This window comes from Mercenaria mercenaria, chromosome 18 (assembly GCF_021730395.1).
Source record: "Mercenaria mercenaria strain notata chromosome 18, MADL_Memer_1, whole genome shotgun sequence".
NCBI classification, from domain to species: domain Eukaryota; kingdom Metazoa; phylum Mollusca; class Bivalvia; order Venerida; family Veneridae; genus Mercenaria; species Mercenaria mercenaria.
The window spans coordinates 18,230,654-18,302,611 of NC_069378.1; the positions used below are offsets into that span (position 1 = coordinate 18,230,654).

At 34.3% G+C, this 71,958-nt stretch overlaps 3 protein-coding genes across 6 annotated transcripts; 2 read left to right on the forward strand and 1 right to left on the reverse strand.

The window, feature by feature from the left end:
- Positions 1-5,286: 5,286 nt before the first annotated feature.
- On the forward strand, positions 5,287-14,516 carry LOC128550785 (fibrinogen-like protein A). Its single transcript, XM_053530553.1, has 5 exons — positions 5,287-6,835; positions 7,874-8,004; positions 10,088-10,187; positions 12,238-12,402; positions 13,031-14,516. Exons 1-5 carry the CDS (start codon positions 6,502-6,504, stop codon positions 13,264-13,266), a joined length of 966 nt encoding a protein of 321 aa, XP_053386528.1. The 5' UTR covers positions 5,287-6,501; the 3' UTR covers positions 13,267-14,516.
- Positions 14,517-19,055: 4,539 nt separating this feature from the next.
- On the reverse strand, positions 19,056-29,648 carry LOC123538594 (uncharacterized). 2 transcript variants are annotated; one of them, XM_045322806.2, is made up of 12 exons: positions 28,790-29,648; positions 27,878-27,932; positions 26,995-27,099; positions 26,417-26,526; positions 24,521-24,638; positions 23,778-23,965; positions 23,220-23,279; positions 22,672-22,732; positions 22,372-22,497; positions 21,566-21,613; positions 20,424-20,489; positions 19,056-20,142 (listed from the first exon to the last, which is right to left on the reverse strand). In XM_045322806.2, the coding sequence occupies exons 1-12, from the start codon at positions 28,901-28,903 to the stop codon at positions 19,415-19,417; spliced, it is 1,779 nt and encodes a 592-aa protein (XP_045178741.2). In that variant the 5' UTR covers positions 28,904-29,648; the 3' UTR covers positions 19,056-19,414. The 2 variants fall into 2 exon arrangements, with proteins under 2 accessions (XP_045178741.2, XP_045178742.2); XM_045322807.2 differs by having other exon boundaries at positions 23,793-23,965; positions 28,790-29,646.
- Positions 29,649-31,797: 2,149 nt separating this feature from the next.
- On the forward strand, positions 31,798-56,734 carry LOC123539234 (E3 ubiquitin-protein ligase XIAP-like). Of its 3 annotated transcripts, none has more exons than XM_053529528.1 (9): positions 31,798-31,984; positions 37,794-37,984; positions 40,030-40,181; positions 40,995-41,010; positions 52,522-52,668; positions 53,229-53,363; positions 54,130-54,219; positions 55,229-55,273; positions 55,718-56,734. In XM_053529528.1, the coding sequence occupies exons 2-9, from the start codon at positions 37,840-37,842 to the stop codon at positions 55,855-55,857; spliced, it is 870 nt and encodes a 289-aa protein (XP_053385503.1). In that variant the 5' UTR covers positions 31,798-31,984; positions 37,794-37,839; the 3' UTR covers positions 55,858-56,734. The 3 variants fall into 3 exon arrangements, with proteins under 3 accessions (XP_053385503.1, XP_053385504.1, XP_053385502.1); XM_053529527.1 differs by lacking the exon at positions 31,798-31,984 and adding an exon at positions 34,582-34,774; XM_053529529.1 differs by lacking the exons at positions 31,798-31,984; positions 52,522-52,668 and adding an exon at positions 34,580-34,774.
- The last annotated feature ends 15,224 nt before the right edge of the window (positions 56,735-71,958 follow it).

Sequence of the window (71,958 nt, forward strand, 5' to 3'; positions counted from 1 at the left end):
TTTAAAATAATTTCATTGATATCAAAAAAAAGTCGCTTTTTTTTTAGAAATTATCAAAAAAAAAGATGAGGTTTTTTATTTGAAGTAAAATTTATTTTTGATGGCAGTGGGTATTTTAATTTTCCAAGAATAACCATGTCCAGGGAAAAGCTCCCGGGCCCTTTTCTAACTTAACAAAAAATTTCCACCAAAGATTTTATGAAAAAAAACATTTTTAAATTTTGAAAAAAGTTTGAATTTTTATTTAGCATTTATGAGGGAAGGAATTTAAAAAAAAAAACATTGTCGATCTTTTTATCAAATTGTGAAATAGTGTGCGGTTCCTAATGGATTACATAAATGTCGGAAATGGCAGTTAAAATAAGCAGTGGCGACTAAAATATTGGAGATGTTTTTAAAAATTTTTCTTTTTGGGTAAGGCAATGCCCAAAAAATTTTCAGTTCTTTAAAAACGATCTCCCTCAAAAAATTTTTATCTTACGAAAAATATATTCACTCGTTTCCCCAAATGAAAAGAAAAAAAAAAAGATTTTTTAATGATTTTTTAAAGAGTTTGCCCATTTCAATAACAAACCAATTTTTAGTAAATGGAATTTTTGGGCACCCAAAAATTTAAATTAATTTAAAGGTTTAACCGTTAAAAATATGGCTTTTGCTGGGGGTTTGGGGTTTAAATTTTTTTTTCCCGTTTTACTTGAAAAAAAAGGTCAGATTACCCCATTTTATAATCCCTTTTTTCAGTAGAACAAGCAGTTTAGAAAAGAAAAAAATCACTTTTTTTAGATAAATGTGAACCCTAAAAAATTTGAACTTTGAGGGGTCTTGAAATATAGTCCTAAAGTAACAAAAAAACTTTTTTAAAAATATTTTTTTGCAAAAATTTAATTTAAACCCAAAGATTTATCAATCAGAGGGGAAAAAATTGGTATTGATTTCATGAAATTGGGCTGTTAGATTGTGTGAAAAGTCAAGATCATTTTTGTCAAGACAATACCTTTGTTGTTGATTACCGTTTCTTTGTCTTTTTTCCGGCATAACATAAAGCTATGATAGGATTTTCGCTTGAATCCAAGATAAAGACTAGGCTTTAAAGTACAGAGAATGAGCTTTTGCAATTTTAATAAACCCAAAGAGACTCTTTAAGTGAAACATGTTTGACATTTCTACGGTGTGGCAACGTTAAATGTCGCAACGCCGCTAAATGTCGCAACCACCGTTATATGTCGCAAGGTTGACGTTAAATGTAGCAACCACCGTTAAATGTCGCAAAATCATCTGCCGCTAAATGTCGCACCTTTAACGTTAAATGTCGCAAAAATTTGCCCACCGTTATATGTCGTAACTCCAACGCTAAATGTCGCACAGCAAAATAAGGTAAGTTAAAGAGTCTTTACAACTTAGAGATAAGATTGGGTAATGCATGCTTGCATGCATCAGTATGCAATGTGTTGATTTTGGAAGGGCTGAAATGACCTTTCACTCTAATCTGCACGTTTGCTTTTCAGTGGTCCCGCACCAAGCATACGTTATATCTTCTATATATAAAGGTTTGAGCACTAACGTAGTACTCGCCACAGTTCTAAATTTATTTCAGGTCTGAACTATGTAATTCTATGGAATCCTGTTTAGCTCATGAGATATTAAGCTCGCGCTCCGTATTGTCGCGCGTTGTATCGCATGTCTTGAGTCGACCTGAATTTCGTTACACAACAGCCCGGGGGCCAGAAATTGTTGATGGAGGAGGGGGGAGGGGGCACCAGTTAAAAACAAAAGCGTCACCGGCGACGTGCGGTAGGTACAGGGTTCCTCTATCCGTACTTGTGGGAAAGTTTTTAGGTATGAAATGCTGGCCTGTGATGCATTTTTGTCTATTTTTTGAGATACGTACTAGTGGGGCACTCCCTTATTTTAGGTGGTTAGGGTCTTTTCCCCTTCACAATACAGGTATGGAATGCTGGACTTTTGTTGCATTTTTGTTCAAAATTTCGGTGCATGGGATGGGTTATTCCTGCCATTTTCGAGGGCTCAGGGGCTCTCCCTGGGAAAGTTTAAAAAACAGGTATAAAATGGTTGCCTCTGGTGCATTTTTGGTCATGGTCAGCTTTTAACGAGAATTTGCAAGAATTCTCTCCCTTAATTGTTGGCTCCCTTCAAACTAGATTACCTCCCTTACATTAGCTAAAGTCGTGTCATTCATGACCTAAGTCAATAATTCTTTGTCATAGATTTTGCATTAGTCTAATATTTTGCTTTAGGTAATACACGGAAATTAAGCTCGCATGTTACTCCATAGAAAGCAACAACACATGTAGCCAGTTTTTGATATAAATCATGTTGTTTCATAGATTCATATAGAAGTATTATTCATGTGAAGATATAAAACGTTTCTGTAAAAAACCAGTATGTTAGCTTATGAAAATGAATATTGCGAAATTCGTGTTGTCATGTTACAGAAAATGAAAACATTTAGATAAATTTCTTTTCTTTTCTTTTGAAACTTTGAATCATGCCAAACATTGAAATCTGAAAATTATTTCATAAACGAGCTTTCCCACAAACACATGCATATATAATAGTTTTCCTCGAGAAAAACGAAACTTGTGTGAAGATACATGTATTCCCATTTTGATTGATTTTTCTTGTCCATATAACGGTACTTTTGTTTTAACTTTCATGCCTAGAAGTTTTCTCTTTAAAACATGATAAAATAAAGTAATAAACTAAGCATTTGACAGATAATGGCAAAGAAAAACCCGAGCAATTTAACAAAAAACATACATGTTACTAAAACACGCACACACATGTTTTATTAACTGGTCTTGTTCCAAGGTTTTTTCCATAGAAATCAAAGAAAGAAAGAATCTATTGAATTATGATTCAAGTTTCTGACTTTTTTCTGATCAGCATAGGTGTGTGTGTGTCATAGAGATCCTAACTCATTTTTTAAAACAATTAGCTCTGATTCATCCTGTATATGCCATTCAGATGTGTTTGTACATACTATACAATTTAATCATGAAATCAAATTTATCGTGAAAACTAACTTTAGCTGTAAAGGTGGCTGTTTTTCATGTTTTCCACGAACAAAAGCGTGACAAAAAAATGTAGATAATTCTGCCGCGCAAACTTGCGGAAAGCATGCCAAATTTTTCAAGCTTGGATTTCATTTCTAAAATAGACATGATGGTATAATGTTTATTTCACTCTTTCTTTGCACATCCTGGAAACTATGCTGTGTCTATTGTTTAAATAAATGTACACATGCTCTCCCCCTCACACCAGCTTTCAATGAGCGCCCAACTTGAAAATTACACTATTTCATTAGAAAATTATTCTTTGAAGTAGTTTTTCTCCTGTCGTTAAATGTTTCAGTATTCCAAAGATATTTAGCTTTCAGTCGGAAATTATGTAATTTATGTTGACTCGTAATGTTCTCATAAACAGTTTGGTGAAAAATCATAGCTCTGTTCTATTATGTTCTTTTCACTTTTTTTCTTTTCTATTTTTTTTTACTAATTAGACAATTATGAACGTTATTATTTCAAAAGACTATATTGAATCGTATGTCAGTTGTTGGTATATGCAGTTCCGTTAATTAACACGGTTTAAGTTACATCAGAACTTTAAGAAATCTACAAGTGTTTTATTTCTTGATATACTTTGAAGTAAAATGGAAGCAAGAAGCCTTTACCCTATTACACTTAAAATTATATAAGTGTATTGTTTATAAAGTCAAGAATACCTACATATGTGATAATAAATTGTCATGCTTTGAAAAATATGATTTATTTGCCTCTAAAGTAAAAGAAATTGAAACGTTTACTGTTTTTCACTATATGTTCAATATAAGCGACGGTGATATTTTAAAACAAAGTTGGAAGCAAGAAGATGTTCAGTTGGAATAAATATTTTCACATTAAACTGAAGAAAAGAAATTGAAGTTTACTGTCATATCTGGTAAAATATTCACAAACCAAAAGACATATTGGAAATTAATCATTAAAAATAAATTTCCTATATAATCTATTGTTCAAAGTAATATCAATAGGGAAACCAATATTGATTTATCGGATAATTTTCAAGGGGGACAACCTACTATGATAAGCCAGCCAAATATAATAAAAGCTGGGGATGCTTAATTTTAAGGTACTGGAGGGGTACTCCCCTCATTTTAAGGGGTCAAGGGTTCTTCCCCTCTTGTGAATTTTGAAATATAAGTGTAAAATGTTCGCCTCTGGGGCGTTTAGGGTCTACATTTTGAGAAAATATTATTTACAAAATAGTCGGGTGCAACCTAGATGAGTATTAGTCACTACTAAGCCAACATGGGTGGGGTTGGGGGTGGGGGATCGGCTCGGGCCGCGATCCGGGCCTGTTACACAACAGGATGTTTAACTACGCGACACGAAGACTGTAACTGTGTTTTGTACCAGCTGTAGAAAACCGTGCGAAGATTTTCTATTAATCAGCCATGGATTCTATTTCTTTGTTTGGAGGTTTGGAGGTTTACATTTAAAGTCATAAAGTAACTATTAAGCTTCAATGGCGGAGAAAGATCCTATGTGGCCCTCTGTACATTTTTTTAGGTAAAGCGGGAATTTTGATATTATTTTACTTTTAGTCTCTTAAAATTGTTTTGTTTAGTCTCATTCCCCTAATTAACCTACAGTTCCGCCTACCCACACGTAACCCCCCCCCCCCCCCCCCCCCCCCCCCCCCCCCCCCCCCCCCCCCCCCCCCCCCCCCCCACACACACACACACACACACACACTCCAGAAATGTAAATATTTATATTTTCTATTAATTGTCTTGGTGCTGTGTGTTTGTGTTTTGTGTCTTAGATTTCTGTGTCGTTATTTTCCCTGTTCCCCAACCATACCCAACCCCCCCACAAACATACAACATCATTACTAAATCGTATTTAGTTAGAAGAAACATCAGAATATTTCTGTCCTAAAACACTGGTCCTATTACAAAATAATAAATATTTTTCTTGCGTGACTGTTCAAGCAAGGTGCGGAACTCAGGTGAGCGACCTAGGGCCAACAAGGTCCGCTTGTTGCTATACGTAACAGCACTTATCATTAAGATAATTATTTGTAATACATAAACCTGTTAATTTTTCTTCCCTCAAAAAAGTAAATATACACAAGGAATTGATATTCATAGTGTCAAATAGGAAGTGCGACATTTAGCGTTGGTGTTGCGACATATAACGGTGGGCAAATTTTTGCGACATTTAACGTTAAAGGTGCGACATTTAGCGGCAGACGATTTTGCGACATTTAACGGTGGTTGCGACATTTAACGTCAACCTTGCGACATATAACGGTGGTTGCGACTTTTAGCGGCGTTGCGACATTTAACGTTGCCACATACGGTACATGGTACTTTATTTGTTTTACAAAGCTAGCCTTGTTATTGATATTACTGTAATACTTTCTCGACCTATCTAAAATGACAGTTAAAAGAGAAATGCTTTTAGTACTAAGTCTTTTGTGACATCAGAATATTTAATGCTTGCATATATTCCAATTTAGTGCTTTCCAGCTATAGAAATTACGCCGCAAGACTTGCTTTTGCATTTTTACAATACTCACTTAACACATAATGGATTCAAATGTTTAGGGTCAGGTGACAGGTCAGGTGACAGAATTACAATAAACTTCAACAAAAGAATTAATTTAATAAATATTTTCAGTCTAATTAAATCTATTTTTAATCATGCCCCTGGGATCAAAGTTGTCCCCGCTTTGGGTTCTATAGTATTACATAAGCTTACATAAGAAGAGCAATATGGGTGGACGGATAGCTCAGTGGTCTGCACACTGGCCTTCCACTCGGGAATTTTCAGAAACGCTTTTCAGTGTTTCCCACCCGACTAGAGGTGTACTGGTCAGGAACCCAGGCAATCCTTGCGTGTATCAGTGCTATACACTGGGCACGGTTAAAGAACCAGGCTGTCTATTCGCAACGAGCTAGGCCAAGTTTGAGGCTTTGTCTCACTCTGTCCCTCTGGTCAGATCGCTCTGTGTCTGTACTAGTAGAGGATGTGTGGCTGCATTTGAACTATGTAAAGCGCCTTGGAACGTGAAATTGACCATGAAAAGGGCGCTATATAAATCTGGTATAATAATAATTAAAACAGACTAACATCAGAACAAAAACTAAAGTTTTCTCTGAACTGCAAAACCAAGAACTTAGATATATGACATACAGCATTCTCTAGTGTTAATCTTTAGCCTGCTGACGGCAAGTGTGTCGTGGTCTACACTGTTCGCTACTCAGTCAGTAAATTTTCAGTGAACACCCCTTCGGATAATAAATGGTATTGTTCAAACTGAATGATGAACCAGACCATTTTAGCAATTAGGGTTAAATTCTTACCACAAGAAACTGTATAGTAATGTTTGATACTTGAGACAGAAAGAAGAGAAGAATATTTTATTGGCTTTGATTTCTTTCTTTTTTATAGTTACAATTACTTCTATAGGGTACTGATGGATACCAACAGGTGGAATATCTTGTTTGGGTGTCTCCTGACTTTCATTGAAGTCTTGAACTTCATATCATCAACTGGTATAACCTTCGTGAAATACAGCAGTGATGACCGTTTTATCGGATACAGGTGTGTACCGAATCAAACCATCTTTGAGATTGAGAATATGTTTTATCCTACACGATGTTCCATGCTATGCCATCTCAATACCACGTGCTTGAGCGTTGCCTATCAACCAGAAACTTACATGTGCATTGGTTGTCGTGCTAACGTCAAGAAATGGAAGGACCCTTATGAAACACTGCCTGGATCTTCTCTGTATTTCAAACCCATCAGTAAAGTATTATCTTACATTTACTACATGTTGTATTTAATAAATACTTTTCTAATATGATAAATAAAATACTAGTTGTAATTTTCAACAGATTTTTTTTTCAAAAAGAAAAAAGAAGATAACTGCATAAGATTTAATCAACTCTCTGTTACGAAAATCTATAGTCACTATTGCTTGGAAAGAGAAAAGACGGTGGTTGATTTTAGCACAACATAGCTTGAAGATATTTCTTAGTGGGCAGCGTTGGCTGGAAAATAAATCTGGAACCTGATTTTACTTCTTAGCTCGACCTTTCGAAGATAAAGTAGAGCTAATGCACTCACCCCAGCGTCGGGGTCGGCGTCGGCGTACGTTCGTACGCTAGAATGACGTCACGTTACCATGCGGTGACTCAATAATTTTGTTGCGACCAAGAAAGAGCGCCACTATATTTTATTAACTGTTTTAGAATAAGAGCATATTAAAATCGAACTAATTCATAGCAAAAGAGTGTTTTAACACTATTTATACACTCGGGCGTTAATACGTCGTTTAAATAATTTCACTCGGGCTGCGCCTTCGTAAAATTGTTACGCCCGATGTATAACCACCCATCGTGCATAAATAGTGTTAAAACACTCTTTTGCTATGAATTATTTCATAAATGTCTTTATTGAATTACGATCATTGTTTTGTTTTCTTAAACATCTGTTCATGTAAATTTAGTACAGTACTCGTGTTCTTTATTTGAAAATGTATAAGTATGCATTAAATTAAAGAAACGACTCTGACAATGATTTAGAATAAACAGACCAAGTATTTTGGCTGAGATATTGTAGGTTATATTTTTCATTATGTCCAGAAATTATGACGTCTTTTGTTTGGAGATATTTGTAGACATGGAACTGATTCGTACCAATGAAATAATACTCTGAAATAATAAACCGTTAGTTGTTTTTATATTTTACTGGTAATTACTGAAGTTGTTTATGACGACTCAACTATTAGCATTACTTTTCTAAGTTTCTTTTATGATTTATCTTATTTGTTAAATAAACAGCGGCAACTGATTGCAAAGACATGCTGACCCGTCACTACGCACCCAGTGGACTATATGAGATAATGTTGTGGTGGTCAAAGAAGATCATTACCGTGTATTGCGATATGAACACAGACGGTGGGGGATGGACGGTAAGTTAATTGATTTAGCTGTTCTTTTCGTTCCGTTATCAATATACAGTCAACCCTGTCTATAAAGACCACCCTTGAAAAAGCAAAATTGTGGTCATTATTGGGAGGTGGTCTTTATTCACAGGTTAAAATACACTGTAAATGTTAAATTGTGAAACAAAACTTGTGTTCAGAGGTGGTCTTTAATACGGGCTTGACTGTACTCTAAATGCAAACATTTTTCATTTTCTAAGAGTATATAAAATTGTTTAATAATCCTCTAAAGAGGTTTTCAAATCAGGCCCCAGGATAAAACATTGCCCAGTTCGGGGCTTCAGTTCTCTTCCATAGCCTTTAGATAAGAAAAACTTTCATAACATTCTTGTCTAAATCTTAGATATATGACAAGTATCATTGTGTAGTGGTCCTGTACCAAGTAAATTCAAATCATACTCCACAGGTCAAAGTTGGACCAGCCCAGGGTTTAATCGTTTTACGTAGACTGATATAGGAGATTTTTTAAAAAATCAATGTATGTAAACCCTTTGATATTTAGCATGTAGCATGGTGTAGGGCTGCTCTAACAGGTTTGTTCAAATCATACCTCTGGGATCAAAGTTGCCCCCGCTCGGGGTTCACTTGTTTTACATAAACTAAAAACACCAAATCAAAACTGCAGAGCCTTTGGTGTAGATATATGATATATAGCATTGTCCAGTGTTCCTCTGCCAAGGTTGCTCAAATCATTCCTCTGGATTTAAAATATAACCCGTCTAGGGATGTCTTTGATAAAAGACGAACTTTTAATAAAATCGTTTTATCAAAAACCCTCCAGGTATATAAGTTTAGATAAATAGCATGTAGAATTGAATAGTAGTCCTCTAACAAATTTGTCCAAATCATGTCCATTGGGTCAAATTTGGTCCCATCCTGGTTTTTTTTTATTTTGTTTAAAACACCTATTTCTCTAAAACAATTATGCCATGAGCTTGGATATTTGGTATGTATTATGGTGTAATGGTCCTCGATAAAGTTTGTTCAAACAATACCCTTTGCGTAAAAATTAGTCCCGCCTTGGGGTTCACAGATTTCCCACAGCATTTATGTAAGAACAAATATTATAAGTATTTTCATAAATACGATTAAAGAATAAATAATATTTTCAAAAGTCTGAAGGCCTAAAGCTTACACGTGTGGTACATAGCTATGTGTAGTTGTCCTATACCTAGTTTGTTAAAATCATGCTTCTAAGTGTCGAAGTTGGTCACGCCTGGGAGTCACTTCTTATGTGAGAACATCTTTAAAAAGCTTCCTGTGTAAAACCAAAATCGCTGGAGCTTAGATATTAGGCTTGTGGCAGTGCTCAGATCATGCATCTGGAGTTAAAAATGTTCTCACGAAGGCTTACATGTTTTACCTTGTCCAAAGGTGACATACCCAGACCTCTCTATTGATCCTCTCTCTAGCATGTTCCATCAGATCTTGCCCCTGGGGTAAAAATTGGCCCAGCCAATTTACACAAAATTATATAGGCAGAAACTATAATATGTGTTTGTTAAAGGTTGAGCGTCATAATGCAAAGACATACAGGTTAACCAGTAGAAACAGGGTTTCAAGTTGATGTTACAGATATTGTAAATCAATACTTAGTGTTTTGTAAATTCTATTTTAAGTGAATTCATCATGCTATTGTTAATGCTTGTATCATATTTAAGTTTACAAAATTTTGAAATGATGAAATATTACTTTACAGGAATTATTATCGCAAATTACTTTATAATTGACATAAAGATGTTATATTGTATAATATAAGTATTATGCTGTTCTGTGGCTAGTTTTAATTATGTGTTCTTCTGCGTCAGTCCTAATCAACCAATCAGCAGCCTCCCTTTTTGTAGCGCGGGTCTTCACCCGGGTCCTTTTTCTGCGGCTGGAGGGAAAAAACGTGGCATTGGAAATTTGTCATCAGACTGGTATCGTTTCTCTCCCCCATCCCCACTTCTACCACCAGATAAATCTAATAGGAACAATATATGTTACTCTATGATAATGTCGTAGATATGATTCATAACAATCAAACAATTATTTTTCGTTTAATTTACAGGTTATCCACAACCGGTTTGACGGTACAACCAGCTTTTATGATCGACGTTTCAACGACTACGAGAACGGTTTTGGTATGGTAAATGGTGAATTTTGGCTAGGTATACATTACTTGATGTTGCTCATTGCAGACCTTGAACGGTCTTCAGCGCATATCCGGAAGCGATTATCAATTTGAGCACACAGCAAAAATACGCAAATTATTGCATGTCCGCACTCATTTAGTGTATAATTTGTATAATATACTGACTTTAGGTTAGGGTTAGTATTACCATGGTTACAAAATATATACATTAAAGGTACTTATAATTTAAATCGCTTGAATCCGGTATATACCGGATTCTGTAAACTATCACAGGCGCTCCAGGTCTGCAGTGAGTCACATTCTACAATAGCGATCAAATTTACTTTGACCTCAAAATGCGATGTTCTGTTATATCATAATGAAAAGGCAGAAAATGTTATCAGGGAAAGATGATATAGTAATATAAAGGAATGAGCCAACTTTTATTTTATTCTTTATAGAATTGTTTTATTGGAACTGTTTGTGTCGCCAAGGTATTTTAAATGACTCTCTGTCATTTTTTTCTCTCTTATTTCTGTTAAATTCAAAGTTTCATTATGGGTTCCAGCAGTACGACAACTGTAAATCCTTTTCTATGCCATCTGTACGGTTAACGTAACTTGATTTAAAGCTAATATTATTTTAAGAATATTTATATTGAAATAAAACAAAGAAAAATGACTACATTACGTTTCTGTGGTTACTAGTATTATATCTTCTTTGTCATAGAAGCGTTAATAGTTTATGATAATGATTTTATACAGAGAATATTAGATTACTGTCGAAGACAATTACTTAAAATATTTTTTTTCCTACTTTCTGATCTAAATCTTCTTTTAAACATTGCTTACCAATGAGGCACCCGCATGTCTTCTACAATAATACTCACCCTTATTTGGATACTGAAAATAACTCTTAAAATTTCTAACATTAAAAACACTCAAATGGGCAGAAATACTGACAAAATAACGAAAGCCTAAATACTCTCATACGTGTATTCAATTCAGTATTAGCCAGTACAAACTAACACCGTCAAAACTTACAATGATTCTTCGTCCACTACTGAATACATGTACTTATTGTTGTATGCAAGGCAGGACGTTCCCGTGTTTTTGTCGTGCTTGAAAGGCTAGGCTCGTGCTGTAATGTATGAATGAATGCGTAAATGTGTACGTTACTATAATCTTATAGATCTAGTACTGCCTGTTTAAGAATTTTCGCAAACCCGAGGGACAGAATGGGATGGTAAACCAAGCTTTAGCGATGTTTTTTATCCATACTGTGCCAAAGATTGGGGAAACACCTGCCTTATTTAGGCAGACATGTTTGATCATTTTTCTTGCCTATCGTTAATATTATTGCTGTACTTTTAAAGATACGGTAAATTGAAATTCGCTCATACAGTTCGACCTCATTCTATGGCGTCAAATTATGACGTCATTATGGGCCCGTGTAGCGAAGGAAAAGGCAAGGTGATCCCCTACCTGGTTATCATTATCTTCCCTGCCAGGTAGGCAAGAATAAAATTTTGCTTAAAAGCGTTAGTCAAAAATGTTATTCTTTCTTAAATTGAACAATATAATGTGCTAGAAAAGAATCTATCACTAGTTGATGGTGCGGATGAACATAGCTGGCTCTCGGCCAACTATTTTTCGGTAACTCGGCAGATCCTCTTTACCGCCTAAACACTTATCATTCAGCTAGATCTTAAACTTTCGAAAAAAATAATATATGATGATAACTTTCTCAAGATTCAAAACAAATTAACTAGCAAGGCTTCCATAATGAGTAAGCACAAGAAATGAGAGGTCCCACGGTCGATCCTCGGGTGTATTGTCTTCGTGACAATTTGACAGACAACAGGGATTCTGAAGTCATTCGTCCTCAAACTATAAGACTTTAGGGGGAATGTCAAAATACTGCGGAAAAGCAGTTTAGTTCTGTTTCAAAAAATCAGTAACACAGTTCAAGTAAACCGTTATATAGCTAACATACTGTTGAAATCCAAACCAACGTTAAATCCAAAACATAAATACCAGCAATCTAAATATGACAATAACTAATCTGTAGACGATGAATCTGTTTAGGACTGAAACATATCCAAGAACTGGCTGATCAAGGGTTTTCCGAAATCCGGCTTGAAATGACATGGGGCACTGGGAAGTACTATGAAACATATAAAGATTTCAAGCTCTTAGATGGCACAAATTATACGCTATCCATCGACACAGGCTCTGCAGACAGATCGCCAGGTAAATGCATTAATAAGTATCAAACACATTTTTGTTTAACCACACTTGAATAACACAAATTTGTTATAAAGGTAATTCACATGTTCGTGCCACTTCAAAGGTAGAAAAATCTTTGAAACAGGAAATAACAGAACCCTTGCTGGACTGACATTTTGAATTGTCCAAATTGATATGTAAACTGTCAAGAGAAAGAGGGATATAATGCAAAAAAAAAACAACATTGCTTTGTTGTACGAGACATCTAATTTATAACATTGATTAAGATATAATAGAAATATATATATTCATTACTATAAAACGTATTGCAGGCATTACCATAGATATATGTTTCCAATACTTAAAGCTCATGCTCAAAAGCGAACGTAACATTGTTATATGTTCTGTTAATGTTAACACTTTGTATGTTTAGATACTATGTAAACATGGTAAATACAAATCATTTTTAAATGCATCAAATTAAATGTATAATTGGTATGGCCTATGATATATATCATTCAAATACTAATATATCGGTGTGGAAAATTGTGTTTGATTGGAAAAAATGTAACTCGATATACAACACTTCGTAAATTTATATGATTTTATTGTATTGACTCTTTATGGTAATTCGGATTTCACAATTATTTAGGTATAGACAATGCGAGAACCTTTAGTTACAATAATGGTTACCCATTCACAAGCCTTGACCGAGACATGGATGGACATCCTAAGAGTAACTGTGCCAAGGATGATGGTAGCGGCGGCTGGTGGTATGGCTTTTGTACTAGTGTGGACCTGAATACACGGAGGGGCGGTGGACGACATGATGGAATTGTATCGAATCATCCGTTGATGGCATCTCGAATGTTAATTAGACGTGTTTGAAACATAAATTTACTGATACAAAACAGCAAAAGGAATTCATGATGCTTGTAATTAGCAATTGTTTTGTATGTTGAAATTTAAAAACATTTGGAGATGTCTTTTAAAATTAAGTGGCGAAAATTATATTTATATTAAGAAAAGAAATGATTTAATATTGAAAACAAACATTTTCAAAACGTAAACATAATTTTTGCTATTACTGTTTGGGGTTCAGTTGTAAATGTAATTTATAAAATTATTTTTACACGTTTTCAGTTGATTACTAAAAGATCAGACTGAAACATATGAGCCGCTCCATGAGAAAACCAACATAATGGCTTTGCGACCAGCATGGATCAAGACCTTCCTGCGCATCCGCGCAGTCTGGCCAGGATCCATGCTGTTCGCTTTCAACTCCTATTGCAATTAGAGAAACTGCTAGCGAACAGCATGGATCCTGACCAGTCTGCGCGGATGCGCAGGCTGGTCTGGATCTATGCTGGTCGCAAAGCCACTATGTTGGGTTTCTCATGATGCGGCTCATATCTAGTATTTTACAGGATAAAATATCAAATATATGATTCTCTAGTACGGAACTTTACTTAAATGCGGAAGAATATGAATTATAAATAATCGTTTTTTACTAGAAAATACTTCAGTCATAGTACAGACGTACATAATTATTGTATAAAATGTAAATGTACTCCTTTTCCTTTTAAAATGTCATAGAAATCTATAGGCCTACAGTTCATTGAATTATCTAACCTTTACTAACATACACGCACTGTGACGTCATGATGCTGCACTCGACGTTACGCGGACAGAACAGATAAAATATTACTTAAGACATTGAAACAAACATACTATTTGATTGTTGTGTGTGTAAAATCAAGTTAACTTTCACTCGTGAACTTAAGATTTTGTATTTCCACTCGTTTTAACGCCACTGGTGAAATATAATATCTTGTGATGCATGTGAAAAATACATATATTCTCTATGTTTTATGCTTTGTATGTGGAAATAATATATATCCTTTATAATTGATACTGCGTGTGTGCGTGCGTGCCAGCTTTTGTGCGTCCGTTTGTGAAATATATCTATCCTGTATAATTGCTGCTGTATATGTAGAAAAAATATATCTTCTGTAAGAGTTGCATTCTGGTATGTTTTGTGACTTCTATCATTAAAAACAATTCTCTGTATCTGTTTGTGTTCTCTCTCCATTTGTTAATTTCACGTTAGGAATAAAGCGCTGATAATCATCACAGTTTAATAAGCATGAAGTTATGTTTTGATACCTTTTTTGTTTTCGGTTAAACGCCGTTTTTTTTTTTCAACCGTCTTTAAATTATGTATCGGCGGACAATCTACTTGACGAGTGTCTCTGGATTCCATACCAGCTCTGACTAGTTCTTCGCAAATAACAGCCAACTTCTCCGCATGAATCAGTTAAACATAGTGGTAGCCCGCTGTAAAAGTTGAAATGTAATAAATTATCAACAATCTATTTATCGATCCGTCATAGTTTGAAACAAATATGAACAACAATTTCTATTGAAAGTCATGTATCCTGTATGCTTATTTTTTCTTCATCTTAATTTGTTATTATCAGTTATCATTTTAAAAATGTATACAAATTTTGTCTTTTCAAAATTATATACAAAGTTTAATGCATAACACAATGTTTTGTTCATATTCCACACAAACCTCTGACTAATATCACGAGAGATGTGTAGCATTGTTGACAAATTTCGACATCTGTAATAAGATTAAGCATTACAAATGGCCCCATTCTAATGGAGAACACTTTCAACTTTCTAAAACAAAACGTCTGACTCTCGAAAACTTTAAAGACAACAAGTGTTGGACTTAATCTGTTAAATCTTATCAGTTTTTCCCCTTTGATAAAAGCCTTTAAAGCGGACGTGGAATGTGCTTTGAAAAAAAAGCGTTGACATATTGTGTGTGATTGATATTTAGCGTCCGGTAGTCATTATGCAACAGACAGGCATTCTTCGTTTTACTGTATTAGATATTTTTTACATAAATGTAAATAGAACTACATGCATTTGGCACTTTAACTGAAACCGAGGATTCTTAGACAACAATTGATTCGATTTAATCATAATCATCTACTTTTACTGTAATAAAGTACATTATTACAGAAGCATGGTTGGGACATCGGATTTTTTTATTTTAATTTATCTCGTAGCTACGAGTTATAACTAAGAAAAAACGAAAAACAAAAACTGTTATCTCGTGGCCACGAGATATAACTAAGCAAAAAACAAAAAGCAGTTTCTTAATTCGTGGCCACGAAATATAACTAAGAAAAAAACAAAAAAATACGGTTTTTGCTAATTCGTGGCCACGAAATATGAGTAAAAAAAAACAAAAACGATTTTTGCTAATTCGTGTCCATGAAATATAACTAAGAAAAAAACGAAAAACGATTTTTTGCTAATTCGTGGCCACGAAATAGAACTAAGAAAAAAACGAAAAACGATTTTTGCTAATTCGTTGCCACGAAATATAAAAGAGTATTTCGTTTTTAGGTGAAGTATATTTATCTAGAGTGGTGATTTTGTAAATGTAGCAAAGCGGAACTATAAAAAAAATGAAGAAGGTTTACTCAATGATGTTTCTGAACAATTGGACGGAACATTAAACAAACCGTTCATGTTTCTACTTATAGCTCAACTGCACCCTAAATATAGCCAAGAAGAACAATTGTAACAAATGGCAGAAAGATCTTTGTAAAGATTTCAATGAATTTCAAAAATGTGGTTCATGAGAAGAGAGAACAAATTTGAAGTGAATTTTTCAATTTCCAACTCTGGAGACGCCTAAATGCAATCGAGCAGAGCCATTTGAACCAATTGATAAAGCTCAATCAAAGAATGAAACAAGCGCCGATTAGTGACGATCTGTCAGGCGGTTTATGTGTAGAAATCACTGAAAAAAAGTTCTCTGGTGGCCCATAAATGAGATTCATTTTAACTTTAGACAGGTACATCCAAGCATTCTGTAGACCAAGTTTCAAGAAACTCTATCAGTTACTTCATGAGAGGACGTGCTTTTCGTAGTTTCAGCATTTTTTGTTGGTGTAAGGTCACAACGACATAATAATAGTTTATATGGGGAAATTTTAGTCTATAATAAAGGTTAAAAACCCCTCTCAGGACATTATTTCAGGCATGGGCGCGCATCTGGTAGAACCACCCTAGCTTCCGTAAACCAGCCGGATGGAGAATACTGCATCCCAAGCAAGATGTCGAATCCAAAGCAGTTGATAAGCAAGTGGTTGGAAGTCGATGATCTTAGCCTCATGGTCTCGAGCTATACTAAACATGAACCTCAACATAGCATAAAGCATACTCTTGTCGTTAGTCATGTAGCCTCTACTCCTACGAAACAGCTGATCGCATGTATTGACATGCTGACTGAGGCCCGATAGGGGTAGCCGAATTCGGAGCTCTATGTCATATGCAACAATCAAGATCAATTATGTTTTACTGATTATAATACTGATAATGAAAAAGTCTTATTTAGTGAAGGTGAGTTTATATAAGAAAACCTGGCACGAAAACTTATTTTCAGTATGGCATTCATTTAACAAAACCAGGAAAGAATATCAAGGAAGGAAACAAAACTAATGTCTAACTTTTCTCGTAAAACGGGATGAACAAGACGGCTGACGTCATTTATGCACGGCTGTTTCCCACGCTGATACTAAATTTTGTTTCTAACTGCATATTTCAACATAAATGTGCGCAAAATAAAAGTAAATTATTTGTGAATATGGCATATATCTCACTTCGTGATGAGACAATTTTCACTATCACGATGGGTTAATCCAACTATGCGCTAATAAAAATAGTAGAAATGTCTCACATTTAGGTGAAATATATTTAATATTCGCCAAAAACGAATAATTATCAGCCATATATCACAATAAAACTGCAAATTATGACTTAGTGATACAGAAAACAATAAGTGTCTGTATAACAGTGTCTTGAGTCTTCGCAAATTATGATTGATTTGCTCAATAAAAAACAAAAGTGCTATGATGGCCATAGCTCGCTCGCCTGAGTTCCAACAAACATGTTTCACGGAGGCTAACATAACTTAACCATTATAGTAAAGGGTCGCCCAAAGATCGACCGTGAGAAATTATTCGGAAATCAAACAGTTTCACAAAAGATGATTTTCGGAGTATGTCTTCTATAAAAGGAAACCAGCTCAATGGCCATATACGAGATATGTTCGAAATGAATTGCTTATTTCTATCTGGAGACTTCAAATTTCAAGTTAGCCCAAAAGGGCTCATTTCATGCCCTAGAAGTACTCCCCGTGGCTAGAAATGCAAAGTTTCAGCCGATGTATCCACTTCTTGAAGGCGTCACGGTACGCTGATTTGGGCACAGTAATAAGGTACTGATGAATGGCAGATCCAAGTGCCTGCCGGGACTGGTATTTCCGCCCAGCAAGGAATGATTTCAATTTCGGAAACAAAAAGAAATTACATGGGACAAGGTCTGGGGAAAACGGGGGGTGAGGCAAAACAGTTACTTTTTCTTTCTTCAAAAACGCCGTAACTATTGCGGAGGTATGAGCGGGGGCATTGTAATGTAGAAGACGGACATGTTTAAAACCAGTGGCAGGGCGTCGTTTCTAATAATATTTTTTCAGTTTCTTCAGTACTACGTCTTTGTAGTATTTTCCGGTGATGCTTTTGCCCTTTTTCACCGGCACTTTTATTGCGACTCCTTCACCAGAGAAGAAGATTGTATACAAAACCTTCTTTACACTCAAAGAACGTTTGGCAATTATTGGGCGTTTGCTGTATTTAGTGGCCCAGATCTTATTCCTAACCTTTCTGACGGGCTCAAAATAATGGACCCAGGTTTCATCACCTGTGACGACATTGGCAAACTGCTTTTTGTCATATTTTGGAAACATTTGAAGCAGCTTTTTGGCCACTTTAACCCGTTGCCTCTTTTGCTCTTCAGTCAACAGATGTGGCACCCATCTAGCAGAAATCTTTCTGACTTTCAAATGCTTCTTCAAAATAAGGTGAACCGTTGATAGTGATATGCCTACCTTTCGTGCAATATCACGAACTGTAAATCTGGCATCTCCTTCAATGATTTCCTTTATTTTGGAAACGATTTCTTTACGAGATGCAGATTTTGGCCTACCTGATTTCGGTGCATTTTTGACGGACTCTACACCAGACTCAAATTTCTTTTTCCACCGCCGAACTGTGTCATAAGACACACAAGAAGGTCCATAAGCAGTAGAAAGTTCAGTCATCAGCTGCTTCAAAGAACAACCAAGTTTTGAGCGAGCCTTGATGTAAGTCCGTATTTCATCTTTCTTGTCGACGCTTCTACCAACCATTTTTACTACAGTGGTCAATGATTGCGTGTATTCAAATGGCAAATTTTATGTCTTACACTTAGTCTAACATGTACATTTATACACCCTTGTGTAGGTATTGAATAACCCTATACAGGTAGGTATTGGTTTTTATCGTGCCCCACGTGGATATCGAGCTAGAGGACAATAAGCAATTCATATCGAACACTCCTCGTAGAAGTTCACCAAAGGAACATTTCTGTAAACTAAGTAATTTACCAAGCGCCGATGTAATCCGACCTTGCAAAATCCACGAGAGCCGAATACAAAGTCCCAGACCTAGCTACTGTTATAATGACCCTTTTATTATATACCTTTACCATTTTGATTCTTGTTTTGTTTTTGAACAAAATCTTCAATGTTTATCGATATTAAATGGAACACAGTGAAGTTTTTATGTGCGCTTTTTATAGAAATGTGTCGGGTCATGCATATTAATGAAAATAGTCCGGCAGCATACAATACGGAAAGTACAATACGGAATTTAAAAGGTACAATACGGAACTTTTGTCTGTCTGTTCATATTTAATTGTGAAATACAAGCAGATTTTTTACAGAATTTATATAGGTATGTAATAAACAGTATTACTCGTTCTCTGAAATGTTAAAACAGACGAAGATTGTAACAGAGATGTATCTGTAACATGCCAAGTATTTGTCTAGTTTGCATACGACAGAAGCGATACGTGTAGTACAAGCGGGAGATCTTTTGTGAAATCCAGGTTCGTCCATAAACTTGTCTGTCCTTTAATGATGCTTCTTGTCTTTCCCTATGAAACGAAGGAAGTGTCTCGAGGCTTTACAGTTTGTCAGTCTAGCCATAAGATCTTGTTCTGCCAATGGATTTCTTCCACAGTACTTTAATACCGCACCAACAAAAACTTCATAAGAGTTTTTATCACTTAAATGAAAACAATCACCATGATGATTTTTCTCCAAACTTTCAGAGCTGTCTGTAATATGGAGAAATGCTACTTTGCAATGTGGTCTGACCTTGGATAAAGGAAGATGATCCAATAAACCTTCGACCGCGGAGTCACCGGTTTGCCCGCGAATTTTAGTAAAACATAGGAATATAACAATTCTGTCAAAATCCCCAAGAATTGATTCTATCCACTTATATCTGTCTCCAGTCCTGTACCGCTTATTAACATCTCGATCGAAACAGCACTGAGTTGGAATGCTTAATTCAAGAGTGAAAACCGTTTTCAATAAATTCGTAGCATCACGACTAAAAGTGTCAAAAGGAGTCGGCAGAAACAAAATTTTCTTCCTATCAAATGATTCCATATTCTCGAGTAATGCCATCGTTATCGATCTGTGTAGTTTCCGAGCAGTTTGTCCTCGCAAAGAACGTGCAATATTTGCGAACTGCACATCGGAAGAAGATATAGAGTCCACGTGTTTTCGGTACTCTCGCTTTATAACTTGATCAACAGGGGTAATGAGAGTGCCGGTACTTGGCGTGTCATTTCCTGCAATTTGAAAAAGAAAATATTCAAAGATAAAAAGCCGATGATAGGGGAATGGGTACATGGTGCACATTTTATTACATCTAACTAACTCAGTAAAATCGAGTTTGCTATCACTTCTATTGATATAACGAATCTTCTCAAAGATTTTATGCTATAGCAAATAAACACCTCTTACTTTTTTCATGTCTACAAAGGAAACGATTGTAAATAAATGTGTCTTTGAATTATTTAAATAAATCTTAAACCAAGCAAAACTATTTTATATTGGTATAAGATAAAACCTTTTTGTTGAAAACTGTTCACTTTGAATGGCATTCCCTCGTCAGTACAAATATTAACATCTCTTCCTGTAAGAAAAATCACTGTGACAATTATATTTCTAAGGCCTTTTAAATTTTGAACTTGTCTTGATTCATATTCAAATTTTGATCAAAATTATATGCTGTTGATTAGGTAGCTTTCGTAATGGGTCTATTTAGCGATTTCATGGTTTGCCGATTTATTCGCAGGTTTAGCCGATTTATTCACGGGGTTAAACATTCGCAAAACGTATATAGTAATATTTTGACTTTGAAAATGACAAATTTCAGAATATATCACGGTTTAAAATGGTTATTTCATGAATAATTTACTATTGTAACAGGCATTTTTGCATGGCAGTAGTTAACTAATGTGTTTAGAAAATAGTTCTTTTTCCCAAAATCTATCCTTTAAAAAGTGGTGCTTTGAATTTATAAGTGGTGTTGTTAAATCACTCACCATATGAGCCGCGCCATGAGAAAATCAACATAATGGGTTTGCGACCAGCATGAATCCAGACCAGCCTGCGCATCCGCGCAGTCTTGTCAGGATACATGCTTTTCGCTATTAGTTTCTCTAATTCCATTAGGCTTTGAAAGCGAAGAGCATGGATCCTGGCCAGACTGCGCGGACGCGCAGGCTGGTCTGGATCTATGCTGGTCGCAAAGCCACTATGTTGGTTTTCTCATGGCACGGCTCAATTATGCCTTGATTTTGAAACATACCGACATTCGAGGCGCTGTATAAATGAAATGAAAAGTGATTTTTCTGGTTCGGCAGTTGTTAAGATTGTTGTCATTATTGACTCTATATATATCACCTTACTCGTCGCAAGCAAAAAAAAAACATGACTTTGTCACTAAATCATCCAGTTGATTTCAACATTTGAAGTATCATCTTTTCACAAAACAGTTTGTTATAAATATTCACTTGGCTTTTGATAACATCTCAATTCTTGTACGTTCTCAAAACATTTTAGTGTATACCTTAAACAATAGATATTGTTGTACAATTGTTTTTGTAAATAATTTAGTGTAGACATTGTTGTAAAATTGTGTATGTAAATAAAAACACACAATGAATAGAACGTTTGAAACAAACACCAAATATTTGTTAAGCTTACCGCTGTATCGTCGACGATCTTTGAAACATTGTCTTAGCCACTGTGCAACTAGAATATAAGGATGACGTAAGCTGTACAATGTGATTAAGATAGTGGATCCGTAATGACAATCGCCAATTTCCTTGTAATTACATACTACCGTATGCTATTTCGGCATCCTTCGACACTGACCGAAAATTACTGTTTTACAGCAACGGAAAAATGCCAAAAACGCATACGGAGAATACGAAATTCAATGTAACTTGTCGATTGCCGTTTCGGGTCAGCTACATTAAATGTTACCACAAGCTGGTTCATACCGTCTATTAATCTACACTTAAGTAAAATGATATCATCATAATACTATTTTCTAGGAAGGAATGTGTATAATGATGAATTGAATATATAGTACTCAATTAAGTATGAAACGTCAAGAATCACTGGGACAACTGAGTCTTTATTCAAATTTATCTTTGTATAGTCTATCGTAAAACATGTTATAATTGATTTTGTAATTGTAAAACATTTCATATTTGATTTTGTAATTGTTAAAATGTTATAATTGATTTTGTAATTGTAAAACATTTCATATTTGATTTTGTAATTGTCAAAATGTTATAATTGATTTTGTAATTGTAAAACATTTCATATTTGGTTTTGTTATTGTTAAAATATTATAACTGATTTTGTTATTGTAAAATATATTATATTGATTTTGTAACTGGCTGTAAAGACGCTTGACGCTCATTGCACGTTACTACAAACAACATTACACTGTATGAATGATATCAAATTGTAACAGAAGAAGAAATAAGTTAAGACTCTACCTAAAATGGTGACCACAAAGATGGCTGTTATCACAATCATACAAACAAGACCAAAGATCACAAATGTCTTGAAGTCGTCAACCTCGGGTTCAAGTGTTTTTGAATCCGTTACTTTCTTTTGGGACACTGGAAAGAGGAAACGGAGGTCAATGAATGGGTACAGAATGAAGTAAACACTTATCTAATATGCTATGCTTTGCTTGTTTTTGTATCAATATGTCAATGGCTTATATAATAATCTACAATAAATTGCAATTTGCATTTTTTCATTGAGCAGGAAGTCACAAGTATGTTACTCACCACAAATCACTGTAACAGGTTGGTACTTCAAACAGTATTTACCATTAATACTGTATAACACCTGTATTAAAAGATTATGATATGAATTAGCATATAAATGGTGAAGTATGTAAATACTACAATGAATGTAAAGTGTCATTTACTTCCCAGGATTTGAACAAAACTAATGCTGGATGAATAGCAACATTTTAACTAGCTATTAGTAATGTCTCATACAAAGCCGTGTTTAAAATTTTGTTGAGAATAAATTCAATAAAATCTGGAAAAAGATCAACTGGAATAGTAGAATTAAACCAAAAAGAATAATAGCAGACTCAGTTTGATTTAGTCTCTTCATGAGATGTAATAAAATGTGCAACAACTCTCACACCCCATATACAGCACCGGCTTAAACGGAACTCTATTACACATCTATTGAATGGCCTCCATGATCCCAAAGACTCAAGACTTGTTGGAAATAAGAGACATAAGCACGTTTCTGATTATAGCTAGAACCGAACCTACTAGAATATGTAAAAATCATGTTTTGTATCACATATACTACTTACTTTTACATGTCCAATACCGTCATATGTACAAGTCAATGTGAATTCGAACTTCTTTGTTGTCTAAAAAGAAGAATATATCCACTGGTATTGTTTTGGTCTTAGCATGAACAAATCCACATAAAAAACACACATTCATTTTAGTAGTTGAAATATAACTTTGTACTTGAAAGTAGATACAAAAGATAATTTGGGAACATTACGTCAAGAGTCTTGTTTTAGATAATAAATAACACGAACTAGTGACTATGGCAAAGCTAAAAAAGTAAACCGAAATAGAGTACAGTTTCAAATTAGTTGTTATTTAAGCTACCATATCCTTTCATATTAGTTTAAGAATATAAACTAATGCATTTAAATACTTTTAGTACAACCTTTTGACCCGAGATAACTTTAATATTTTAAATTTCATGAAAGTTTTCTTAAAAGACAACTATCCAGATGTTTAGAAGACTGTATGCATATAAACCCTTTCCGCTACACATGTGAATATAGTATTTCAAACTTGTATACAATATAAACTTTCATGCATTTCTTTGTAATATGTTGAAAATTAAATACTTTGAACAAACCAACCATTCCAGTGATATGTATGGGAGAATCTTTGCACGAGTCGCTTGCATCGAAGGACAAAGCATGTATAGTTATATTCTCGTTAAATACGACCGATGCTGTATGATTGCAGAAATTCACTGGCGAAATGATCATCTCAGAAACTTCACACATATCTTCACAGCTGCGAGTGGGATCTACATAATTTCGAAAATAAAAAGTTTTTTTTTCTACTACGATAAGAGTAAAATTTAGTTTCTTTCATCATTTTGTGATTAAAATGTGTTTGTTTTGTTGCTTTTCCAAGTTTACTGTATCTCTGTGAGTCCAGCAGGTATGAAAAGTTTTATTCATTACCTATTTTTTCGGTGTACATGAGATGTGAAACCAAAATTGTGAGGCCTGTTTAGCGCTATATAACCTGAACCTTGTTGGTGTGCTGTTAGTGCTGTTAAACACAAATCTAAACATATCTCATTTGGTGTTATTCACTCTCTGATGGGGATGTAAGACAAATAGTAAATTATTATTTCCGGTAAATGTGTTCATTTGCATTTTATGACACCATAGGAATTTGGTAACATCCGGAAAACTGTACATATCTAAAATATATAGCAGTGCAGTATTTTTACTGTCTAGAATCCATAGAAAAAGAGCTACAAAGCATGGTTGTGCGTCTCTTGTTTCTTGATAAAGGGATAAGTAAATAAGAACTGTTAAGAAAGAAAACCATAATTTATCAGATATGTAACCTATGTCACGTGTGTTGAGTTCCCCGTAGAAATAAGATCTTTCTGCATTTTCCCTTAATGTCGCCATTGCATCAATTATTGGCATGTATGATACATAGTCCATAGGAAACCAGCATGTCTGTAAAGGAAACGAATTGAACAATATTCGTATTCAATATAATTTACATTTTTTTACCGATTCATTGAATTCTTTACCTCATGTGTAATGTTTCAACATTTTGCCACTATCGTGTTGTTCAAGTGATGCGCATACAAAACGATACACGTTTAAAGATAAAGGGCGGGGTTTGCTTGAATATTTCTTTTTACATATTTTTACTAAAATTGGTTGTATTAACTGGTATTCCTACATCCCAAGTGTCCGTCCGTTACAATCTTCAGATGATATATTTAATATTAAAATTAAGTACCTTTTTGAAGAAATAGATACATGATTTATTTATACTATTTTAGTCAGTCAATAAAAGAAACTACAATGGGACATGGTTTTATCAAATGAATCCTTACTACGACACGCGCTAAATGATTTCATGCGAAGTCGTGAAAACATTTGAAAAATCGATCATTCTACAATCTGACTATCAAACTCTAATTACACTAAATTTTCATTAAAAAATGTGTAACATCAAATATATGTCAGTAAGGTCTAAGAAATGTCTTTCCCATGATAATTGAAATTATTTTAATTTTTATGCCCCCGAAGGGAGGCATATAGTTTTTGAACCGTCTGTCCGTCTGTCAGTCTGTCGGTCTGTCTGCAATTTTCGTGTCCGGTCCATATCTTTGTCATCCATAGATGGATTTTCAAATAACTTGGCATGAATGTGTACCACAGTAAGACGACGTGTCGCGCGCAAGTCCCAGGTCCGTAGCTCAAAGGCCAAGGTCACACTTAGACGATAAATGTCATTTTTCATGATAGTGCATTGATGGGCGTGTCCGGTCCATATCTTTGTCATCCACGGATGGATTTTCAAGTAACTACGCATAAATGTGTGGCACAGTAAGACGACGTGTCGCGCGCAAGACCCAGGTATGTAGCTCAAAGGTCAAGGTCACACTTAGACGTTAAAGGTCATATTTCATGATAGTGCATTGATGGGCGTGTTCGGTCCATATCTTTGTCATTCATGCATGGATTTTAAAATTATAGGGCATGAATGTGTACCACAGTAAGACGACGTGTCGCGCGCAAGACCCAGTCCGTAGCTCAAAAGTCAAGGTCACACTTAGACGTTAAAGGTCATATTTCATGATAGTGCAATGATGGGCTTGTCCGGTCCATATCTTTGTCATTCATGCATGGATTTTAAAATAACTACGCATGAATGTGTGGCACAGTAAGACGACGTGTCGTGCGCAAGACCCAGGTCCGTAGGTCAAAGGTCCTAAACTCTAACATCGGCCATAGCTATTCATTCAAAGTGCTATCGGGGGCATGTGTCATCCTATGGAGACAGCTCTTGTTCGTTCGAAATTCCACCTGCATATGCCACCTTTTGCACATTTAATAGGTATATGTGAATTCTATTTCGTCTATATATATTTTATACTTAGGCACAAACTCTCTTTTACTGTTAACAGCGACAGCTTCTAGCTCCACAAAAAAGGTATCAACCTTTGTTTACATGTATCTGATTAACAGATTTACCACAAATGCTACTTCCAAGTGTTGCTCGAAGCCTGTGTTTACAATATAAATATGACAGCTTAACACTTACTATGCTGGACACGACTGATTCTGCCTTTGCGGCCAGTATAAATCATGATCAGCCTGCGCATCCGTATAGTATCTTTTTGGTAAGCTTGCACCCCCTTTTAACAATTTATGGTACTGTCTTAATTGAAAGATGGACAATTCCATTATAGAAATTTAGCAGGATAAGGATTACTTACCATTACTATTGGATGCTTTGAATAGTTCATATTCAACTCTACACATTCTGTATGTAGGAATTTACCATTTAAATCTGATTTTATCCTAAAGCATAATTTCATTTCTGTGCCTATAGAAAATAAGACATATACAGAAAATAAGATATGATTTTAGCCAAACACACATATATAACAGTCAAATCTCCTGCTACGTGTAGGTCTTTCAAAAGAAACAAGTACAAAAGAAACAAACATTTAAATACGACTCAAATAGTTAGTTATCTACAAACATCTGTATACTTGATACGGAATCCCAAATGAAGCAGTAGTATAAAACCATAAAAAATAATTTTCTTATAATTATAAAATATATAGGAGATAACATGTAATTGGAAACTAATTTTGATTTTCATCACAGTATGCTAGAAAGACATCTATCCAAAATTTAACAGAAATAATTAGTTCTCAACAATAGATCTAAAGGTATCAGCCTCTATCACGTGGCCACGTAAACAACCTTTATAATTTAACCACGTAGGCAACAATCAAATGTAAAACCAAACCAATCGATAGCGATCTTTCAAATAAAGCAAACGTACCCGAAGTCTTGTCCATGCTCCAGCTAATTTTTAAAGTGACGTTGTTTGGACAAAGTTCAAGAGTCATGCCAGTAAAATTAAATGGTGGATCGCGGAATTCAGAAGCTGAAAAGAGCAACTTTGAAAATAATAGAATAAACTGACATATACGTTAGAACATTCTTTGTGAAATGCATGCCATTTCATTGAATAACAACACATTATTTTTCATAAATCTGTGAAATACCCATACTTATAGAAACTAGTCAAAACTTTAAACTTCCTTACACATCTGGCAAAATATTTGATTGACAATATATATAAGAAATAATCAGCAATTGACTTCAGTCTAATTTTACAACAGTCACACCAATGTACAAATTGGTTTAGAATTTGAAAACATAAGAAATTCTTTATAAGGCAAAAAAATCATGACAAAAATACAGTAACTTCCTGATCCTATTATATATTATAAATAAACTGAGATGTGGTTTGATATTTGACAATATTTATAGGTAAAATACAATATCCTCAATTCAGTATCCGTATACAAGTTGTTATCTCGTTGAAATAAAGCAATCTTTTGTGACAATTTTTGAAAGAGTACAGGGTTCTCAAATGATTGAAATATTTTATTTTAAATGTATTTTCAAAGTTTCGGTTTGTACATGTACTCTAAACCGTCTATATATGACATGATATGGGAAACAATTATCAGCATTTCTGCATACATGGTATGCTAATTTTCAACTATTTACTAACAACCCAATATACTTTATATATCGAGGAAATTAAAATGCTTTCATGAAAAAGAAACAATAATTTTATAACTCATAAGAGACAAGCATTTTACAAACTGCTCGTGAATAAAGTATGCTCTACACATTACACAACATACACTTACCGTTTATATATGTAGGTAATACAACTTTCACTTGAAAGTCGTGTCCGGTTCTAATCTGCAATAAAACATGACAAACAAATTGTTATATTAGCTTGATTGCACCAAATTGTGTCTGTCTATTTTGAATATATTTATTTAAGTTCGACTATGACTCCTGTATCCGTTTCCGGAATGAATTACTTGTTGTTATAATTAGGTCTATACTAATCGCCAATGACAACATGATTCCGACGAGTCCATTTCATAATTTTATAACTGCTATAATAACAATGCATAACGCTTGCACATTACTTGACAAGTAAATAGTATTTGTTTCGTTTTATTTATCCGGTGATTCAGTCAGCCCAGTCTGGTAATATAGATAAGAATTGGATATAAGCAAATCGTTTGTTTTTTTTTTCTTTTTTGTTGTTTTTTTTTTTTTTTTGTTCAAATCCTCGTGAGATTTTTTTTCAGATCTATTTTTTCTATTTGTTGTCATTTTTGTTCCTATACATGTATTTTGTATTTGCATATATGTCTTTATATAACATAATAGTATGTTCATTATTCGCTCGAATGCATATTGGATATTCTCTGCCGTGTTGTCTCAGAGCACATGAAGGAAACTTTTTCATGGGAAAATAAAAAAAAATTAATGTCGATGCTGAGTTACGAACCCACAAGGCAAGAGATCTGTTTAACATAGACAGTTTACTTTACCTCTGAGAATGGTACTAAAGCTAGAAATATTAGATTTTTACAAGTTTGGAAAATGTTGAATTCCCTATGTTTCATTTAAATCTATTTATAGTCATGTTTGTAAACATCAAGTTATTGTTGGGGCATAGTACCTGATACACTTGATCACCTCTCCTATTTGTTTATCAGCTTTAAAAAAGAAAATCATATTATTAAATCCAAAGGTCTTACCGTTTGCGTACAATTTGCCTGTAATCCTCCATAAACCGGTGGAAACATTATCTCTCCAATATATAAAACTACTAGACTGACTTGCATTTTTGATCTTAGTGAGTATTTCATCATTCTGTATAATGTCTTCAGTCTCGAGGAAAATATATTGCGTAATATTCAAACTTTTATATTTTTGACAACTATTTGCTAATTAACACACATTGTATTCGCTGTGATAAATCCCGTTTGTTTGGAAACAACTGGTAATGGAGCTTAAACTTGTAAATATTGAATGTCACATTATTCAACACCGAACATAATGCTTACGTCAGGTATCATCTGTATCAGTGTATATGTGGCTGGCTTACCAGGAGCTTTTGGCAAATGTTAAATATTTGATCTGATGTTTAAGTTCATCCATTCATTCAAACAAGAGAAACCGTTGCAGTCTAATTCTAGTTCAGTATCTCCAAGCAATGTGGATATCTTTATCCAGTTCTTCCTAAACTATTTAAATTCTTTAAGAATGGAGTCTGCTTCATGATTTTCTTGATGAATTCAAACACTATGACATTTCTTATCAATTGACTTTTAAACAGAGCAATGTACTATGATGTGCCAGCGTTAGATAAAATTGTTTATCCACAGAAATAATAAAACGAAGTTTTAAGTTTTAATTACAATTTTCCGTTTTTCAGCTATGTCATTTTATTTACTTCCTTTAAATCTACGTTCAAAACTATCATATCACATTCCTAAAACTTTTACGGGTTACTTCATATATCTTCCGTATCAAGATGGTTGTATCTTAAATGTACCCAATATCATTCATCCAAAATATACGTTTCACTTTGTATACGTTTTTGAAAAGGTAGCTACATTACACCTTGTTTATATTTTAAACAGGTAAATAAACTCAAAGTATAGTTTCACGCTTTATTTACTTTACAATTTCGTTATCGTTATTGAATTCAATCTTTGTACATTTTTTAATCTGCCTTTAGATAACATTCCTACTTCCTTGTTTTTGATTTTGTTAAAAGAAATTTATTGAATGTAAAGACTGTTCAGAAATACCACATAATATTATAACAAAGCTATAACAACAATATTTGCAGCTGATGAGCCCCCAATTTATTAGTAATGTTGATTTAACCTTTGCGTGACCTGTATTATATCTTTCATTCGGACATTTAACAAATAATATTAACTGCTCATGTATCATGGCCTAACACGTGACGTGCACTGAATGTAAAGCGCCTAATCCTAATCACTTTCCTAACTTTATCAATTAAAGGTCCAATACTAAGGAAAGTGAACATTTTAATTTCTTTTAAAAAGCACAGAAACTATTTCATTTTATTGGAAAATGAAAGTTTGTATGTAGAAATTCGAAATAAATCGCAGTATATGTACAATTATTTTTCTATGAAGTATGAAGAAAGTTAAAAAGACCTGGGGGGGGTCATTCTGTCGATTCATTGAAATTTCAACATAATACACATACATTTCTTTGAGTTCCAAAGACCTTCTGTAAATTTTGACCTGCCAATCTTCATTATTTAGTGTCTTGCAGAAGTCTATGCACTGGCTATGAAAAAAATTTCCAACTCACTTTCCCTTAGTAATGGACCTTTAAAACTATGTATATTTAATAAAAAAAATCAAGAACCATCTTAGTTCAACAAAATATCGGATGAAAACGTAAGAATATGATACTTTATTTAAATACTTTTCTTGTGAATTAGGTGACCCTGTTTATATCGTTCGCATGGCGGGAGTAATTCGCTTGATAAGTTTTCAAGACACATACAATGAAGCAAATTTTGTCAAAATATCAAATAAAATACTGTTAATGAAGTAAAACATTTCAATTTTGCAAACAATTATCACTTTTGGGTTTGTTAACATGAATGACCAATCAATCAGAAATGACAGACATCATCTCATTCCAAGGTATACACTTATATTATTCCCAGTAAGTTCCCTGTTCTTTTTGAATTGGTGGTCTCTGACCATTTTGTTCTTGAAAACAGTAAATATTTTTTAGATATCAATAACCGGGACGGGGCGCACAAATCAACATCCGCTTACCAAAAGCATGTACCAAAGGTTGTTGTTTTTTTTAGACGATATTTATTTCTCGTTATTTTTAAATGACTTTATCCATGCTTGTATATCACTTCAATATTAGGTTTAGCACTCTTTCACAATTTTCTGAAAGTGTAGAACACCACAATATATTGTGTTAAGTGTGGAAAATTTAGAGAAATTCAGTAAATGTTTTATGGTTGCATTTGGGAACCATCCCAACTGTTACATGGGACTGGCCGTGGTGATGTTATCTATTTTGAACAGACTACTCTGACCTTTTTAACATATGCTGCAAATGGTTGAACACTCAATAATTATTTCTCAAATAGTTTAGCTCAAAGAGCCAGAAAATATAATTTCACACAATATATAATAAAAAATATTATAATTTCGTCTCCTGGAAACATGACTGGAAGTTTAAATGAATAATATTCAGACGTATTAGAACTGACAGATGTTGTTCCCATTTGGAAAAGTTAAAAAAAAACAAGGAAGAATATCCAACAGTGGAAGCCACGTTCAAAAAACGCAGCCTCCCCAAAGACACACACGAACAACTCTTGCACACCACACAAAAATGAACACAAAAGGACAAAACAAACAAATACAGGAACAGTCAGAAATAAATTTTCATTAAAATCAACTAAATCATTATTGTGTGTGAGTGGGTGCGTGGGATGTAGGAGGGGAATGAAATGTGTGCTAAGAAACAATATTAGATTTAAGTTTGTGTGAGAAATGTAAACAAAATCTATATAGTTGTGGGACGGTATAAGCAATACAAAGACACAATACAAGTATGAGGCATCCGATAAAATTTATTTAGTTCGTGTAAGAAATGAAACAAAAACAATAAACAAAATAATTTGAAGGCTTTAAGGGTAACTACGTGTACGTGTTAGTTTGTGGAATGTAACACAATATCATGATGGGGATGGGATGGGAGTGGGTGAAATGGGCGATGTCGGGTTACTCGGGTATCTAAGAAACACTGTGAGCTATAAATCAGTATGAAGAATGTAAAAAAATGGAGGAAGGGATTGGGAGTTGTGGGGAAGGTAAAGTGGGAGAGGGGACGGTGCTGTGGTGAAGGAGAAGAAACTGGGTGGAGTATGAGAGGTACTTAGAATTAATATATAATATATAAATTACATGTATCTTAAGAAAATTATGCATTAGGATCTGGTGTCTATTCAGTGATACATGTATTCTAGAATCTTTTAAAATTATAATTAGAAAAAGGAGGGTTTTACCGGAGTCACCATATGGGCATGTGCAAGCATGCTTCGTCCGTAACATTTCAATTTTGCACTTAAGATAACTCTTGAAAGGATGACATGATCGAGGTCAAATTGGGGACACAGGTATATACTAATAGGGGGCCAGGTCGAGGATGGTCTTCTTTACAATCCATTCTTATTTAACAGTGATATGGCTTCCTTCTTTACATTAACGTCTGGCGCAGCTTAATGTGGATGTCCCTCCGATAACTCATGAAAAGATGAAGGATTGCATTTAATCTTTTGTAGACAAGTACATTATACATAGTACAGGCCAAGCTAGATTTCGGTTGCAATCCACCAATTTTGGCGGAGTTATGACCCATTTTCGACTTAAGATTTGGTTGTTCATTCAATAATCATTAAACGGATGAATGGATTGAATTTATTTCAAGTACACTGCTGTTTGATCAAAAAAACAGCGGCCAAGTTCAATTTTAGTGAAATAATATTTTGGAGAATTGTTTTCTGAATAAAATCTTTATAAAAATTTCCATGTCCGTTCCATGAGATGGATGAATTGAATTCAGTTTTGGATATAGGTTGTTAAAATGAACGTAATGTGACCTGCAATTGAAAAACAGCATCCATAAAAACGCCATATTTCATTGTGAGGGAGTACGTGAAAAGTAACGGTTTCTGACCAAATTTCGGGACACGGATGCAATTGATCCAAGATAACCAAGCACTTACTTACATACTTTATGATATAAATGAAAATGCTCCCATAAGTTGTCTCTTTCCTTCAGTGAAATTTCATCTATATTTCTATTTCTTTACATACGCGGCTCTCCCGGGTCGTGCCATTGCTAAAACCATAAATGAAAGATATAATCATTTAGCTTGTCATATGCGCTTTCAAACCACACCAAGCCCTTTGAAAGGCAATTTGGCACTGGCAAGCAATATTTTACTACATAAGTTGTCAAGAAATGAGCGTTTCTTATACATAACTACAAATGTGTATACTGTATGTACGTAAAGAATGGAGGTTTCTAACCAAATTTTAGGACTGTGATTTTTTTTTGTTTGCAGTTGACGCCAGAGTAATCCCCAATAACTGGAACACTTTCATACCGATATAACTGGCAAAGAACGGCCCTAACAGGAATCTCTCCAAATTGCTGGATAGATACTTAGAAAATAGCGCATTTTTTACCATATTTTTGCCATTTTCTTTAGATTTCTTTCAAGAAAGTAAACAAATGGTTTGTTTTAAAACTGATTTACTGTTTGTGTTTTTATTTTCCCTTTTCTCAGTAAAGGGTGGTGTCATCCTGATGTGTAACAACGTTTTGTAAATCTCCCGCATTATGATGAACCTCGTGTAATATCTTAGGAAATATATTATTTTCCATATAAAAAGATTTGCTAGGGATGTAGGTATAATGAAGACTTCGACAAACTTAATCAATATATTACAAATAAACAATGTCTCAACAGGGCTGTCGTAATTATAATTAAATGTCCGCGAACGATAGAATCTGCCTCTAGATATTCGGACCTGTGCCTCTGTTTAAATCTGTAAAGGATTTTCTAGATGTACGGACTACTTCTATACGCCTATTAATATATCATGTGGTGGCGCGTGCGTCTGTCTGTCCGTCATATTTCGTGCCCGGAGTATAACTTAAAAGAAAAAATTAAGTGTTGACCTTAACCTGGATATATAAGATAGTGACGAAAAGACAAGTTGCGAGCTCTAAACTAGGTCGTAATGTTACAGGTAAAGGTGACAAACAGAACTTAAATTTCAAATATGACGTCATGTTTCGTGTCGTAAGCATCACTTAAAACATCTCAGTAATTTCAGCCTTTGCATATAGGCGGGTGACGTCAAAATGATATGCCGAGCACATGAACCTGGTCTGTAAATCAAAGCTTAAGGTCACAAACTGAACTAAGAGCTCAAATCTGTAAGTCATGTTGCATGTCCGGAGAAGAACGTACAAAAACTATTAAATGTATGGATATGAAATTTAATGTAAGTGAGGATGAGACGATGTGAAGAGTACAATAATCTACATTACCCAACCACTGACCCCAACTCACCCCCACATTCAATCCCAACCTTAAATGAATTTGCTGTTCCTTGTGCCTTAATACCACGCCATCATCGATGCAATCGCCCTACCGTCCCCTCTAGAACCCACATCTACCGCATCCCATACAAACACCTAAACATTTTATTTAAATTTACTTCCTTGTGCACATATTTCATTGTCCGCAAAATGTGACCAATTGACTGGTAATAATCCAGCGATCGACTAATTAGTAATATCAGTGTGCATTTTTATAGATATATAAAGCTATTTTTTACAACTTATCACTTAATCAAATATTAAATGATCACAATATGCATATACATAATATTTGCAGATCAAATAAAAGAATTAAATCTGTCTGTAGAATATTAATTCTAAAGTACGAGCCACAAAATAAGAGGTTCAAATATTCTTTTGGCAGTTAATTGGTCTTTTTGAATTAAATCATCTCATTTAATATCTTATATCATTATTATGCTTATATGCTAATGTGGTCTAACAACAGCTGTTTGATTAGATTGTAGACCACCGCAACATTTCAAATTTGGAATACTTGGGATCTAATGATAACGATTTTGAGACAAGTAAGTGTGCAGTTTTGTTTTACAAACAAAATAAAAAGCTAGACTTTATTTGTTTTATTTTGTTTGGTTTAACGTTGCATAGGTCGTATGGCGACTATCCAGCTTTGATGGTAGAGGGAAACCCCAGGTGTTCTTCCGTGCATTGTTTCATCATGAGCGAGCACCTGGGATAAGCGAGACAAAGTATAGACTTAACACAATAATATGATTTTATCCCATTATGTTAATTCCAATGATATTGTGTCACCTTTATGATGCAATTTCCCATTTGTTTATTTATTTATGTTTAGTTTTCCTTTGTTTTTTTTTTTTTTTTGTTTTTTTTTTTTTTGTTGTTTTTTTTGTTTTTGTTTTGTTTTGTTTGTTTGTTTGGTTTTTTTTTTTTTTTTTGTTGCTTTTGTTTTGTTTGGTTCCAGGGACATGCCCCCTAAGAAAATATTTGGTTAATATTCTGCATATAGGCCTAATTACGATTAATATTTGACACAAATACGTATTTTAAGTATAGCAACTTCCAAAATATGAATGCTGGCAATTATACTATCTGCATCTTACTGCCGGCCTGACAGTTCGTTGCTTCTGAAGATAATGAACAGTTTTATATATATTTTGTAGTGTTTTGTTAGTAAAGTGAGCTGATGATTTCTTAGAAATGTTAAAGCAGTCAGTTCAGTTTATCAGAAATGTATACTCTATATCCGGTTTCAAACCTTACTAAACTTGTCCTTGTGATTTACCTCTTGCACAAAGTTTCCGATATTTCACAACTTAAAAGTATGTCTTATCTTCAGTGTTTGGGTAAAGCGCTATTGAACTTGTATTTCAATTAACTCTTACTTGATAGTGTAAATGATCATACAGTAATGGAAGTAAGGTAATCTTCATCAGACCTTGGGAGCTTCAAAAGCGGGTCCATCAATCACCTCTCCATATTCAACATGGCCACCAATTTCAACATGTGCGACTGACACTACACACAACCCAGACATATAGGTGAAGTAAAGCTATCAAAATGATCATGTTTGCCATAATCAACCAAGATTTTTTTTAGGACTAGATCATGTCAAATTCCGTCAGAATTTATTTTATCTTTGATTGTCTGCCAGGGTCAGTAGTAGCCTTGAGTTACTATTTGGTATTCCGTCAAAAAGTAAGTTTTTAAACCATATGGTACTTGTTTACCTTGTTTGCATGTGAACCACAAATAGCAGGCACTTTTACAACATAATTACACATCATTCATTATACACACATATATACAAAGCAAGTATTTCGACATAAGGTTGAGCTTACTTAAAAGATTTTGTTATAAACAAAATCATCGATTAGAATATCATTGACACGAAAAGAATAAAATGAGTACAAAGAATAACTTCACTGATACATTCTTTGTAAAAAAAATAATTGTTGTGTTTGTGCCTAAATGAACTAAATAGTTTATTCATGTACATGGTTTTGATTTTGCATTATGTTTTCGTAATATTTAATGTATATTTATTGATTGTATACGGGGATTCTTGGCTGACTCAAGTATCATCATGAATTCTTAAAACTTGACCAATTTAAAGCAACAAGGCCTTTTATTTAAATGATTTGTCTCTGTTATCGAATGTTTTATGATATTTCATGGAAATGACTGTTCATAACTTGACTTTTTTCCGTATTTTAAAATCTTATTATGAATTGCTGAGACATATCTATTAAAACTGAGAAAAGTGGAAACTTTACAGGTCGCTCAACACGACAAGAATGAAAATTTTGCAGGCTCAGTCCGATTGAGCAGGTTCACGGACGGTATTGGAAATGCATGCTACGTACACGCCCTCTAGTCCCGGGTTGAGCAGAACTCAACATTTACACATGCCAAAAGTACAAAAAGCAATTTAGAGACATCCGCAGATGTATTCAAACGGCGGTGAACAAGGAAAAAGTAGGAAAAACAGCAAATTCTCATGTGTTTCCGTAACATAAAGTTTGTCAGTTATTAAGTTTTAAAGCCTTCTAAAGAAATAAAACATTTAATTCAAGCTATCTAAAAAAAAGAAAAAAATACTTTTTACGATGAGAAACGAAAAGCGTTTGTCACGCTTTTACTCCAGGTAAACTGTCTCGATTATAAATATCTATATTTTGAAGTCATTATTCACTAATTCAACTATAGCGTTATTGGTTACTAATGTCTTTATTGACGCGGCCGTCCGGGGTTCGATTCCCTGCGCGGTCATCTTTTTTTCTTGATTCCGAACTTTTAAAATACTTTTGAACCAAAAATTCATATTCTAATGTTCGTAGTATGACCAAACAAAGATGTTTTTAGCCAAATCTGGATGCATGCTGCTTTATGTCACAAAATAATGTTTAATTTAATTGTTAAAATCATTTAGTTGCAATTGTCAAGCATAATAATATTGCTAATCCAGTAACTTAGAATCTTAGAGACATAACTATTCTAAGGAAATGAGCATAATGTCTTTATGAAGAAGACATGTTTTATCCATAAAAAGATAATTGTGAAATTAACTTCTCGTCTTAAAATAGCTCACTGAATTGAAACAATTAATCCTATAAATGTTTCTTTATACCAGCTTTACCGGTTTACACCGGCACTGATCATTTTGTACTAGAGCCAGCAATTTTCATATCATAAAAACATTCGATACATTTACACAGAACATGACGTCAACGGATCTTCATCTTTTCCCGGAAGTAATGAAAATAGACAGGATAAACTTGAAAACGGACGCCACAGTTTCATTTGTATACATCCAGGGTTCACGAACTTGTATCACCCTGTCTGATGGGATTGAGCACGACATGGCAGATTTTGAAGAATTATTTATCGTGGAAAAAACACAGTTTCCACAGGGGTTCGTTACGGAATTAGAATATATGAAGAATTTTCGAACCTCGTCAACTGACCTCATCTGTCAGATGATTTTGTATTTGAGAGCTGTTGACCGAGACATTTCAGCCATATTTTTAAAATCACTTTCGTTTGATAACTGTTTATACGTTACAGTTGCAGAAGAAAAGGATACGAAAGGCAAATAGTAAGTGGTAGAAATATGACTGCAGATAGCAGTATGATCCCCGAATATCCAAATTACATTACACAAGAAAGTCGTTTGGCATCGTTTAATACGCCGGGGTGGAGAAGGACATACAAACCGAAAGCAGTTCAATTTGCTGAATACGGATTTTTCTTCACAGGTATTATTGTATATATCACCTCTGTCGCAGGAAAATTGTAATATATTATTTGGCAAATTTTCAGAAAGCCCTAATGTCGTCTGATTTTTCTTGTTGCAAAATTTTATTTGAAATCTGCCCTTACTTAATATCTTTTATCATTTTAATCTCATTTAAATCCATGAAAAATCATTTATTGTACAGCACTATAGTTACTGAAGATAGCTTGGCACAGAACATTAATAATACAATAAAAAATCTACTTAAGACACTTGAATGATAACATTATTTTACTATTAACAAAGAAGAATAGCAAGTAATATCTTATTTCGTTTTGATTTATGTTTGGCAGAAATTTTTCACAGCTTCACATACATGTCAATATACAAATACTAGTACATATGGTATCAAGTGTATGTTTAAAAATGCAGAGGTCGAGGCCCTTGGAACAGAGGTCTGATACAGTATACTTGAAACAAACAACATTCTTATTACAAAAATTAAGATATACTGGTGGAAGCTGACATAATCGCCAACCTGGGATCAGGTATATGAAAAAGGCATACATGGAAATAGACGATTTTAAACGTTTATATATGTCACAAACACATTTCATTGTTCTGGAAATCAAACACTTCCGAGTTCATAGATAAACATGTGAAAACTGAAAATGTGAAGCTATAACAACTGAAGGCAAGTAAATGGGTAGGCTGTTCTTGAACACATAAGATGTATCTGAAAATATAAAGAAAAAGGAGAACACGGAGAGCATCTAACAAGCAAAATAAGGGGCATGAAGGGTGGGATATTAAACAATCGAGGATTCCTTCGATTAGAAGCAAACATAATCTTGACATTTATTTGCAAACTACCTTCTTCCATATGCAAAACTGAAAGGACCAAAAAGGAGCTAATATCACCACAAGTTTATCAATATACCAACAAAACATTAGCTAAAACGGGTCCTTACTACAGGATTAGAGCTCCTTCAGCAAGCGGTTTTCAATGGTTATCAGTGAAAACAATGAAGGTAGCTTGGCATAAAACAATAATAATAATACAAAAGAACAACTTACGACGGTTGTATGATTACATTATTTTTACTATTAATGAAGTAGATATTTTTCTCGTTTCTATACAAGTTTGGCAGATATTGGTTACAGCTTCACATAAATGTCAATATACAAATACATATGATATAAAGTATATGTCTGAAAATGCAGATACCTTGTCACAAGTACATATTCGTATTTAAAGTAGCAGTTTCTTGTACTTTGTGAAGGTAAATACTTCAGCTGCTAAAATCTCACATTTCAGTTTATTTAGGTTTCAAAATGGGGAAATTAGTTACTATAAATCACACTTCAAATAGTGTCGTACACTCTCATATTTGCTTCCAGTTACACATGCACACATGCAGGTTTAATGGTAGACTACTTCCTTTAAAATAAAAGTTATGTTGACTAATGTCTTAAAGATGTTCATTGCGAAACTTGGTTGATTTTTTTTTGGTAGGATTTAACGTCGCACCGACACATGATAGGTCATATGGCGACTTTCCAGCTTTAATGGTGGAGGTGTGAATGTATATGGATATCGATATCAGGCACACCAGTCCACACCAACGCTAATATCGGCCTCGCTCTGCTCATATACGTTTAAAGTCAGGCAAATTTGTTACTATCAAGCCGTAATCATGCATCTGTGTTTGATAATTGGTATATATAGGCTTTGTCACAACATGCAGTTTAACATGGAGTGCTAATGTTTCTTTTTTTAATATTTCATGGTATCATTAGGAATTTTCCATTGAAATAATTTTTCATTGTGCATGCAAAAAGTGAACTGGAAGTCATCTTTGGAACCGTTAGTGATATTTCTGAATATGATAAGATACAGTAACTATGACGCTATGACAATTTGGTTTGAAAAGTGATAACCTTTTTATTTTGTTGTAATGAGACCGTCTACACAATGTATTCACATTTTCTGAAAGTGTTTTATAGTTAAATATTTGTAGTTTGCAAATACATATGAATTGTATGCAAATTTTGGAAACTTTATAGGCATTCGTGATTTAGTACGCTGCTATCAGTGTGCTGTTGGATTGGAAGGCTGGGTAATCGGAAATGATGTCCTCATTATACACGTGGAAAACTCACCATCGTGCAATTTCCTCGGACAAAAGTTTGGACACAATGAAATAGATCGTTTCAAGGTAATAAGCTTTAACGGTTGCTGTTGTCATTGATATCTATTTGCTACTGTCAGACAGAGAAAAAAAGGGATCAAAGCATAGTTTAGATTTTCGCTAAGACAGGGACACGACGACGAATTAGCTCTCAGAATTGAAATGTGTATGCATCAAGAAGAAAGTATGGGTTCCTTGGAAAATGTAATTTTATGATTCAAAGACTTAGAAGCCGTGTTTATTGGAGAGTTTTAAAATTCTGACTGTTTTGTTCGTTTAGCGTTAGCGCCATTTATCAACTGTAAGATGTCACGGCGCACTCATAGGTTAACCAGTGTTCTTGGATACTGAACCAGTATTAACCTGTTCTCCACAAACAACAGCAAACTTTTCCACTTGTCCACTTGGAAAACAAATAATTTCAGGGGGCAATGTCTTTTTTTATCAAATCATCACGGCCAACATAAGTCCTGCCCACGGATCGAACACAAGATGCAATTCGCTATACGTAGTAACATAATTCAATGATATATATTTAAATACAGAATACTGAAATTTTGTAATTGATTGACTTGCGGTATGTGTAAGAGATGTATTGATATAAATTATAACATACACTTTGTATTTAATTTCAGTAGTGTATTGTTCACTGTAACAGACGACTATCTATCGTCTGCTATTTTAGTTATTTAATGCAATGCACTACTTGATATAGCAATAATACTGATTGTCAGTTATACCTGATCAATACAGTTAATCTAAAATTCAACAATGATTAAAGATCTGACAGCAGTAATCTATTATGCGTTAACATTTTGTTTTAATTTTTTTATTTTTCAGTTGGCGTTGGCATTTGGTAAGGTTGTTTATTGACAATTCATATCCAACCTCTTTATCCAGCCCGCATGTATGTCAAGATTACTTTCACCTCATTGTTTTATTGTATTTTTATTGTAATTTTGTTTTGGCAGCACGAACCAGATAAAACTATTTTGTCAATTAATAGAAATTTGGCTCAGCTTTTATTTGCAGGTTATTTCATGTCGATATGATTTTCCAAACTCAAGTTATAAGTATTTTTGGGCGCTAAAAGAAGCACACTTTTGTTTTAATTTACTTTGACGTCGTTTGTATTGTGACGTAACGTCAATTGTTTTCTATCCGGTTCGTGTCGTTGCTATATATATATTTTGAGAGAAATAAAGAAACCTAATATTTAATGACAGAATATCGGGAAAACAAAACAAAGTTGTTCCCGAAAAAAAACAATCTCCTCAGTATTGTTAGAAGATTTGCATTATTTGCAAAGTAAGTCTCCTAGTGTGGGGCAAGTCTTCACATCGAGTAGCAAGTCCAGGCAGTGCAGCAAGTCCAGGGAGCATAACAAGTCCAGGTAGTGCAGCAAGTCAAGGAAGTGCAGCAAGTCTAGGAAGCGCAGCAAGTCTAGGAAGCGCAGCAAGTCCAAGAAGCGCAGCATGTCTAGGAAGCGCAGCAAGTCAAGGAAGCGCAGCAAGTCAAGGAAGCACAGCAAGTCTAGGAAACGCAGCAAGTCAAGGAAGCGCAGAAAGGCTAGGAAGCGCAGCAAGTCCAAGAAGCGCAGCAAGTCTAGGAAGCGCAGCAAGTCCAGGAAGCGCAGCAAGTCCAGGAAGCGCAGCAAGTCCAGGAAGCGCAGCAAGTCCAAGAAGCGCAGCAAGTCAAGGAAGCGCAACAAGTCCGAGCAATGTAGCAAGTCCACCAAATGTAGCAAGTCCCTTTCCAAGTTATTAAGACATAGTCACCTTAAGGTGAAGAAGGTGTAATGAGCGGTATTTTCAAAAACAAGTTACATCCTAGATAACATACGTAGATAACAACAAAAGTTGATCTTCACCCAATGTACAATTATTGAAAAGATCAAATGCACACTTTTTATGCAAATGACGTCGAAATTTCACCTTTAAGCCTAGTCGGAAATAGTTGTGACGTTGCCGTTTTCATGGCGATTAATTTAGTCTCGGGGCATTCATTTTATTTAAAAAGTTGTTTTTTTCCATTTTATATAATATGCCAGTCGAAACCTACACGGTGATGTAATTTTCAAATACATCTCCCGCTATTCGCTGAAGGAATGCTTATTTTATGCAAAAATCATGCCAAAATCTTTCTATGAAATTATTGTTTTCGTGCGGAATGACTAAGTGTTGTACAAAAACTGGTCCATAGATTTTTTTTAAAAACTAATATTATCTTAAAAATTTATTTTGCTGTAAAATGAGCAAATAAAAATCAGGGATCACCGACTTCGTTTTTGCAGTATTGTCATAAATTTTACCCTACCCCCATTTTCTCGTGCATTTTTCAAACATAAAAAATCATAAGAAAATCATTTGATAAATCAATGAAATACACGTCTACCAGATAAATGTTAGCCCAAAGCAACACTGACTGCACGCGAGTTTGTTAAGTGATAAGTTTGAGGCTGACTCTTTCCAATTAATTAAGTTGTAACCATAAATCTTAGCATGTGTTGTTCCAAAATCTGACCTCTACGGAAATGACGTTTCTTGTATAAATTAGGAGCATGCATTTACTGGTCCATAGAATTATTTTAAAATTAACACAATTATTTTAAAGGCATTTCTCAGCAAAATAACGAAAAAAAAGTCCTTGACTACCGACTTCGTTTTCGAGCTACGAAGTCGCAAAAAATGATAAAGTCTCAAATGGCGCTATAGGCGGCGTTTGACGTTGCGCATTTTCCCGCTTTTTTCTGACGTTACGCAAACGTCTTATTACTAAAACTGAGTATGCTGTTTGCAAATAGATATTTAGCCATTCCGTTTTAAAATAATCTAATATTTTCTAAAACATACTTTCATTCTTGTATTTTCAAATCATTATATTTCATAGTTGTCTTTATCACGTGAATATATGTGGTAATTTTAAAGTTACCTACTTTAATTGTACAACTGCGAGACAAAACACAATTAAGCAAGTGCATATACACGTACATATACAAATATTCGGTCGGAAATAATCTGAATTTTCATTGTATTCCGTGGTGAAAAGAAAGCCGTACATTTTTTTCGCATGAAATGTTAGGACATATTTCAAGATGTATTTTTAAGTATAATATACGGTGCAACTGGTGGTAAATGATTTCTTTGCATAGAGAATGTAACAATATAAAATATATCTTTTTATGTGCACTATCCAAGTTATGTTTGGTCGGGGCAATTAGTGTTCCCCTCGCCCGTCCGTCCGTCAGTCCGAAATAGTGTCGGACATATCTTAGAAAGTATTGACCCAGAGTAATCAAACCTCACAGGATTGTTATCAGTATTTCCATTTGAGTATGTTTTAATTTGATCTCACACAGTCAGACCGGTGTTATGGCCCTTGACGTAGTCGAAAATATACATAAAATTGTGTCGCATGTGTCTCATTAAGTTCAAGATTTTTGTTACATTTATTTTAAAAAATGATAGAGACATGAAACCATGTAGGAATAATATGCAGCATGTAAAGTTGTAACATATTCGGGACTGAGCGACCGCCAAGTACTTGCTTTTGCTATAATTTATCTTTTGGAACAAACCTGCTACAGAGATGTTGTCAGTAATAAATGTTGAGCAAGCTGATACCGTTAGGGAGTTCGGAAACAGTAACAGTTAAATTGTCGGTAAATCATTACTACCTACAATACGAAACAAAACACAAACCTCAAAAGTTTTTCATAATTTTTCATTTTTATTATGACAATGCGTTTGATAACTGCTATGGTTGTATGTTATACAGCAATGATATATACACATCAGCAGTCTTCAAAATATATATGAATTTTGACATGCCTTTCATAATTCTCAAGCCTGTACCCATTATCATATAGAAAAGACTTGCACATATAAGTATGTTTTCCGACTCCTTGCAAACCGGTCTTCCCACGGAAGAATGCTCCGAAACGAGGCTATAATTTATGAATAGATGCAAACACCAACAATAATGTTTACAAACATAGGGAATTCAACATTTTTGTAACTCACAAAAACTTCATGAAAATCATTCTTATAATACAGGGGGGTGGGGGGGGGTGGGAGGGGGGCAATTTAGGCTCTTTCGAAATAAATGTGTTTTCAAAACTTCATACGCAAATGTATTCAGTCAATCTTTTTTCAGCATAGTTTTAAGAATATAGACCTTATATATGACACTGTCAATTTGAAACTAAAAATCTTGTATATCTCATATTTTTCATGCAAATCAAGTACAATTACCATCAAGTAAATACAAAAAATACAGTTATTTTGTGCAAGTGGTACGTCTTTAAACGAGATATTCGTTTGAATAAATTTTAAAATCACGTGATCCCCGATTACGGAAAAGCGATAAACACGAAAGTAGAGCAAAATAACCACCCATGTCAGCCAAAGAAAATACAAAAAAAAATTACAACAAAAACGTTCGTTTTTCTGCACATATTTTGACTTCAAACGAATTTTTTGCACGGCTATTGTAATGTTTAGTAGTATATTTCAAAACGTGTAGTCTTTTTTTAAAGATTTATTTTTTTTATTCGTCTTTATTTGGCACCTTTAACCACCAAGATTATCCAGCCGAGAATGAAAAAAGAAAAAAAAAACGTCCGGTGTATCACCCTCCCGCATCGCTCGGCGCCACTTTGTTTCTTAATAGAACGTAATGACGCGACGTTGCGAAGCGTAACGTTTGGCGTTCCGCTAGACGTCGCTGAATTACACCTTCTTCACCTTAAGTAGTGAACCCACACAAAAAACGTCTGACAATTTGGGGGCTCGTCCGGGATCTACTACGAAAAGGTTAACAAAGAAAGGCATTATGAATTACGACGAATGGATTAGATTAGGGGAGAGGCTAGGTCTTAAGGGCGGAGATCTAGCAGCATTTGTTAAAGAAAAGGAAGCAGACCTCCTTGCAAGAGAGGAGAGAACACAGCGAAGAGAAGAGGAGAGAAGAATACTAGAGATGCAGCACGAGCTTCAGATAAAAGAAAAGGAGTTAGAAGTTGAGCGGATCAAGAATACGAGGCTGGCTACAGAGGGATCCAGCAGAGTGCTGCGTCCGAAACTACCTCGGTACGATGAGGTGTGTGACGATATGGACGCCTACATCGAAAGGTTCGAGTGGTATGCTGTAAGACAAGGTTGGGAAGAAGAGACATGGGTGATGGGTCTAAGTTCGCTTCTGACAGGGAAAGGTCTTGAAGTATATACGAGCATGTCTCCCGAGGAAGCGTGTGACTATACAGCGCTGAAAACAGCGGTATTGAAGAGATACCAGTTGACTGAGGAAGGATTTCGAACGAAGTTTAGGAGCAGTAGACCAGAGACAGGAGAGTCCGTTCACCAATATCTTTCTCGATTGAGGAGATACTTCTCACGGTGGACGGAAATGGCACAGGAAGAGCAGTCTTATCAATCATTGTGCGACTTGATGATAAGAGAGCAGTTTATTCAAAGCTGCTCATCTGACCTAGCCATGTTTTTGAAAGAGAGGAAACCGAAGACAATCACAGACATGAGCCAGTTAGCGGAGTTGTACGTGGAGGCACATGGTGGTAGATTGGCGTCCTCGAAACAATCCTCAAGCAGTGCTCCAAAAGGGGAAGACACCGAGCGCCGGCGTGATAAGATGTCTCCACCTAATGAAAAAAATATCCCTGGGAGAGAAGCAAAGACTTGCTTCATCTGTAAGAAGCCAGGTCATCTTGCAAGGGATTGTCGATTTAAGTTACCAAACAGAGAGAGTCCGTGGCAAAAGAACGAAAAGCGAATATCTGCAGCCTGTACACTCGCCGAGCAGAAAGAAGGCCCAGTGAAAGATAATACAAGAAATGGTCAGCTGAGACTAGAAAATGGAGAAGTCCTTCCCATATTTTCAGGCGGCTGTACCATAGAGACGATGGAGGGGACAAGAAATCTCGACTTAAGAAGAGGATTTGTTGGCGATAAAGAAGTCAAGGTCCTCAGGGACACGGGTTGCGAGTCGGCTGCAGTGCGGAGAGACTTCGTGCGACCGGAGCAGTACCTAGAAAAGGAGATAGTCATGATTACTATAGATGGACAGGCTAAAGTTGTCCCGTTGGCGAAGATTGACGTGGATACACCGTACTTCGAGGGTGAGATTGAAGTCATGGTTCCAAAGACTCTCATCTGTGACCTAATCATAGGAAACATCCCAGGCATAGGGATGTAGCAGATCCAGAGTGGACGAGTATCAGAGATAAATCAGAAGCTACTGCTGCAGTGATGACAAGAGCGCAGACCCAGAAAGCAGAGAAACCGATGAAAGCACTACAAGTCCCAGAACCATCCTGTGATAAATAGGTCAATGTGGACAATCTTAAGAAAGCACAGAAAGAAGATAAGGCCCTAGAAAAGCTTTGGAGCATTGCAGTGGCAGGAGAGAGGTCAAAGACGGCGAGCGGAGCTGAATACAGATATGAAGTTCAGAAGGATGTCTTGTATTGGGTATTCAAGAAGACCAATGGACCAAGCGATATGGAGATAAAGCAAGTGGTTGTGCCAGTTCCATATCGACGGAGAGTAATGGAGCTTGCACACGAGTCCATTGTAGGAGGACATCTTTCTTCACAGAAAACGAGTGATAGGGTCATGACAAGTTTCTACTGGCCAGGCATATGTAGTGATGTGACAGGATTTTGCCGCTCTTGTGATATATGTCAACTGACAATTCCAAAAGGACGTGTTAGAAGAGTTCCTTTGGGGAAAACGCCTATAATAGAAGAGCCATTTCACAGAGTTGCTGTAGATTTAATCGGTCCCATAATACCAGCGTCAGAAAGTGGCAATAGGTATATACTAACAATAGCAGACATTGCCACACGATATCCGGAAGCCATTGCCTTACCTAGGATTGACACTGAGAGTGGCAGAAGCAATGATGGTGGTATTTTCAAGAGTAGGTTTTCCAAGTGAAGTTCTCAGCGACCGAGGTAGCCAGTTTACATCAGACTTGATGGACAGAGTGAGTCGATTGATATCCATGAAGCAACTCTTTACGACGCCGTACAATCCGCGGTGTAATGGAATGTGTGAACGGATAAACGGGGTCCTCAAAGACATGCAGAGTACCGATGAAGAGACGCAGAAAGCCATGACGAAAGAAAATGCTGAAATTAATCTTGCCTGATTTTATGGAAATATGTATATTCCCTTGAAAGAGGGGCTGTTGTCAAGATTACTTTCACCTCATTGTTTTATTGTATTTTTATTGTAATTTTGTTTTGGCAGCACGAACCAGATAAAACTAATTTTGTCAATTAATAGAAATTTGGCTCAGCTTTTAATTGCAGGTTATTTCATGTCGATATGATTTTCCAAACTCAAGTTATAAGTATTTTTGGGCGCTAAAAGAAGCACACTTTTGTTTTAATTTACTTTGACGTCGTTTGTATTGTGACGTAACGTCAATTGTTTTCTATCCGGTTCGTGCCTTGCTATATATATATTTTGAGAGAAATAAAGAAACCTGATGTTTAATGACAGAATATCGGGAAAACAAAACAAAGTTGTTCCCGAAAAAAATATCTCCTCAGTATAGTCAGAAGATTTGCATTATTTGCAAAGTAAGTCTCCTAGTGTGGGGCAAGTCTTCACATCGAGTAGCAAGTCCAGGCAGTGCAGCAAGTCCAGAGAGCATAACAAGTCCAGGGAGTGCAGCAAGTCAAAGAAGCGCAGCAAGTCTAGGAAGCGCAGCAAGTCCAAGAAGCGCAGCAAGTCTAGGACGCGCAGCAAGTCTAAGAAGCGCAACAAGTCAAGGAAGCGCAGCAAGGCTAGGAAGCGCAGCAAGTCCAAGAAGCGCAGCAAGTCTAGGAAGCGCAGCAAGTCCAGGAAGCGCAGCAAGTCCGAGAAATGTAGCAAGTCCACCGAATGTAGCAAGTCCCTTTCCAAGTTATTAAGACATAGTCACTTTAAGTAGTGAACCCACACAGACAACGTCTGACAATGTAGTAATACCATTTGGAATGCGATTGCATATTTACAAAACACAATCTTTAATTTTTATTAACCGTATCACAGCTATCGTTGGATTTTTTATGGCACATTTAATGAACATATAAATTTAGATCTTTTTACTGTGTTCAGTTTCATATTTCTGGCACCTGCTAAAACTCTCTGTATGTCTATAAATAATTGTATTACTTGACTCTTCATATAAGTCGCCAGTCCGTAGTTTCGTGCAATATGACCGGTCTATTATTGTGCAAGAAAGTCGAAAACTAAGAAAACGAATTGTGAAAATTAATATCTGATGCAATATAATACACTTACTGAATGGCTTGATGGTCAGTAGTCAAAGCTATTGGCTCTCGGTCAATGGTTTTTACTGTTGGCAAGTCATTTAATAAGTGTATGATATAGGGCGGATATCACAATGAAGTTACATAAAAATAATTTGATTTTGTAGTTTACAATGAAGTAAACAGCACCACCTATTTTCCAAAGTATTGCATGTAAATCACCGATATTGATTAGGAATTCAAACAGGAATTTCTGATAAAAAGGTTATTTTAGACTGAAGTATCTATATTGTAACTTTAAATGTAGCCATAAACTTTTCTGTATATGGCGTTAGGACATTCACTGTTTGATATGTGTATTAATGTTTAAACAAAGCTAATTAAACCCGCCAAATTTAGGTAAATGTTTTCGTAGTTTAGTTAACACATGTTTTCTATGAGAAACAAAAAAGAGTAGAAGTTGTATGATTTTTTCTTCAGCTGTGTCATGTAAACGTTTTTACCTTTTTAATCTTTTTGTTGGCATCATGAAGTTGGTTTTGACATATTATATTGTCTGTAACATCAAGATGGTAAGCTGTTTATCAAGAGAAATTGCCAATCACTAGTGACATATTAATTATTTGTAATATGTTAGAAAAAGTAGTTATGTATAATATGAAACTATTATTGCATAAAGACGTCCGAATTCGTTATTCTGTTAGAGCATTATGTTCATAATGTTACCCAATGTAACAGACGTCGGTGTACTCATTGTTACACCAGTACCGAAGGGAGTGACTTAATAAGCACCGCTACAAGACAATCGTTGATGTTTTATATGTCGGTAACAGTGCCTCTAAAGTAATTATTTTATCTTATAAATTGAAATCATAAACGTCGGCCATCTCTTTTTTTTTTTTTTTTTTTTTTTTTTGGATTTAATGTCTTAAAGATGTTCATTGCGAAACTTGGTTGATTTTTTTTTTGGTAGGATTTAACGTCGCACCGACACATGATAGATCATATGGCGACTTTCCAGCTTTAATGGTGGAGGAAGACCCCAGGTGCCCCTCCGTGCATTATTTCATCACGAGCGGGCACCTGGGTAGAACCACCGACCTTCCGTAAGCCAGCTGGATGGCTTCCTCACATGAAGAATTCAACGCCCCGAGTGAGGCTCTCGGCCATCTCTAAACGAATGAATAGTCATGAATTTGATTGAAAAAAATTTATGGATCACTCTTATTCCTCAAATGTTGCTTCGCTTTTTTTATGACCACCATCATGATATAAACGATTTTTAATTGTGCAAGTAGATACATGTAAATTAGCTGATGACTATAATCGCTCTTGTAAAGCGACTTATGTGATCATAAGTTAAAAATACTACAACATAACTGTTTGAATTCCAAAATTGTGTTCGATGTTTAATGGCTACCATTAATGTCGTTATTTCATATTATCTGTTTTATGCATTTTCTATGGGAAATAGATACATAATATATCCGATACTACGGGTTCTGTATGTATTCGTTTCGATCTGTTGTTGACCGTAACTTCCGTTTGAAAAATGCATAGCACCGAAACGTCGATAAAAGAACTGTAAAATCATTGTTGTAAAATTGGTGTTAATTGTCCTAGTATCATTAATATTTTTCAGTTAACGACGTTTTTATTTTCAAGTATGTCCATGTAACGTAAAATATGTCCCGTAATATTAAATATATTAGCTAAATGTTTGACGGAGTTATCTAGTATATACTTACAAAACCAATCTGCTTGGGACTCCACGTTTGCGATCATTTACTCCATAAAAATATGTAAACAACAATCAATTGTTTAAATTATCGAATTAAGGATGGTAAGGTTGTTAAGAAACATCAACAATGTTACCGGAACACAACTAATTGCATCAATTCACTTACATTTAGTCTGGAAATGTCCTTCAATAAATCATCCCTTCATTTAAATGCTAACTGTACTAGTGACAGGAAATCGTTACTAGACTTTTATTTTGATATTATTAACTGTTCATCAGAATAGTCAATATTATCATAATAGGCATTACTTTGCATAAATACATCGCATAACTGACTTTTTTAATTATATTGATGATTCAAAATTAGTAATATATAATTGTCAAAATGATCTTTACCGGATAAAATATGTTTTAGATGACACTCGGCTGGTCATACATATATTAGTTTAGTTGTCATACATATATTAGTTTAGTTGCCTTTATTTTTGCCTAAAATGATTATTTGATGACTGCAAAAAAAAAACAACATTGAAAATCAAAACTCCAGGAAGACCATTTGTTTGACTGTAAAAGAAGAAACACAAATTTTCAATCCCATACTACAGTGTCTTTGTTTCCATTTTATAAATGAATTTGGATACTGTCTTTATTTTGTTAATAAAATTCCCGTTTTGAAACCCCAGAGTACACATTTTATTACTTTACATATTATATGTTGCTCTAGTAATTCATTATTTGTTTATGTTGATAAAGAGGATATTACATGAGTGTCTTTTCATATTGAATTTATTAAACGAGTTGAATAAAATGATAAAATGCGAGGCTCTGCCGAGCATTTTATTAATTTTATTCAACGAGTTTAATAAATTCAATGTGGAAAGTTACAAATGTAATATTCTTTTTATCACATGTTAGTCTTTCTTGTCGAAACATCAAAGATTCGACTTTCTTTTACTACATAAACAAGACAATTTGACCGACGTCGCTTATACAATAAATGACGTCGACGTCAAAGCTTTATTACACTAGTGTATTATCATTTTTATTTAATAGCTTTATAACACTCCCGCGACGTCAAACATGTGATAAATGAATTTATACTTTTAAACATCTCAAGAACATCTCAAGATAAACATTTTATTAAAGACAGTTAAGAATTGGAAGTAATCTGAAAAAATACATAAATGGTAATTTTGCCCAGTCCTTGTTTCTTTAAAAGGCATTTTCCTGATGACCAACATAAGTTTGGATTTCACATATCCAATGTATGATCACAAAGTATGATGAACATAAAACAAACAAAATGTTTGTAACTTTTGTCTTTGTATAACCTAATGCCTATCAAATCGGACAATACTATAAGGTATCACCGTGTCCTGATGATTTGCTAAAATTGTCAATATTCATTGTTTTCGTCTTTCTAGTTAATTTAAAGTTGTAATGAAAAAAATATGGAATAACTAGATATTTTAGTTAAGCAAATTTTCGAGATTCCTATATCTGTTGTGTTAAATTGCTTACAGATATAAAATGCATGGACGATATGTCAGTCAAACTAATATGACGCAACGTTATGACATATGTATTAGTCGTATGAGCATTTATTAAGATATCGTTATTATGTTGTTGATTTTGTTTCTACCTTTGGTATATTGACTTAAAAACAATGACTCAAAGGATCTTTTCACTATTGTATTGTTGCATATTTCTACCAGTAATACAATTTATCCCGATTTGTCTGAAACAAAATGTCACTTACTCAGTAATTATGTTGCAAATTTAAAACAAAATGTTTCGTTTGAACCATTTAGGTATCTTGACACGACAGAATTACCTATTAGTGTCACCTGCTATCCCCGTATTCTCTTACCTTTTCTACAATGTAAATATCTTGAAATCTGGTAGTTAGTCAGTTATGTTACGAGAAGTTTGTAACTTAAAGCAGCATCAATAAAAATATGACTAAACTAACATTCTTGAGTCCTATATATGACTTCTTTGATGACTGAACATCTGTGTCAAAAGATTTATTTTACGACAAGTACATAGAATTAGTCTACATAACCTTCTAAGTGCATGTAATATGAAACATATGTAAATTGGAACTCCCCCAATGATAACTGACATTGCATCTGCCCTTATACATCAGACTTTGTGTTTTCGTTTTCCATAGTATGACCATGATAATAAATATTAAACGACAGAATGTTCAAATAAATTTACTTTATCTGAATATATACTGCCACTTTTTAGACAATATTTGAACTGGATAGGAGAAAACTGTCTGCATAAATAAATGACATGCAATTAATTTATTCTGTAGAAATCTTTTTCTATTTTATCATTAGACGACCGTCTTGAAAGACATCTACCATACCAAATCTGGTCACCGAGATATCAGACAATGAAAGCAAGAGTGGCTTCATTTTTTAATTGTCCACAATTCAACGACATTTCTCATCATGAGCTTGCAGCGGCAGGATTACATTTTACCGGTACATTGATTTTAAAAATAAAGCATTTAAGTTAAAACACTTTACAATGTACTTATGCTGACTAAATAATAAATATTCTTCTTTACCAGTGAAGAAAATAAAGGAAGATATAAAGATAAAATCACGTGCTAAGCACTAGTGAATACAATTTTCTCATAATTAAGTACAGAAATGTATTTATCTAAGCTATTCATACAAGCCATTCTTATCGGTCCTTAAGGTATTATAAGTAATACCCTTATTAGAATATATGGTATAACAGTCACTTAGTGTTTCTTAACATCTCGCAAATTATAAGGGAATAAAATGGTCAAGTTCTAAATAAACGAGGTTTGTCTGTTTGCGTAGTGATGAAATTGTTTACACGTGTAAATCACGTTGAAGTCACATTATTACCACGAATCGTACTTTAGCAAGTTCGCTATTTGAGAATGTTTATTCTTCTGCAGAAGGAGCTTAAAAGAGATTTGATTCCTTACTTGGAATTGTCACAGCAGTAAAGAGCATTTTCTATCTATTTGTTTATGAACGTAAAATTGCTCATCGTATTTCTCTTAAAGGAAGGGGAAATGAGTGCCGATGTTTCACATGTGATGGGGGTTTCAGAAACTTGAGGTCTTGGCATGACCTTTTCGAAGAACATAGAAACATTTTCTCTGGCTGTCCATACATCAACCAGCTGAGAGGATCGACATGTATGTATTTAAACAAAGTGTACAAATAAACTATATAAGTGCTTATATAGTTCATTTGTTTTGATTTAATTAATGAAGAGTCAGCTTATACAACTGCCACAACGAAAGAACGCCAAGACGACGTTTTTTTAGAGCGCCGTTTATAAGTGTCGTTCTTTCGTTCTTTCGCGTTACATTCTTCGTTATATCGTTTTGGCGGAGGCGCCAGAACGAGGGAACGAAACAACGCCAAAAGAGGAAAACGTTGTTCTTTCGTTATGGCGGGGGCGCCAGAACGACAGAACGACACTGGCAGAAATCAGCCACCATAGCAGAGAGATTTTGCTCACTGATATAATTTACCGTAAAATATGTACAGATTTCAAATACAGCTTTATCCAACTGACTTTTTAGTTGGTTTCTGGTCTGTTTGTTTGTTTGTTTTTTGTTGTTTATTTTGTTTCTTTCTTTGTTTTTTTTTTTTTTTTTTTTTTTTTGGTTTGTTTGTTTGTTTGTTTATGTTTGTAATTTTCCTCCCAGATCTCACTTTCTGCTACGAATAATCAAATATTGTAAAGAAAACATATACAAGTGTGTACAAAATTACCAGTGTGGGAAATGTGAGAACTGTTATTTATAAAAGGAACAGTTTCAATATTAATGTTTTGCTTACTAGTTAACCTAAAATCAATCTTTCAGAAGTTCTGTAAATGTTGTCGTATATTATATTTATTTCGAGGACAAAGAAATCAAAACTTAAAGAGTTCCTTTGATTATTTACTTTTAGATTACATTGCTTGTTTGTACCACGTTCTTCGTCCGCTCGGGTTTGCAAAGGCGGAAGTGATGACAGGCAAAGATGTACTAGCAAGAAAAGGTGATACTTTGAATCTTCGGCTTAGCTCAAACTCTTCATAAATTACCCTTTTTCTTGTAATTAAGATTCAACTGTAATATGTTTGCTCGAAATAATACGTCCTGTGGTCATGAACTCCCTGAGGCCGATATCGTAACATATCAGCTGCGGCGATATAAGAATTTCCACCTGACGTCGAAGAACATTACCTGATCTTACCATAATCACACTCCTATGCAGTCAATTGAAATCATGCAGGACACATTTTTTGCTTGTTTGTAAATTAAAATAAAGTTATAAAATCAAATTTCGTCCGTGACTTACATCTAAATAAAATGATATATTCACTTCAAAATATTCACCATTTTAACACAGCTATTGCGTTTAATCAATATTTGAACTTTCTGATTTTCTTACATTTTTTTTACATGTAAACACATTAAATTCCAATAAATAGAAATACATTATTAAAACAGAATATTTACATCTTTAGTACTTTAAATATATATCGGTGTTTTTGTGACTATCGATGGTTTATTTTGATTGATAATCTATTCTTAAACGTTTAAACAAACGTTATGTGACACGCGCTGAGATTTCAGTTGTAATATTTACATCCATCTTTGAAGAAATATTAAATTTACAAACATGCGTTTATTTACACGTTATCTTCTTCTCTTTTCTTTCTTGTATTTTATGAAAATTGTTTTGCTGTGTTGTTTTTCTCAATTTGTATCGAATGCGATGTAAGTGTACGAATATTCATCCTAAAACTTAATAAGGAGTCCTGATAACGCATTTATAGTCGGATATCGACGCCACTGGGGTAGAAAATATAAAGCCTATAGTCGCATTTCGACCCCAAGGAGTTAATTTACATAATTACATTTTAATTGAATTTGATGTTTAAGGCTTACCTCTGGTTAACTACTATTCCGCAAACATATGTTATCAATTATGTATAGCTTTAAGTAGCAGTAAAGTATATTATTTCCTAGCTTAACGTGTATTCTCTTATTGTCTATTAAAGGAAACAAGTTTCCATCAGCCGAAGAAATTGCGAATCTTTTGCTTGGTATGTAGGAGAGAGAACGCTGCACTTCCAGGAAATAGGAGTGATTTGTACCAAATCTGAATGTTCTCTCTTTTTTTTTTTGTTGAATTATCCTTGAAAATGGTTTTTGATAATTAAAAGTCAGAAAGACTGCTATATGTTGTCTGCTGTATAATGTACATTACTTGAAAGGCAGAGTAGAGCGGACATATCATTCTAAATTTTTTCTACTCTGAACCTGCTGTCGGTAACTCTGACGTCATACTATAAAGTAAATACTATTTGAAAATAAAAAAAATATTTCGAGGAGATAAGATATGAATAACCATGACACAAATATCGATATAATGTGACATCAAAGAAAATGCAAATAAGACTGGAATTCATATTTCTCTTCAGAACACCTGTTGTCTGTATATGTAACTGTAGTTTACATGTCATTGTATCAGTCTGCTTATATTTCAGACAAAATAGACTATAAGAAAGTGGTGGGCATGTATACAACAAAGTTGGTAGAAGAACTTTCTCCAAACCAGCTTTTAGATAAATTTCTTGAGTGTGGATATTTCACATATTTAGAATGTCGAGATATGTACCGTTTTTGATTAATTGAATAATACACTGGAATACCTGTAGGCTACTAATACTGTGTTTTGTCTTCAAAAAAAGATTGTAATCAAGAATTCTTTTCAGTATGTTACTTGTGAAATAACTATCATAGTTGCAGTCTGCAATATAGATAACTGTTATTCGAAATTCCTGATCATGAATATAAAATGAAAAGTGTATATCAGTCAAAACAATATTACTTGTCTTCAAAATAGCTTCACATTATCATTTCAAAATAGTTTCTTGAAATAATTTGAGTTTATTACTAATCAATATATTACAGCATTTAACATTTACCTGAAATACATTTTTAAAGGAATTACAAATTACGTCAGATAAAAACAGAAAAATAGTTCACATGGTGATGACAAAAGGAGAAGAGGGATATGAGAAGTTTAAATCATGCCTGAGACGATGTGGTCAAGGACAACTTGCTGATTTGTTAGAGACAAAAGAATATCAACGTCATCATTTAAATCATTAATAACAATAATACTGCGATGACTTTTTAACCTGTTTGAAATTGTTTTTGTTTATTATGCCGTAAAAGTAAATGAAATACGTTTGGTCTTCAAATTTAGACTGCATTATCTTCATATTAGGCCTATATCATTTTGTGCATTTTGCCTGAATTTAGAATCTATATGTTCTTTTTTTCTCATACAAAGTCAGTTGGTTCTGGTGGTTTTGGACAGCTAGTGTATTTCTTTTGCATAAAGACTATAGAGCACTTTGTTTCTTTAAAAACATATAAAACTTTTATTGAAATATTATATAAATGACGATGAAGACGCTTAACCTTACGAGCTATGGAAAAGATTTCAAACATTTACAAACATAATTCCACATTAAACTCTGTACATTATATATATATATATATATATATATATATATATATATATATATATATATATATATATATATATATATACTTTCTCATTGACAATTCAAGGTTACAAGGTATGACACTGATTTTCATATATATACCTTGTAACCTTGAATTGTCACTGAAAAAGCATGAAAATCCTGACTATGAGCAATGACACCTATTGTAATCATGGGATGCATACACACAAATGAATTTGAATAGCCGTGGAGCAGGGCTATAAATTTTGTTTTGAATCATGCGAAATAAGGCGATAAATGTGTTTGTTTCTGGTATCCCGGCCTAATCTTAATGTTTGGCCTGACCCTTAATGATTTTATGGCCTTGAAGATTTTCTTTCCAAATTTTCCAAATTTTTAACAAAAACTTGCAAAACGGAACCTTTTTATACTTTCAACATGATCAGTGGTGTTACAAATCAACTTTCTGATGTCTCTAAGCGAATAGCCCTCTTATGGAAATTCATCATGACACAAAAATAATTTCCAAAACGTCTCACTTAATAAAAGAAGATTTAAAAATCCGACTTCCCTACCCTAATTGTTTTAGCATGTTACCGGAAACAAAAACTTTGATAGACCTAAGGCTTAAAACACACTGCCAGAGAGAGTACTGCCGACGACGCAAGGATCAGACGTCAGAAGACGATAACATTCAGTCGTACTTCCAAAGTTAAAACAATCTGATATGGATGGATGCTTCACACAGGAATAGTTAATGACAGTTTTTATATTCCACAAGAGTAGGAACCATATGTATTTATTGATTTTGTTATATATGACGGCGTCTTGAATACGTTGTACCACGATAAATAAATGATTTTACATTAATTTGTGCAGTCATATTCAATACGTTTCAATTTGTTATATTTAAGTGTTGCAAAGTAGAACTGGTATGTTTTGAATACACCTTGTAATGTTCTTCTGGGGCCTCCGTGGTCGAATTGTTAAGGTAGCTGACTTCAAATCATTTGCCCCTTATCGATTAGGGTTCGTGGCTCACTCGGGCCTTTGAATTCTTCATGTGAGGAAGTCATACAGCTGGCTTACGGAAGGTCGGTGGTTCTACCCTGGTTCCCGCCAGTGATGAAATAATACAAGGAGGGGCACTTGGGGTCTTTTTCTTCTTTCTATTGATCAGCACAAAACTTTCATATTGTGAATTCTGTTACACATCTACTATGTGTGGACTCCATGATCACAATGGAGAAGAAAATATAACAACACTGTTCAATTATTCAAGTACAAGGAGACATCTACAGCCACCACAATTCATTTAAAGATTGCTGTTGTTATAGTTTATAAAGTCTTAAAAGGACCCTTTGGAAGCATAGACTGTAACCGAGCAGAAAAAAGCAGACTTTTCAGATTATATTTACTTCACAACAGTGGGTGTTAAGTGCTGTTTGGCGGCCATAAAAAGCCGCCCCGACTTTATCTCAGTTTGTTACATTTTCTTGTCCTTTGGGATCATTGATTTCAACTTATTTAGATTTGAAGATTGTATACTGTTTAAGCCGGCGCTAGGGTGCGTCAGCAGTGTTACATTTTCCATTACTGCTCATGAACAGACTCAGTCCAGCCGAGTCTGCAATTTTCACTTTTTGCCTTCTTCTCGGTGCTTCCGAGGGATCTTCTTTTCAGATTATATTGTTCATGAGAGGTATTGAAATATGCAACTTTCCTACTAGATTCTCAATTTTATAGATTAATTAATCACTAAACCTCTGGGCAATTTCTCCATGAGAATGAGTTGGACGGGCAGCATCTTGACAGCCTACTAGCAAATATTTTGGCTATGTTGCCCAAACTTTTGTGATCAGTGCCACATGACTTTACCATATCAGAGAGACGTTGGTTCGAGCCTGAATTAGGAGTTTATTTACGATATCACATTGGTTTGAAGTTGACGGTCGATTGTTAGTTTGGATTTTCACAATGTCCAATTCAGCTTGCGTTTCAAGTGTTTAGCTTCATATAGTTCGTCTTTAACAACCGACAGCTGGGTCGAAAAACGATAGTTTTAGTGTGTAGGTGCGCATATTTATCTAGGAATGATAATCCATTTGAATAATCACTCGCTAGCTGATCCAAGTCTCAGCCTTCTGAAAATATATAAAGTGCAAGGGACGCTGACCTTTCTTGTGTGAAATAGAGTGTAAGTTTCGAAAAGCAACCATCTTCCGCACCAGAACTAATTTTGTGGCACAGACGTGGAAGTAAAATGTAAAACGGTCTTGTGAAATTACCAGTATTGTCACAAAGACCTAAAACTATGACCGCAACAGCTGATATATTTCTGCTGTTGTCCCTGGTTATTACATCTTATGTATGACTTCGGGCATAGGTCAGCCCATTCACATATTGATACATGCCACATAACTGAAGTACACTAGTAAATCTGACAGCATCCAGATCAGATCAAATATCGAGATGAAAATTCATTTCTCCCAAAATAATGATATCTTTATCAGCTGTAGCATGTCTGCTCAGGAAAGTAAACCGTTCTTCTTCTAGAAACACTAGTCTCTAAACCGTTTCATATATTCAAATTATCTAACATCTTTGTCACGACTAGACGCAATAACAGGATGGAGAATGCAGATTGATATATGAGAGCCACGCCTTTTCCAAGGCCGCTGCTGCACCGTGCATCATTTTAATTGAATAAACCATTTAGCACAAGCTCGCCATATTATCCAGGGTAATTGCAGTGAGTGCTAAAAATCAAAATCATTTTAATCTAAATGATTACACGGAGAAATTGTATTATTTTTTACAAATCTTGGATTGAAAATAGTTACACGAATTTTCTTCGAATATCTTCCTATTATAATGGTCCTATTATAATGGATTCATGTTTAATTTTGGTAACAGTTTTGGCGTTACGAATGTATGCTGCCGAATTTCAAGACTTTGACCGTCCATACAATTTGAAATATTTGTTAAAGTTTTATTTCGTAGTCGGACTATCTAAATTTGATTGTTTCAGGCGGTATATGGAAATATTCAAATGGATCCCTTTATCGGCATTCGATATTGACTTAACTTTTTAATTGTCCCTCTTGTACATCTATATCTTAAAATACCTAACTGTTTTAGTGTAGGTAAAAGAGTAACATTTGGCCAAAATTTCCTTCAAATATGCTTTCTTTTATCAAGTAGTTTACGTCTATTTTATTAGTAATTCACAAAATCAACAAAACAGTGTCATCACCGAATACCTTGACCTAGCTTTATATACGTAGTAACTGCATAATAAGAAGAGCTGCTTTCACATGTAGTAACCGAATATACAAGGGAATGCCATGTTCTTTAAAAACAGTCGCACTACAAGTCTAATTATACTGCATTATAAAGTACGTGCACTGTATTTAAATTTTGATAAATAAGTAGGATACCCACTTTAAGCACCAGCTTAAACAGAATACTGTTATAGAAAAACAATCCCAAATATGACCCTATCTAAAGTAATCTGATCTAATTATAGATGCGTTGATAAACAACTTTCGAATGCGCAGCTAGTCCCAAATTAGGCCAACATTTTTTAATTTTCTGGTTTACGGGAGCGCCGACCCTATTTTTTGACAAAACAAAATAAAAATAAAAGTCATTTTCAGTACTTTAATTTTCATTTTATCCGCCGACCGTCCATAATTGCTGCTGCCAAAAATAAAAGTTTAACTGTAAGGTAGAGGTTTTTAATCAAGATCAGCAGACGCATGAAAAATGGCGGCCTACATGAATGTAAACTGTGTGAAATTAAATAGGAAAAATATACAAGTTAACAGACAATAATCTTTGGAATAAGTTTGCAGAGATAACAAGTATTGTAAGCAAATTGGATCTGAGTAGAAATTACAGAACCTAAAGCTCAACATTAGGAATAATCACATACGAAAAATGACCTTCACTATCAACGCTGTATGTTGAAAAATCTGGCGTATCACATGTACGAGATTTGTTGTCTGTATATTATAATTGGACAACGATCAAATTCATGTGGGACTGTCAGAAAAATATCACACTTGATAAAAAGGAAAGAAACCAAAGAAATGGCAAAATGGAAGAGCAAAAGTGAGTATCAAGTTGCTAAACATATTTTTTTTTTTACTTTGAAGTCTTGGGGGTTGGAGAAGAAAAAATAACTAATACCATAATTTTCAGTAGTTCTGTTCAAAACAAAGTGCAATTTCAATGTAAAATGACACATGTCCCTGCAAATGCTTGATAAAGATACATGTGATAAAAAATTCAAACTACATGTAGTCAAAATAATTGGACAGTCAGATTAATGGTTGTTTAATATTTTTGACAGGCAATCTAATCCGAGTGGAGATATTGCTCATATGAAAAGATTATCTCAATATTTCCTAGGATCATGTCAAATTAGTTTGACTAAAGTTCTAGCCAGGTACTGTAACTCAAAAGATAATTATCAAACATGAAACTCTCAGCAATATTCTCATGAGTCCTGTTCACTTGAAGTATACCGATAAAATCTGTAAGAAGACCCTTTGAAAGTATGTTTTGGACAAACATTCAGACACTATATGTCACATGTGCCTTTGACACTGAGGAACACATAATGACATATCCAGTAATAAATGTTTTTTCGGACACATAACTTACTAAGTCCAAGTCCCATCTCAGTGAAGAGTCTTATAAATATCCGATACTGTTGTTTAAACATCAGCCGTTAAGGTTGTTATTTTGTACACATTTCAGCTGAACCAAAATTCAGATTGTTTTGACTCGTCGTACAATATAGGTGGCACTGACAATGGGCAAAATATAAAACAATATTCAAGCCACTGAAACTTAACCAAAGCCATTTAATTTTAAAGCCAGTTGATCAATTTGTAATTTTGGCTTTCTAGTATGACAATGCCTGTCTTTTAAGACTTTGCATCTAAGGCCAATTAATATGCATGTATGCAGGATGCAGAACTAAAGTAGTCATTGCATATCCCCATTCTAATAGCAGTTTTTATTCATGTTTATATAATAAACATTATGCAATGTTCTTATGATATGTCAACTGTGGTATCTGTATATTTTATTATGAAAAACCACAAGTATATTTTTACTACAAAATAGATACCTACAAAAACACAAATAATACATATCTTTGGTGACTTTGAAAATTGCATTATTCATACAAGCTACACATAAAGAAAACAACAGTATACTGAGATGATGAGATATAAACCAGTTCAGAATAGTTCATTTGTGAGTGTGTATGCAATTTAAGCTTGCAAGCTTTTGTTTTCTGGGGTGTACAAAAAATAAAAAAAATTGTATCCTTTTGGACGTTTTATTTTTATTTATTTGGTCGACTGCTCAAAATTGGGATTTTTATTTTTATTTTTATTTGTCCCCCCCGACCCAAACTTTTTGAAAAATCTCCCGTAAACCAGAAAATAAAAAAATGCTGGCCTTACAAGTACAGACATGGGCCGTTCTACATTAACGAAAAAGTCATCAGGATATATTTCCGATCTTCACCGAACACCGATGATGGATTCTATTTCTCACTTACCACAACAGAAAGAATAAAAGCAAGCATGAAAATATGGAACTATTTAAAACGCGGGAAATTTACGTCCGTAAGCAGAAGTGACGTCATGACATTTCAGTGACGCACAATAACAAAGTTCCGCTTTAGTTTTATCGTTTGTAGCGTAACGGTACGTTCTTATCATAAAGTAACGAATTTTGAATCGAGAAATACACTATAAGGAACGGAGAGAAAAGATAAAGGTACCTGATTTTTAATTATTTTACATAAATAATATGTATATTCAGTGCATGAAGTAGTCCGTCACAGGAGTGTGGGATAACCCATGTGAGATAAGATTTTCAAGCATTTCTAAAAATAGAGATTTTTCTGTCTGATAAGTGAGAAATACAGATAAAATTGAAATATGAGTACTGTCCATGACAATAACGTCTCATTATAGCACAAGTTAAGATATATTACATAGAACAATGCTATTATACGTTTGTAGAAATATGACACTGTCTGCATTTTTTGTGGGAAATAACCTAAGTAACATGCATATAAGCATGATGTTAAAACAAATCGCGGAGTTTAGTAAAATAGTTGCGAGTCATTAAATTCTACATATATAACCAAACCAAAAGAGCAAACTATGGTTATACATACATATTAACGTGGTAATTTTAAAGTTTATATTGTGTATCTTGCTGCGCATGCTTACCAATAATGTTTTTTCAACTAGGCAAATTTATAATTCGAATACCTTTTAATTAGATTCTTATCATCTAGATAGCTTGGTAAATTGAAATCTAACTCTGTATTTATTAGCACATATTGCAGCTTTTATATTTGATTTCTTCTTCTTGTCCGAGTTTTCTTCCTCATTGCCATAATATCATCTTTTAAAAACTGTCTTAAAATGTTATCTCTGATGCTAATGTTGTTGACATGAGCCTTAAAAGGCATGACAATTTTAATGTCGGGAAGAAACTGAATTAAAAATTTCACGATCTCAACATTTTTGTAGATGTAGGCAGCATACAAAAAAGACAAAATAAGAAGATCCACCCATACTACTGCATACTGATATATCAAAGCAAAAACTACGGGGGCCTCCGTGGCCGAGTGGTTAAGGTCGCTGACTTCAAATCACTTGCCCCTCATCGATGTGGGTTCGAGCCTCACTCGGGGCGTTGAATTCTTCATGTGAGGAAGCCATCCAGCTGGCTAACGGAAGGTCGGTGGTTCTACCCAGGTGCCCGCTCGTGATGAAATAATGCACGGGGGAGCACCTGAGTTCTTCCTCCACCATTAAAGCTGTAAAGTCGCCATATGACCTATCATGTGTCGGTGCGACGTTAAATCCAACAAAATAAAAACAAATTTCCGGTTTATAAAAAAAAAACAATATTCCGTTCAGCGAGCACCTTACCATCACGTGACAGTGAGAGAAATAACAACAAACATAATAATCAATAGAACGCACACGTATACAGTCCATAAAATAAACAAACGTGTTTGTAAACACGGATGGATCCAAACCGAAGGGTAAGAAGCATTTTATAGAAATGTTTCGATGGCAAAATACAATACATATCCGTAGCCCTGACCAACCTATAAACCGGGCCAGTCTATTTTATAAGTACAACAACAAGGTTGACCCATTTAAACGAGTTGTAGATATCGCACAGTATAATGTATTGTGGCGTTTTGAAATGTAAAGAAACAAAACAATAACATAAAAAAATTAATCAATACACTGCGTTTTCGATGCAGTCAGTGATTTCTCCTTAGCCGAGCGGTTACAGTATTATACTTTTTCTTCGGGAGTTCGATTCCCATACCTGTACAAATTGTGTTTCTTAAAACTGTATTTAATTTCTAAGATCAACGGAGGCAAAACGAATTAGTTAATCTAGTTCTAACTTGTTCACTTACTTACAACATATGTCACTATTGACACGTCATTATGTTTAAATTTAAATACACTCCGCCTTTAATATGATCTTATGTTTTTGAAGCTTTCCTGTGATATTTCTAAAATTGTACGGGTTATTTTTATAAATGTTATAACAATCTTACACGTTATAAAAGCATAATTTCAGTGTCGGTTGATTTAAAGATACTACCGATTTCATACGAAAATAAGAACAAAACAATGAATTAGAAACCAGAGAAAAACAAATTTCTACAAAATGAATATATATCCATCCACTCAACCTACTGCGGCATCAACCGAACTATTGATTTTACGTCGTATATCTTTTATTTTAAACTAGTGTTACTGACTGTTTATTTACATATTGCTAAAAATAAAAACTTCATACTGTGCGTTTTATTCGATCTTGTGGGGCGGAGTTAATCTTTGACTGATGCAAATAATGATACACTGGTCGCAATGTTAAGTAGATATCCACTGAATACGAAACCAGGGGCCGTATTCATAAAGCATCTTAAGTATAAGTATAAGAAATTGATTATTTACTTAAGTATTACTTAGGTTAGAAATTTATTGTACTTAAGTATATTTGTTATTCATAAAACAACTTAAAAAGTAATTCTTGTTTTTTATTGTGGACGAAAACATTAAAAAAAACATTAATTTCAGACAGATACAACATGCACAATTATGTTTAGACTAGCCACTAGACTGATAATAACTATATTTCTATATTTTTCCCCTTTTTGACAAATTCAATTTCATAGAGACAAAAGCCAGTCTATTTTAGTGATTTTCACACAGGACTGATGTTGAAATTATCAGTCTAGTACAATCCGAAATGCTCTCAGAGAGATGATTGGCACCTATGGCTATTAGATTACCCATGGATAATTTAGTACATCATGCTAGTGGTCAAGTGTTGTGCTGCTGATCATAAATCTGTTTACCTAACTGATTTTTAATGGTGATAGTTGAAGAACCATTCTCATCTAGAATAAACCATTTTGCTACTTTTGAAATCTTGATGGGTCATCTTGCAAATATATTTATTAACAATAATATGTTTATTTTATTTAAAGGATTATTCTAATCATTAAAATTCTGAAACTGAAGAATGGATTTCAAAAGTTTATTACAACATGTCATTGTCAAAGGCACATTTTAAAACATATGTCGAGTTCAAGTTTATTCAAACGATAAAGAAACTGCTTTGTATAATATGTGTTAAAAAAGAATATTATGACTGCTACCATATAAAACTTTTCAAGGGTGTTAATAAAACCGAGACTTGTTGTCCCATTGGAAAGCCAGTAGATATAGACAAAATTATAAATGACAAAGCTGTACCAAAATTAAAAGAAACACAAGTGTCAGCATAAAATGATTTCTATTCAGTGGCCAAGCAACGTACTGCAGTCACTGCAGCACCAAACTAAAAAGACGTTTTATTTTCTTAACAAAAATTGATAAATAACAAAACTATTGAAGGTCGATGCATATATGGAAGGCTGGTGCACCATTCTTATTGCCAGATAGCTAATGCTAATCGCTAAATACAATATTCTTACTCTCATAATAAATGCGAACATTTCAAATATCTAATGTTTATAATGCTGAAAGATAATGTTAATTGTCCATTGATTTTATGAAATCAAGATCTGCATCATGTTTTATGAGTCTGATTTGAAGCATCTTCTACCATGTCATGCCAGCATCGGACAATGCATGTTAACATTCAGCTTTGTATGGAGGGTCGGTGCGTCATGATAATTGCCGAATGTCAATTTTAATGCTAAATGCCAATAACTTTATGCTAAATACATATTATTTAATATAAAATGCCATTTTTATTAAATAATTCGTCATTTTGCAATTAGCATGGCGCACCGTCATTCCACAGTATTGTTTTGCCATTGCATTTGACAATTATGACTCAATGTTTAAGATTTAGCATTTGGCATTAAATATTTTGCATTTGGCATGTGACAATTTTCAAATGAAAGGGTGGAGTTATAATGTTAACTCCTAATGCTATATATTTTATGCCAAATATCAAATGCTTACTTGTATTTCGAGTATTAAACATTTTTAACGTTAAAATGAAGTATTTGGTTAATTGAACAAGTCTTCCATGAATTAAACTATACTATTATAAACTAAATAGCAAATAAAGTGGTCTAATAAGATGTGATAACCAGCGCTTAAAATTTCAAATAATATTACCACATAGTATACATAAGATTTTCAACCATCTCCAGTCCTCTCTACACTGGCAATTAATTGGACAAATGCATGTACCTTATAAGAGATATGTAACTAAATGTTAATATGTTACTGAGAGTTCAACATCAAAACACTTTGAAACCACATGTCTCTATTTAACATTATATTTTTCACAAATCAATTAATTTTTATTTTAAAACATTTGGCTCTGCTAATCTTTACTCAAGATTATACAAGTATGGGGTTTTCTTGATTTGTATAATAGTAGTTAACTAACTGGAATTAACTTCAGAATATAGTATGCAACATGCGAAATTTGCACAAATAAGAAACATACAAGAATTATAAGCTTAGATGTATATCTAACTTTGGGACGTTTCTATCTTCTGCAGAAATACCAGTTCTGATGTAAAAAAAGTGTGCTTTCATGTATTTACATATAGATTTTTAAAGCTAAAAATTCTTCAGAAAAGCCATAGACCTTCTAACTAACAGAATACAGGATAACAAGAAATGAAAGCATTCTGTCGGAATATTCTCAGAGCAAGATTGCAGATTTATTTGCCTGTACTTGTGTTTCACTGTCCTTCAAAAACAACACTTCAATATGCATTATTCAGCCCCTGAACCTGGATATTCATTAATGCACCAAGAGGTGATACCACTATACTATATGTGTATTCCGTCTTTTAACGTTCAATGTTTTAACACAAATATCGCAAAAGCTAACTTTTTCCGCTACCAGTTCAGGGAAAAAACACATCTGTTCTACTCCTTTATTGTTCAATTGCAGTTTAATTCCTTATGTCCATTTTATGACAAGCCATAGGAATGTGTATCTTTCAGATTTTCCAATCTAACTGCAAGTACCAATACAGAGAAATGAAAATTCATTTCTGATAAAATTTCAACTCAGCTGACCCCTGCAGTTGTAAATTCCAGCTACCAGATGGTCTCAATAAATTGCATAAACATGTGGCAGTAAACCACCGATCTCTATCAGTTAGGCTGTGGTCAGTTATTGACATTGATTGATAACAAACCTAAAAAGAGGTTTGTGAATTTTCGGATTGTACTAGACTATGATATTGGACATAGGATATAGACTGGCTCAGTTCACTACATTCAATCATAAAAATGTAAAAAGATATATCATAGTCTAGAAGCTAGTCTAAATTATGTTTAAAGTGCTTTTATCTGAAAACAACACTTTAATCATACTCACCACGCTATTTTATTTTCTGACTTAAGTCATTTCTTACGTACCTTAAGTTTTAGCTGTTTTATGACTAGAACTTAAGATTTTACTTAGACTTAAGTTGAAATCACCACAAACTTAAGTAAAATCTTAAACTTAAGTCAAAACTTATACTTAAGATGCTTTATGAATACGGCCACAGGTTGCCGAATATACTACGTATCCTGCACAATAATACAGTGGACCGTAGCAAAACCCCGCCCCGCCATGTCGATTAAAAAGCGCAATAATACTTTGCGACACTATAGTTCGATTTCGAGGTCAACGATGCTTTTGTACTTTTAATAACGGAATGTCCCGTTATTTAGGTAGTTATTCAGTGCGATAGTGGTTCTTACCTTTATAAGGCAAGGTAAATCATGCTGATTTCCCTTATCGGCGGACGAGTCTATAAATTGAACTCTCAAACGTAAGACTCAAACTGTGTTTTACATTCCAATATTTACCTTATACAGTTCAAGATTATCATAATGTTTCTTTACCTATAGCCTGCATAAATACATAGCCCAGAGAATAAAAGCGTTGTCGTACTAATCGAAAGGTTCCGAATTCGAACCCGGTCAACGGAACTTTTTTCCCGAAAGTTTTTTTTTTCTAACATTTTACAACAACAAAACATGTTTTAGAAGAAACATTTTTCCAGAAAAAGGAAAGTAAATGTGACAGGTCTTTCCAGTAATTATTCATGATATAACATACAATGATATGCCTTGCTCTCAACCACTCACAAACAATCATCGCCTGCGTTACAAGCACCCAACACATCCAGTGGGCCATACCTTACTTGGAATATTTTAATAGATAAGGACATATTTTTTTATCTATTATAAGTATTCATCCGTTGGGAATATACCATGCTTATTTATATTTTATGGAAAAAATGATATCACTGTCAAAAGTTCTTGGTGGATTAGTACATTGTATCATAGCTCGGTGTTTTTTCTTAACAAATTTTGTGCAGGTAAATCGTATAGACTGAGCGCAGGGTGCGGTAACTAAAAGTGTGCAGGTATTAAATACCCGCACGCTAGTTACCGCACTGTTGGATAGGAAAGTATGCCAGCGTGTATGGGCGTGTCTCTAACAGCAGACAGCGACGTGCATTTTATTGATTTTCTGTGCTCGCATTGGTTTATTTTAGCTGAGCTTTACACATTTGTAAAGCAAGGATTTTAAGTACTCACTGAACTGCTGTATATGGCAATGTGGAACGCCTACCGAACTACCGTATATGGATAGCTATGATACAAAACAGAAAGAACATCAAAACTCTCGGGTAAATGATTTATACTCGAGGGCTACGCCCCCTCGTACAAATCGTTTACCCTCGAGTTTCAATGCTCTTTCTATTACTTATACTTACGTGTGCGCTCTATTATTATTGACGGAAGTAAAGTATGCGCAGTTTTGGTTTGCTGCCCACGTGATGATAGTGCCTAAAAATACTGTCGCTTCTTGTTCTATATTTATTTAATTTGTACAAAAATAAGCCGTTGCAACGTTTTATAAAAGTGAATGAGAAAAACTGCGAAAACTCGAAAGTTTCATGTAAATATATGGAACAGTGGCGGCATTTTGCCTTTCGGTGATAAATATTTTAAAAATCACAAATCACAATGAGTGGGTTAATTACTTTAATAATATATTACAAACATAATTTCTAAATGTATAAGAAATGTTATAAATGTACTGTAAGTAACATGAAGATTTTGCCAAAATTTCTGTGTTTTACATTGCGTCTTTGAACTCAAAATTACTTAAACGACATAGCGTCTTTGCAGGTAAGAACCTGTTATATAAGGATCATATTTTATGACATCTTGACTTCCATTCATTATATCTGTAATTCGGTTATAAACGACCATATAAATGATACTCGTATGAGCTTTTCATTATTCTGAGCTTAGAGTTTCACGATAATTTCCATTTTTTACCATCATACTTTTGTTGTTCATGGTTTAAACTTTGTCATCGTAGTTTCGACTTTGCATTATCGTAGTTATGACGGAACCATACTATTACTTCTTTCAGAGCCCACGTTATTAACTGGAACAAACATAAACTAGAAGATATTTCTGATTTAGATCTGTATATATTTTTACGTTTAATGCATCAGTAAAGTTTCCATGACGTCGCAAACATGACCACTTCGCGCACTTTTGACATCAGATATACGGAAATAAAACCTGCCTTGAAATTATTGTACCGGCAATATTTTTAACGTAAATCCATATTATTATACATGAAATGAAATCTGACATAAATTCCCAGACCACAACTTAATCGGAAATGCTCTACGTTTTCACTCAATAAAATGAGAGCCAAACAACGACTTTTCTTTCAACTTAAATTTTTCACAAAAGGTAGGTTCGCTCAGCATTAAATAAAATCCCTCCGTAGATTTTTTTTATCAAACTTGAATATGTTTTTACAGTAATACGTACCTTAAAAATATAGTAAATTAGAAAGTCTTACCGTGCCATTTTGTGGTGATAAGAATGTTGTAATCATCACTACAGGTACATTTTTTGACGTGAATGTGACTACATTAGCCTTAAGGTTAAGCAAAAAAGATGTTTGTTTCAGGTAACATACTAAACAAAAGGGCAGATATCTAGGACGCCGTAAGTTTTTATTTACACAGTTACAATTAAATATAATAGATTTGTATTCATTAGATAGACGACGATGTCAAATGCATGCGCGTTTTCATATTTTATATCCCGTTTAATTCGCACTGTCGCCGTATGTGGCAGACGTGTTTTCTTTGCTCTTGAATCTTACCATAATAACTCTGGTCATTTGTGTTGAGATTGTGCTGAGAATTGGATATGATGAATATGAATGTACTTTGCATCTGTGTATGCTTCTATGTTGCAGTAGCTTCATTGATTCAGTGGATTGCATCCAGTAAAATTTTTGATAATTTTCTTCATGAATTTACATCAGACATAAACTGTCGTTAAAGTATACCTACACAAGAGATCAATTATTGGATATTGGTTGTACGGTATCGAACAATAGCGGATAAGGAAAAATAGACCCTGCGGCATATAGGATAATAAACTTACACAATTTATCCTGTAAAAAGAAAACGCATAGAAGTAAACGAGGTGGTAACAGTAAAATAATACCTAAGCAAAATGGTGTCAACTTAAAAAATTTGATATACCCTAAGAAATACAATCAGTATAAAAATATACGTAAACATGTATCTTGCATTACGCTGAACTGTAGGTCTGTTGTGAACAAAGATGATTGTGTGGGCCAATACCTCAGGGATGAGAGAAAAGAGTTCGCTCTTTTGACTGAAACTTGGTACTTGATATAAATTTAGCGTAACTAATAGAAAAATCAAAAAGGCGGTGGTGTTGCGATCACATGTAGAAACACGATCAATATGCAATATAGAGTAACTCACGGCACTGTTCGAAGCTTTGAATATGGTATTTGGAAGCTCGTTTTCAAAAATTTAACCATACACGTAGTGGGTGTGTATACACTCCCGGCTCTATCGACTGGTAACCAGTTCGTTGCTGATTTTTTTTTTTTTTTTTTTTATTTCATCGAAAATATTTTACCACATTATGACAATTTACTTATAATGGGAAATTTCAACTTGCATATAAACGATGACAACAGTTCTATTACAAACTTCAAGGACTCCCTAGTAGCAATGGGCCCGGAACAACACGTTGATTTCAGTACTCATATAGGAGGACAAAGCTTGGATCTAGTCATAACTGAGTCAATTAAGGGCGTTCATGTAGAGAAATGTGAGCCTGTACCATTTTTATCTGATCACTGTGTTGTTAAGGTTCTCTTAGAAGTTAAAAAAGAAACTATTACTAGTAGGAGCGTGACATTTAGAAACTTGAACGAATCAGAATTTTCCAACGACCTAAGTGCAATAAACGTTGATTCACAGAATATAGACAACTTTGTGAAAGAGTTTGAATCGGGAATAGAGGATGTCCTGAATAAGCACTCTCCCCTAAAAAAAAACTATATTTCAGAGAGCACCCAAACCTTGGTTCAATAAAAATTTGCAACATCTAAAGCAACAAGTTAGAAAGTCTGAGCGTACATGGAGGCGTTATGGTAAAACAGATCAGTTTGAGTTGTATAAACAAGTAAGAAATGAATACAATTTTGAAATCAAACGTCAAAAGAGAAACACTCTCAGTGAAAAGATAGAGAACGCAAAAGGTGATTCCAAGACTTTGCATGGATTGGTATCTGAGCTAGCTGGTACCAAATCTTAAAATCCACTACCTCAAGAAAAG

Excerpts from the sequence above, each read along its gene's own strand:
- LOC123539234 (XM_053529528.1), top strand. The coding sequence starts at position 37,840 with ATGACTGCAGATAGCAGTATGATCCCCGAATATCCAAATTACATTACA. Across the intron at positions 52,669-53,228 it reads GGCAGGATTACATTTTACCG|GAAGGGGAAATGAGTGCCGA; the intron begins GTACATTGATTT and ends TTTCTCTTAAAG. Across the intron at positions 55,274-55,717 it reads AATTGCGAATCTTTTGCTTG|ACAAAATAGACTATAAGAAA; the intron begins GTATGTAGGAGA and ends CTTATATTTCAG.
- LOC123538594 (XM_045322806.2), bottom strand. The coding sequence starts at position 28,903 with ATGATGAAATACTCACTAAGATCAAAAATGCAAGTCAGTCTAGTAGTT. Across the intron at positions 26,527-26,994 it reads GAGCATGGACAAGACTTCGG|GCACAGAAATGAAATTATGC; the intron begins GTACGTTTGCTT and ends TATTTTCTATAG. Across the intron at positions 20,490-21,565 it reads AGATCGTCGACGATACAGCG|GAAGAGATGTTAATATTTGT; the intron begins GTAAGCTTAACA and ends TTTTTCTTACAG.
- LOC128550785 (XM_053530553.1), top strand. The coding sequence starts at position 6,502 with ATGGATACCAACAGGTGGAATATCTTGTTTGGGTGTCTCCTGACTTTC. Across the intron at positions 8,005-10,087 it reads CAGACGGTGGGGGATGGACG|GTTATCCACAACCGGTTTGA; the intron begins GTAAGTTAATTG and ends TTTAATTTACAG. Across the intron at positions 12,403-13,030 it reads CTCTGCAGACAGATCGCCAG|GTATAGACAATGCGAGAACC; the intron begins GTAAATGCATTA and ends ACAATTATTTAG.